The sequence below is a fragment of the Erinaceus europaeus genome, chromosome 14, assembly GCF_950295315.1.
Source record: "Erinaceus europaeus chromosome 14, mEriEur2.1, whole genome shotgun sequence".
NCBI lineage: Eukaryota > Metazoa > Chordata > Mammalia > Eulipotyphla > Erinaceidae > Erinaceus > Erinaceus europaeus.
In genome coordinates, this window is record NC_080175.1 from 53,250,046 (window position 1) to 53,322,134 (window position 72,089).

A 72,089-nucleotide genomic window follows, 5' to 3' on the forward strand; every position below is an offset into this window, starting at 1 on the left:
ACAGCTAAAGCAGTACTGAGAGGGAAACTTATAGCAGTAGAGTCACATATTAAAGAACAAGGAAAAGCTCAAAGAATGACCTTACGTCACACCTTAAGGACTTAGAGAAAGAGGAACAGAGGAATGCTATAGCAGCCAGAAGGACAGAAATCACTGAAATTAGAACAGAAATAAACAACTTTAAAAATAAGAGAACCATAAAAATGATCAATGGAAACCAAATGCTGGTTCTTTGAAAAATTAAACAAGATTGACAAACCCCCTAGCCAGACACACTAAAAAAAAGGAGAAAACTCAAATTCATAGAATTATAAATGATAGAGGAGATATCACAACTGACACCACAGAAATCCAGAAAATCATGTGAAACTTCTATGAAGAACTATATGCCACCAAGCTAGAGAATCTGGAAGAAATGGAAAAATTCCTAGAAATATATGCCCTTCCAAAACTGAACCAAGAAGAACTACAAAACCTAAATACAGCAATCACAGACAAAAAATCAAAACAGTTATTAACAATCTCCCCAACAACAATAGTTCTGGACAAGATGGCTTCACAAATGAATTCTACAAAACCTTCAGGAAACAGTTTATACCCATACTTCTAAAGCTTTTCCCTAAGAGTGAAGAAACAGGAACATTCCCTTTCATCTTATATGAAGCCAACATCACCATGATACCTTAAGCAGATAGTGACACAACAAAAAAGTAAAACTACAGACCAATATCTCTGATGAACGTAGAAGCAAAAATATTAACCAAGACACTGGCCAAACAGATACAGCAGTATGTCAAAAGATTGTTCTTCATGACCAAGTGGGATTTATCCCAGGAATGCAAGGCTGGCTCAACATACATAAGTCAATCAATGTCATCAATAAAAGCAAAACCAAACAGCACATAATTATCTCAATAGATGTAGAGAAAGCCTTTGAAAATATCCAACACACATTCATGCTCAAAACACTACAAAAATGGGAATAGATGGGAAATTCCTCAAGATGGTGGAGTCCATATATAGCAAACCTACTGCCAACATCATACTTAATGGACAGAAGCTGAAAGCATTCCCTAGACAGGAATGTCCACTACATAATTACTCTTCAACATAGTATTGGAAGTTCTTGCCATAGCAATCAGGCAAGAGAAAGAAATAAAATGAATACATATTGGAAGGGAAGGAGTCAAACTCTTACTATTTGCAGATGTTATGATAGTATACATAGAAAAACCTAAAGAATCCAGCAGAAAACTACTGGAAGTTATCAGGCAATATAGCAAGGTGTCAGTACAAAAAAAATCAATGTACAAAAATCAGTGGCATTTTTTAATCCAAACACTAAATCTGAAGATGACATCCAGAAACCATTCCCATTCACTGATGCAAAAATCAATAAAATACCTAGGATTAATGCTGAATAAAGAAGTGAAAGACTTGTATAATGAAAACTAGAGTCACTATTCAAGGAAATAGAAAAGGATACCAAGAAATGGAAAGACATCCAATGCTCATGGATTAGAAGAATAAACATCATCAAAATGAATATTCTCTCCAGAGCCATATACAGATTTAATGTGATACCCATCAAAGTTCCACCAAGCTTCTTTCAGAGAATAGAACATAAACTACAATAATTTATCTGGAACCAGAAAACACCCAGAATTGCCAAAACCATCTAGAGAAAAAGAAACAGAAATGGAAGCATCACACTCCCAGATCCCAAGCTATATTATAAAGCCATCATCATTAAAACAGCCTGATAATGGAACAAAAATAGGGACACAGACCACTGGAACAGAAATGAAATCCCATTACTAACCCCCACATCTTTGGACATCTACTCTTTGATAATGGGGCCCAAAATATTAAATTGAGGAAGGAGGCTCTCTTCAATAAATAGTGCTAGGAAAACTGTGTTGAAACATGCAGAAGAATGAACCTGAACCACCTTATCACACCAGAAACAAAAATCAACTCCAAATGTATCAAGGACATGGATGTTAGACCAGAAACTATGAAATACCTAGAGGAAAACATTGGTGGAACACTTTCCCACCTAAACCTCAAATTTTGTTAAGTGAACTAAGTCAGAAAGATAAAGATGAGTATGGGATGATCCCACTCATAAACAAAAGTTGAGAAAGAATAAAAGAAAGGAAACTCAAATCAGGATTTGACTTTGGAGTAGGGCACCAAAGTAAAAACCCTGGATAGCTTCAGCATGACGTGGTGGGGATGGGGTGGGGGGATGGGGCACCGTCTTTTGGTGGTGGGAATGGTGTTTATGATTACTCCTATTAATTTTTAGTCATATAAATAACTAATTAATATGAAATGGTAATTTATTGAATGTCTCAAACTTTTAAAATCACAGACTGTCTTTCTAGTACATAGGCTGAGTGTTTAACATGTTGACTTTCTTAAAAGCCTAGAACAGGGAGAATGGAAGCAACTGGTGGCACAGCTATATACAAATAATGTCAAAGGTCATAAATTATGGTGAGTTGCATATTATACAGCAAATCCTAAAAAAAGGGTTATTTCAAAGTTAACCCTATTGCCAAATAATGTGATTATAGCAATAATTATCTATTGTCTTCTTAAACCCTAAGACAGCAGAAACCTCCTATTTCCTCAGTAGAGCCTATATTTTCCCCAGTCCTGGAACCTCTAGGGAGTGGCTCACTTTCCTGCATGCTTCACTCAGTTCATACCAAATGATATTGTATCCAAAGATCTCAACCTAATCAACACAATGAGTACCACCTCAGCATGCTGATGTTAGGCATGAAACGTCAACCCTTCACCCTCATTATTTGGGTGAGTCCTTTCTTTTCATAGTATTCTCTAATTATAGGAGGTTCACTTCCTAAAAACGTCCCAAAACCTAGATATAGACCAGGTCTAATAATATAGAGCATATGTTTACCTATATCCATAAATTAGGGCAAAATATATACCTGAAAGCAAAAATACACAATAGTCTGTAGTGAGTCAGTATAAAGTTCATAATTAAATAGTGTCTACTTAGACTTAGATACACTCTTCAACTACTTTCTATTACAGTACTCCCACTCACTATAAAGCTAACCTTAACAAAGCAAGGACTGCAAAAGCTGACTAATAGCAAGAGGCTGGCATACTTTAAAGATGACTCTTTAGTCACTATCAGGCCACCCCATCTGCTGGGTCTCTATTCAGGGAGTCCTGAGATTTCCGAACAGACATGATGGGCCTAGACATTGAATAAATTTCTTTCTCCATTGTCACCTGCCATTCCTAGCAGGAACAACACAATATATTTTTTTGTGGGCCCCCATAGGACCTTGCCCTCAACTTGGATCAACAGTGGTAGAGAATGTCCCATCCTCTGAAGGGAGGATGGACAACATACTCTATGTTCCAACTGAGGAAGATGGGTCGATATTTGGGCAGCCTGGAATGTTCCTACTCATAACTACAGAATGTGATCTCAGATCTAGGAGGATGCAGAGGTAACATAGGCTCCTAAGCTGAGTATGAGCCAGACCACATCAAATCAATGGGGTTTACAATCAACATTTATACTCCTTTCCCATATTAGGGAGCTACTCTCTGCCCTCATCAAGCTTTGTGGTCCTTTTCCCAGCAATGACATCATCTCCCCACACAATAATTTGGACCCACCAACATATTAGATTTCAGGCTCAGGGGAAAAAGGAAAAAACAAAACAAAACAAACTAGTATAGCTGTAGGCCCTTTGGAATATAACTAAAATATGCCTGCTAGCTATCTGCAAAATGGAGCCTCACCCCAACTCTTCATTTGCACTACTCCAGCTTTTAAGTCCATGATTGGTCAACAGTTTGGCTTGTATGCTAACTCTCTTTTCAACCACCAGGCTCCAGATGCTAGTATGGTGCCAACCAGACTTCCCTGGACAGACAACCCCACTAATGTGTCCTGGAGCTCTGTTTCCCCAGAGCCCATCCTCACTAGGGAAAGAGAAATACAGGCTGGGAGTATGGATCGACCAGTCAAAGCCCATGTTCAGTGGGGAAGCAATTAGTGAAGCCAGACCTTCCACCTTCTGCATCCCACAATGACCTTGGGTCTATACTCCCAGAGGGTTAAAATATTGGAAACCTACCAGAGGAGGGGATGGGATACAGAGTTCTCGTGGTTGGAGTCATGTGGAGTTGTACCCCTCTTATCCTATGGTCTAGTCAGTGTTTCCTTTTTATAAATAACTAATAAAAAAAAGAAACCATTGTACAAGGTGAATTTCAAGCTAAAAAGAGATGTGCTCTGTTTTGTATGAGGATGAATTATTATAGAGACCTTTATAAGCCTTGAGTAAATAAATATCAACCTTTTAAATAATTATGATTATTGTTACTCAGAGTTAAAGCCTGAATTTTAGAAGATAAAGTTTTCTTCGGTATAATTTTATTTGTATTATTTGGAAAAAACAAGTCTCATCACTAATTCATTTATAATTGCCTTTTTTAATACATACTTATTTACTTATTCTTTTTGTTGCCCTTATTGTTTTATTGTTGTAGCTATTATTGTTGTTGTTATTGATGTTGTTGGATAGGACAGAGAAAAATGAAGAGATATGGGGATGACAGAGAAGGGGAGAGAAAGATAGACACCTGCATACCTGCTTCACTGCCTGTGAAGCAACTCTCCTGCAGGTGGGGAGCCAGGATAAATACCTTTCTACTAACCTATTAATCTACATTGTTTCTATTTTTCTGCATAATAAAATCTGTACCAATTATTCTAAATAGCTTATGTATTTTTTATACAATTAAAGCTGTGAAACAGACTACTTCATTATAATAATTCATTCTATTTAACACTTTTTCATTTCATCTGTGATTTGGCTTGAAAATGTTCCTGCATTTCAAACTTTAACCACTGTATTTGGGAGGAAAAGCTTTTTGCTAAAGTTCTATTTCTAATTTACCTGTTTATCTATAATCTGTAATATCTTTCATCTATTGAAAACTATTTTCTGTGAAAATATATGAATTGGTTCTCTATTTTTAATAAAATTATAGATGTAAATATTGCTAAAATTTAGTAACATTTTTATTTAAGAATATTATTGAATAATTGTTTAATTTGAGTTATTGGAAAATATTTACCAGAAACTATACATTTTTATAGTTTATATAGTGCAACAGTCCTGAGTTTGAACATCTTGGATGGAAATTGAGGAATCATGCTTAGAGCAGCCAGAAGGACAATAAATACCAGATGAGCTCACTTAGAGGTGAATTTAAAAAACAAGGGGAAAAAAAAAGCAAAACAAAGGATGAAGATAGGACAGAGGCATTGTCTATTGAAGCAAGAACTGAAGGGTCTGACAAGCCAGGGAGACAGGGAAGATGTTTAGTGGATCTTGGAGACCAAGAACGTTACACCAGAGTAGGGTCTAGGTTGGTGATGGAAATTGTGTACAGATGCTCATTGCAGAAAGATCAGAAATGGTACCTAAATGACAAAATAGTGTCCTGGAAATCATTATTTTCCTAAAAAAAAAAAAAGTGAACAGTGATTATTTGTAAGAGGACCTGTTTAGAGAGGATTTTTCCTCTACTCACCATCATTTTCTATACTTAGGCCACACCATATGCATAATTTCAATTCAGGCTCATTTTTATTAAGTCTCTTATGGAAACAGACTCAGCTACCTTTCACTCTAACCTCCAAACATTTTATTAAACACAGCATTACTATTCTGAGTGCCATTTTGTAAGAGCCTTAGAAACTCAGTAATCAAAATTGTCAATCTGTCTTCCTTTTTGCCTTTCTCATGTGATGAACTATTTTACCCCCTACATGCTCTACTTTTCTTTTATTTGCAGGTTATGTCTCTCTTTGCATTCATCCCTATAAGCTAACACAAACTTTACCTTTTACTACTTTATTTAGTTTTTAACTATGAAGATATATTTTTATTGGAGTAATGTTGACATACAAGACTTTTTGTCCCCATTTGTTGGGAAATTGTGCAGATGTGGTTGAACATTGGCAGGGCCCACAAACCACCATATTTCCAAGCAAGTATTAATATTTACATACCAATCTTCTGCTTTGTCTTAGAAATGTCTGAACTTCTCCCCACCACGTTATCCCCTCAGGGTGTTGCTAATTCCTTCCAGTTAAAACCATTGCAACAGTTGCTAAGGATGCTTTCACCTTCCCAGCATGCCTTTTGCCTCTCTCCACCCCCATTCCTAGCCATCTCTGTTCCTGACTTGCCACTTCCAGTTTTATCCCATAAAGCCACTTCTGTTTCTGGTTTCTCTCTCTTCTTCTCTCTTTTCTGTCCTATGTCCCAACCTGGAGAAGGGCTGGTGTGCAGAGTAGGAGGTGACCATTGTGGTTTGGCACCACGTGACCTAACCTGCTGTGCACACACCGGAATCTGGGGTGCTCCCCTGTGAATAAAGAATTGTATTACCAAGCTGCTACTAGTTCCTGGATCCTCTCTCCTGCCTGCAATGCTAGCCCAGCACCCATTCTTGATCTTTCCTCTCAGGACTGCTTTGGAAATTCAGGGCCTTTAGAAGATTCAAACAAAATCCATTAGTTATTTTCCCATGTACTTAGAAATGTTATTGCAGGGAAGTAGACATCTCACTTGGTAAAGTGCACAGTTTACAGCTGAGAGGATTTTAGTTTGAGCCCCAGTAACCCAATAAGATCCCACCAAATGGGATCATGAACACAGTGGAACAGTGTAGTGATGTTTCTCTTTTTCTTTCTGTCTCTCATTTTCTATGAGGGAAAGAAAGAGTGGGAGGAAGGAAGGAAGGAAGGAAGGAAGGAAGGAAGGAAGAAAGAAAGAAAGAAAGAAAGAAAGAAAGAAAGAAAGAAAGAAAGAAAGGAAAAAGGAGGAAGGAGGGGAGTGTCTGCCAGGCTTGAAAGAATTGCATAGTTTGAGATCCCCAGAAGATGGCTGGTAGAGGAAAAAAAAAAAAAAAAAGAAATGCCATTAGAAACCTGACAGGAATTACACTGAATATATCATTGCTTGGTGGAGGATGGCTATTTGTAAAATTAGGATTCTACCCACTCATGAGCATGATCTATTTTCCTATATCCTTAGGGTATATGTTATTATCTATAACTTAACATACATGTATGAAACTGGAGGGGTTTATACCAAGGAAACTAAGCAAAAAGTAGAAAGATAAATACAGGATGGTCACATTATATATAAGATCTAAAGAAATAAAACCAAAGAACTTACAGTATCAAATATAAACCATTTTCACAAAGTAAAATACCACAATGGAAAGGCAAGAACATAAACAAAGAAAAAAACAAAGAAAGGCACAACATTCGCTTGACAATTTCATTTTTTAATCCATTGTAAGCACTTGCATCCAAGTGTATTTTATATTCAACTTCCCTGATTTTAGTGCTAATGCTACTCATCATCATATCCATTGTTTTCCTCCATTAGAACATCCTTCTCATCTGTTTTCATTAATATTCTAAAAAGTTTTTTTGTTTTACAGAACTGTTTATTTTAGGGGTACATTTTCCTCAACTAATGCACTTCCAAAGTGTTAAACTCTCCTGGCTAAAGACCTCTGGGATCCCCACCTGCACCCCCCATGGGTGAAATCAAGTGTATTAAAATGCAGAGTAAAACCAATTTGATATATTTTCAATATTTAGTTAACATTTCTTAAATTCCCAAGAAAACAAGGTATATAACAGCATTTGGATATAAATTAGTTATGGAAAGTTCAGTATACGGAAATACATAAATTATAATGTCTGAAAAGAAACAATTAGAAATCAGTATTGTGGGAGTCGGGCAGCAGCGCAGCAGGTTAAGTGCAAGTGGCACAAAGTCCAAGGACTGACATAAGGATCCCGGTTCCAGCCCCCGGCTGCCTACCTGCAGGGGAGTCTCTTCACAGGCAGTGAAGCAGGTCTGCAGGTGTCTGTCTTTCTCTCTCCCTCTCTGTCTTCCCCTCCTCTCTCCATTTCTCTCTATTCTATCCAGCAACGACAACATCGATAACAACGATAATAACTACAATAAAAAAACAAGGGTGACAAAAGGGAATAAATAAATCAGTATTGTGTAGTGAATATTTTAAGAAACAAGTGCCCAAGTGAAATAATAGTCAATGATGACTATTTCTTGACTTAATCCTGAGCCAGCAGTGAGAGTGTCTCCTTCACATCTAGTCATCCAATTTTACAATGACTCTAAAAGCAAACAACCCCTACTCAAAATATCATTTGATAAAGAACTTATGTGATGAAAGGATTACTTAGCTAAACAATACAAGCAAGAATGTGGTGGCTGGGAAGAAAGAATGTGTGCAGACAAAAAAAAAAAAAAACTTCTTTGGAAAATAGTTAAAATAATTAAGATGTAAAATAAAAGCTTGAACTGAAAAAGAAATAGTAAAGGTATCATCAATTTATTCTGGAGTCTAATAAGAAATGCACTTTAGAATAAATAGATATTACTCCTGTAGGTAGTTTTAACCAAGGTCCACCTTTGCTTAACAATGTTTTTTGTCATGTCAAATAAAAACAATTCCAAAATTAGCTAAGGAGAGATTAAGAAAAGGATCATGTTAGTGAGAGAAGTCAGAAATCTTAGGTCTCTCATATGCAAGTATAAACAATTTTGTTTGTTTGTTTTATAGGATAAAGAGAAGTAAACAAAAGCTAGATGAACTGTTTGACAGGGAACTAGAATAATGAGTAAACACACAACTCAGACAAATGTATTCTCAGTGACTAGAAGATTCTCAGGATAAGCTGTTAAGGGGGCAGGGCCCAGTCATTTGCACTTCTTCAGGCAGCTGGACAAGAATTCAGGGCTTGTAGGTGGAAATATGTAGGGTTACTGTACAGACAAGATAAAACAGCCATGAATACAGGATCAGTCAGCAAGAAAAATATCGGAGTATTAACAATGCCTAGATCTGTAATTTAAAGTATTGATCCCCCCCCCACAAGCTTCATAGGAAATACCCTTTGATCCATCCATACTCATGGCTTTTCCTACTCAATAAACTCCTTGATTTGTTCAGCAAAATTGACAAACCCTCATAGAAAACACAATCTAATATGATTTTTTTGAAGTCATGATGACATCCTCTGAACTTATTAATAGTTCATTGTTCTCCTATTAATGATATTATAAAAGTAATTTTAGATTACTATGGTTAATAAATTGATTTAGCAAGCATACACTGGATATTCCATTTTATTAACTTCCTAAAGCAGCAATACCAAAGTGTTGGCTACATTGGATTAGGGTCTACCCTACTCTACCTGGAATGAGTTCTTCTTAACTGATGACATCTGCAATGACCCTTTTCTTATTTATTTATTATTGGATAGAGACAGAGAGAAATTGAGAGGAGAAGGTGAAGTAAGAGGGAGAGAGACAGAGAGATACCTGCAGTCCTTCTTCACCACTTGTGAAGCTTTCCCCTTGAAGGTGGGGACCAGGGACTTGAACCTGGGTCCTTGTGTACTGTAACACATGTACTTAACCAGGTGAGCCACCGCCTGGCCCCTGACCCTTTATTTCTTAAACAAACACTGAAGTGTTGGTATCAGAAATTCAGCATACTTTTGGTGAGAGACACAATTAAACCAGGAATATCCACCTTTATTTCATTCGATAATGAAATATTTGGTAATCATTTTGCAGATACTTTTATTTCTCAGTATGTCAGTGTTTCTAAAGAAAAGTATCCGAGGCTTGTTGGTGTTTTGTTTATCTTCAGGAGCAATGATTGCTGAAGAAATCAGGTATTATCAGAGATGGATGGTTATTTAAGTGGCAAAAATATCATCTAGGAAAACTTATTTCAAAATATAAATAATGCTGCATTAAAAGAAATTTCAATCCACGTACCTTTTCAGACTAGACACTAAAGAAAATCTTGCCTTTAATTTTTTTTTTTTTTTCTACTAGAGCACTTCTCAGTTCTCCTTTATGGTGGTGCAGGGCATTGAACCTGGGACTTTGTAACCTCAGTGGTGAGAGTCTGTTTGCAGAACCATTATGCTATCTACCTCCCTACCCTAACTTTTAATTTTAACCACATTTACAAAGAAATCCCTATTTTGCAAGTACTTGAAAAGGAACTCTATACAAGTAGCTGCTAAAAATTACAACTGGGTTCCAAGAGATAGATTAACAGGTAAAACACTCATCTGTTTTGCAGTGAGCAAGACCCTGATGTGAGCTCCAACACCATATTTGTGACCTAGCACAACATATGCATCTGTGCTTTATCTCTCTTTCTCTAACTGAATGAAAACATCATCCCAGAAGGAGTGAAATCATAGATATGTGATATTTTGGTTTAAAATATTTTTTATTATCTTTATTTATTGGATAGAGACAGCCAGAAATCAAAAGCTTTCCAAGTGGTGAAGTAGGGCTGCAGGTGTCTCTCTGTTTCTTTCTCTCTCTGTCTCCCCCTCCCTCTTGAAATAGAAATAGCAACTTTGTTGAATTGAGAAGGAAAACAGAGATCAACATATCTATGAAAGGTCATAGATTCTTGGGAAAACCCATGACCAGCTTTTACATTTCAGAAAAAATATTCATTCAATTATGAACAGGTCACTTGCATGTTGTAACTATTGTGAGTCATAATGCAAATAGATACTACTATGTTTTTGTGTTTTTCTTTTTCCCCTATAGACACACATCTAGAAGTGGAATTCCTGGATCATATTGCAGTTCTAGTTAAAATGTTTTGAGGACCTGCTTACTGTTTTCTATCTTTGCTACAGCAATTCACATTTCCACCAACCACGTCTTAATATTTTATTTACAAAAACAAAACAAGATATTCATTCACATTTATGACTACCAGTGAGCACCATAACCACTAGCTGAGCTAGTATGATTTATCCTTTTGCTCTAGCATCTGTCGCCTTCTGAATTCAGCATCTTCCATGATTAAAATTGTTTGAATTATCTTGAGTGTATTCTACATGGCAGGGTCTGCAATGTCCAAAAAATTTATAATGCAGCATAAATAATTATAGTTTATATGTTTTATTAGGCATAAAGAATTACAATGAAGGAAAGAAACACGAAATATCTGCGTTTAGTGCATCCAGTGTGTTAATAGTAAACGTTTACCTGGCTTTATAATAGAGATAACATGGGGTCCATCCTATGTCCACTATAGCTATAGCTATAATTAAGCATTTAGTCTTAAAATCTATGTAAGTGGAATATTATACATAGTAGGACCAATGTGACTGGCATGCAAGATAAAAATGTAATTCATTTAATAACAGGTAAAATCCATGAAGATTGTCAGATTTACCAGCTGCTGGTAAGATTGCTGAATTCAAGTCTCTGATTTCCTATCAATTTTATATTATTCACTTATCTGTTCAAAAATAAGCAAATAGGAAAAAAAATAAGGCTTAATCAGTGGAACTTTACATGTGCTTTGAAGTAGGAATGGAAATTTGTGGCAACCACTACTAATAAATAAAACACACACAGAGATACATACACACATATACACACACATATATTATTTGTTTAATTAATAGGTGCCAGCTACCAGCAAGTTACAAACCATACACATTTCCCTTGGAAAGATGTCAATGATGTGGCTTCTGGTTACTCATTTTACTTCACCTTCTGTAAGTGACCCATAAGTTTTCTATTATATATTCTAGTTAACTTAGTAATTTTGCCCTCCAATAATGTCAAGTTATGTCATGCCCCATATATTTGTAGACGATGGACAGTTTTCTTAGGATTTTCATTGCCCCTATATGCTTGTTGGTGAAATACCATTCTTCCCGTTACACCAAGTACAGGGCTTCTGTGTGAATAAACAGGCCATTTTTTCCCTGATCTGCATGGTCCAGAGCCTTACCTCATGCCCATTTGCTTATGTGCAACTCTCATGTAATAGATAGTTGTCTTGAGTGTACTTACTCATTGCTAGTAATCAATTTCTGACTGTAGGAATAATTTCATCTACATTTTTAACGGGGACTACTAAGATATGGAAAAAAGAACAGGTTGTATTAAGTATACTTTTGAAAAATTGGGGAGAATATAAGATAGGAATAAATATGCATATGGACAACAGATTTGATTTCTTTATTTATAAACTAACTTTGCTCTGAGGAACTTTTTTAATAGAACCTGGTAATTTGAAGTAAAGCATTGAATAAATGTGAAACAGTCTGGGAGGCTTTTATCAAAGCACCCTTAAATCTTATGTGTGAAGTTTTTCTTCAGATGATTTATTAAGAATCATTACATGATGAGCAATACATTTCCTCACATAATAGCATTTATTATTTCAGTAAGTAGTATTTCAGTAAATACCCTTAGGTATGGGTATAATTTGATAATTTTCAAGCCTACTTTAAATTTATGAAATGTTGGAGTCGTGGATGATGGAGTCATGCTATTATGATGGCATTTATGGAATCCACACAGTGGTGTACCTGGTAGAGAGCACATGTTACAATGTTCAAGGACCCAGATTCTAGTCTTTCATCCCTACCTCCAGGGGTAAAGCTTCATGTTGCATATGTCTCTCCCTCTCTACCTCCTCTTATACTCTCAATTTCTTTGTCTCTATCCAAAATATACAAATAAATAGTCATTTATGCAATAAGTATAGAACTGTAGTGAGTTATTTGTATATAAACTTGTCATACTTGGGCATTTATGAGATTTTGTAATGAAATTACAGAATTCTAACTTGATTATTTATATATGTGGTAGTTTGGAACTCACAAGTTTTGTTGAACTTCATGAACAGCTTCTGTTTTTGCCAATGTCTTAGCATTTAGTTGAGTCTAGTACTTGAAGGTGTTTACACATTCAGAACTTTTGTGACCACCCCACCTACTTGAATTGGCACATCAATAGGTAGACTATTTTACTGAATTGATTGGTGCTTTCAACATTAAAGGAATAATTAACAGTTTAAACAAAAGCAAAATATTTGTTTCCCAAGAGCTTCTCATTCTAAGAACTTAACTATTATTACAGTGGAAATGTTGGAGATTTCTAAAACACAGTCTTCCAAATGTATGCAATTAGCCCCAGGTCATAATCAGTCTTCTTTGGACTTATTATATCCACCTGTGCCAAAGGAATTTATATCTGAGGACTCATCTAATCTAAGAATCTAAGTTCTCCAATGTAACCGTGACAAATATAACTCGGAATTTCATTCAGTCACCAACATAAAAGAACTCTGTACTCTTTTACAGAAAAGTTTTTATTGGGGCATAGTAAAAGTGTCCACAAAACTTCTATATAAACTAGTAGTGTTACATGTTCTTTCCAGTTTCCAATGATTTCCTGACTTTTCTCTAAATGTCCCACAGTAATTCAAATATATTGCATCACCAAGGAAACTCAAAGAGGATGCTTCATTGGGCAAATAATAAATGTAACTATTTGATAAGTTTTATTTTCCAGAAAAATCAGGATATGTAATAACTGAAGAGTGGTCATGCAGTTCAGCTTCTGCTCGTCTTGCAACCAAACAGGCCTTGTTGCCTCAAAACTATTTCCCACAAATTGTTTTATTTGTGTTGGTTTTTAATTGAGTCATTTCAGCCCAACCCAATACTTATTCAGAGCCCAGGTCTAAACAAATAGCCCATCCTCAAACACTTTGCAAACCACTACACAATCATTACACAAACCATTACACAGACTACTTTACTCTCCTTTACCAAGATTAGCTGCCAATTTAGTAAAACTCAGTAAAAACATTCTCAGCCACTCATACATTTTGGATTAGAACATGTTTTGAATCATTTTAAATTAATATTCTTCAAAAACATTGTCTTTGGGACTCAGTCTTACTTGGGTCACCAGGTTCCAGATACTACCATGATGCCAACCATACTTCCCTGGACAGACGACCCCACCAATGTGTCCTGGAGCTCACTTCCTCAGAGCCCTGCCCTGGGAAAGAGAGAGACAGGCTGGGAGTACGGATCAACCTGTCAATGCCTATGTTCAGCGGAAAAGCAATTACAGAAGCCAGACCTTCCACCTTCTGCATCCCATAATGACCCTAAGTCCATACTCCCAGAAGGTTAAAGAATAGGAAAGCTATCAGGGGAAGGATGTGATACAGATCTCTAGTGGTGGGAATTGTACCCCTCTTATCGTATGGTCTCTTCCATGTTTCCATTTTATAAATAAATACATTTTAAAAATGGGGGGGGGAACCATTGCCTTTGTAAAATTTCTGCCTGGTAAGAAAATATCTTCCATGATAGTGTAAACTTAACAAAAGACAATACATTTTAAATGAACTTTAAATATATTTTACTCTTAGGTAGGGAAGCTATAATAAGATTCAAGCACAAAAATATTTGTCTAGAAATGTAGGTTCATATTAACTAGACCCATGGCAAAGCACGTGTTTATGATTAGTGATTAGTGAAGTAAGTAAAGAAGTGAAAAACAACGATTAGATGGTTTCACTCATATATGTAATCTAGAGAAATGTAACACAAACTCTTAAAACAAAATACCCAGAAGAAGTAGCCACACTGTCTCTTAGATGTATGAGAACCATGGTGGTTACCCTTAAGGGTGGAGGTGATGGATGAAATGTGGAACTATATCCTATAATCTTATAAACTCTTAAACCACTATTTTTTAATTGCTCACCTGCATAGTGTGCCAGATTTGAAATATTTGTATATGTATTTATTAACTGGATAGAGGCAGAGAAATTGAGAGGGAGGGAAATAGAGAGGGAGAGAGGTACCGGCAGACCTGTTTAACTTTCTCATAAGCTTCCCCCCTGCAGGTGAGGACTGGGAGACTGAACTCTGTTCTTGCACATTGTAGTCCACCAACACCCAGCCCCCTTGTAAACTATTATTAAATAACTTATAAAAAAGATAATACGATAAAAGGAGAAAAATGCATTTATAGCAATGTAGGTTTGTACCTAAGAGACCCACTTCTTAGCTCCCTGAGTAAGGTTAAAATATGCACACACAGGAAAATACAAACATTGAGCATAAGGAATGCGTATTTAACAAATTGTGTTTCAGTGTAGGTTGTTAAGAAGAGGATTTTGCAATCATTCAGGTCTCAGCTGAGACTCAGGCCTTGAAACTCATTAACCATGAACACTAGGATGTTTTCTAAATCTCAGCCACTGATATGTTGTCCACCCATAAAATGAAAAATCTTGATATAAAAAATTCAAAGTTATGGAAAAAGTAAAACAGTTGAGGTGGTTTATATAAAATGTTTAGTCCAATATACTTGCTGGAAATATTTTTCCTAATTAACAATATTATTTTAAATAAGTATTAATGGTGATATTTTACAGAAATGTACAAATATATGTTTCTGTATTTCTCTACACATTTATATGTCGAATAAAAAAGACTGCATTAAGTAGTGTCCATTCCTATCTTTTTTAATCTTATCTATTTTAAAGTCTATCATATCAGATATGAGAATAGCTGTTCCTGCCCTTTTTTGAGGGCCATTGGCTTGTATGATAGTTTTCCATCCTTTCACTTTAAGTCTGTGTTTGTCTTGTTGAGTTAGGTGGGTTTCCTGTAGACAGCATATTGTTGGGTTGTATTTTCTGATCCATCTTCCTACTCTGTGTCTTTTAATAGGTGAATTCAGGCCATTGACATTTATTGATATCAAAGATTGAAGATATTTTAACGCCATTCTTGTAGAGTTTTAGAGTGTTTTGATATATGTCCTATTTGTGGTGGTCTGACTGTTTATAGGAGAACTTTCAGAACTAGTGTCAGGGTGGTCCACTCCCCAATAAAGTCCCCAAACCTAGATATAGTCCAGATCTCCTGAGATAGAGCATATGTTCACACGTGCCCATAAACCAGGGAAAAATATATACCTGAAAGCGTAGAGTACCCCTAACACTTTATCTGCACTATTCCAGCCTTTAGGTCCATGGTTGTTCAACAATTTGTTTGGCTTTGTATGTTAACTCTCTTTTCAGCCACTAGGTTCAGGATGTCAGCATGATGCCGACCAGACTTCTCTGGACTAAAGACCCCACCAATGTGTCCTGGAGCTCCGCTTCCCCAGAGCCCCACTGGACTAGGGAAATAGAGAGGCAGACTGGGAGTATGAATCGACCAGTCAATGCCCATGTTCAGCGGGGAAGCAATTACAGAAGCCAGACCTTCCACCTTCTGCAACCAACAATGACAATGGGTATGGACTCCAAGAGGGATAGAGAATGGGAAAGCTATAAGGGGATGGGATACGGATATCGGGTGGTGGAAATTGTGTGGAGCTGTACCCATCTTAGCCTATGGTTTTGTTAATGTCTCCTTTCTTAAATAAATAAAATAAAATAAAATAAAATAAAATAAAAACATAACTGAGAATCTGATATTGGACCCTAACTATATGTTAGCTTCACACATCTCTAAATACATACATCTTTGGTATAAATTGACAGACTACATTAGATGAGACATAGCCTCTAAAATATATTAAACAAAGCAATAAAATTATGTTATTTTTATTTATTATGTGAAACCATTACAGTTATGGGGCTGGCTCTTAATACTTCTTGAAATTCAATGTTTAGATTAGTAGGAAGTATATAATCTAGATGCTAAGTAGTTGACAACTTGAAATGAACCCTAGTGGGAATATTTATTTAAAAAATGTCTTGCCTATAGCCTCCTTCTATCTAGTGCCCTGTGGATTGTATATTTCTTTCACTACCCTGGCACATTGTTTTCACATCTGTTCTCCTGAACCAAATGACATTCACTTTACCATATTGTTCTTTGCAAGAACAAACATTCCTTTGTGTTATTCTTCCTTATTTTATTCACTCTACAAATAAATAACCAGTGCTTATGGTCTAATACTTAATGTAACTAACACTGTTTAGTTTTAAGTGTCCAGAGGCTATTCCCATTTAACAAAAAGATAAACTAAATTTTGGAGGTTTTGTTTTGTTTTTGTTTTTTACTTTTTTGCCACTAGGGTTGTCAGTGGAGCTCTGTGCTGGCACTATAAATCCACTGCCCTTCCATAAGGAGATATGGGTGCTTAACTGGGTGCACTGTTGCCTATCTCCCTCTTGGAGAGATTTTAAAGCCCCTTTATAATCACAAACATTAAAAAAAAAAAACTTGCAGTGGCAGGCAAAGTTAGAGCCAAGCAAAATAATTCTACAAGATGCATTTGATCCTTCTTTGAAAAGAAAACAAATGAAAAAGGCAGTAACTAATGGTAATAAGCTGTGTGGTTCCTACAAAAAATACTGTAATTAAATCCTATAATTCTCTTTTATCTAGATCCTAACTAGGCACTGTACATGGGGCCAATTTTTTGGTGTGTGCTCTGACAAACTACTAGATTCTTCTTAGTCTAGTACCATCTCTGCTCTCCGTGAAACTTGGTCAGACACACTTTGAATGACATGGTGGGAGGGGGGTGATAAAGTATTTCAATCCATTCTATAAGATAAAATAAAAATATCTCACCATGGACTCAACTTTTAGAGCTAAAGCATTTTCTGTTTAAACACTGTGTACCCATCGTGCCAAATAGTGGGTTTCTTTTTAATATACACATATCTCCTAAACACACATAATACATCTAATTAGAAGGAGAAGTTCATGTTTTAGACTACAGCAGAAGGCACAGAGATAGCAACTACAATTCAACAGACAAATACTAAGACTAGCCAACTAAAGGCTACTTCTCAGAGGTAATCCACTCTTACAGTGACTCAGAACTAATTGGTAAGAAATAATTAACACTTGATGACTTATCAAATATTTATGTTAATGAGAGGGACTATTTTCATGATTGAAGTATTGGTAACTGTCTCTGGTTGAGTTAAAAGATACAGACTGAGCTGGAAACTAACATGCAAAAAATTAGTTCTTTAACATTTTTAGATTGAATGGGTGTACAGTACAGTTGTTGACACATGGGTACTTTATGTGCACCTATGTTTGCAGCAATCTCAATGATCAATAACAAATGGCTGGAAAAAGAAACTATTGGATAATTCAATGGAATATGAATCTAAAATAAAAAATGATGAGGTTGTATCACTTGGTACAAAATGGATACAACTGGAACCCTAAGTGAAATAAGAGGTAAAGGACAATTATTGGATGGTTTCACTCATATGTGTAATGAATTTGCATAAAATAGAAAAAAAGGTAAAAAATGGCTACTGGGAGTGACAGATCTGTCATAAACTTGGTGGTTAATTAATTAATTAATTAATTAAAACCAGAATTTACAAGGTAATAGTTTCTTATTTTATTTTATTTTACTTTTTATTTAAGAAAGGAGACATTAACAAAATCATAGGATGGGGGGTACAACTCCACACAATTCCAACCACCCAATCTCCATATCCCATCCCCTCCCCTGATAGCTTTCCCATTCTCTATCCCTCTGGGAGCATGGACCCAGGGTCGTTGTGGGTTGCAGAAGGTGGAAGGTCTGGCTTCTGTAATTGCTTCCTCCCTAAACATGGACGTTGACTGGTCAGTCCATACTCCCAGTCTGCCTTTCTCTTTCCCTAGTAGGGTGAGTCTCTGGGGAAGCGGAGCTCCAGGACACATTGGTGGGGTCTTCAGTCCAGGGAAGCCTGGCCAGCATCCTGATGGCATCTGGAACCTGGTGGCTGAAAAGAGAGTTAACATATAAGGCCAAATAAATTGTTGAAGAATCATGGACCTAAAGGTTGGAATAATGGAGATAAAGTGTTGAGGGGTTCTCACTGAAAACTCTAGTGTAATACTACTTTCAGGTATATATTTGCCCTAGTTTATGGATACGAGTGAACATATGCTCTATCTCCTGGAACATGGTCTATATCTAGGTTTTGGGAGTTTGTTAGGAAGTGAACCACCTGGAATGAAATTAGTGAGAGGTCTCACTCGAATAATGAGGGTGAAGGGTTGTCATTCCACACCTGAAGTCTCTGGACACAGTCTGAAGTGAAGCATGCTGGGGTGGCACTAATTGATTTGATTAGGTTGTGATCAGCGGATGCAATATTATTTAATAAGAACTGTGAGAAGCATAAGGGAAAGTGGGCCTAGGGTCCCAGGACTGGGGGAAGTTTAGGCTCTATAGTGGAAATGTGAGGTTCCTGCTGTTATAGGCTTCAAGAAGACAATGGATAATTATTGTTATCATCACATTATTTGGTAATTGGGTTAACTTTGAAAAGTCCCTTTGTTAGACAATCAATTTTTCCCCCTCTTATATTAATTAAATAGTGACTACAATTTAATAGGTGTGTACATAAACACTATTCCCACCACCAAAAAATTGTGTACCATCTCACACAACCCCCTAGCCCCCCACCCCTTCGCTGGCCCAAGAAGCCGCATGTCCACCATCCCCCTCACCACAGGGTTTTTACTTTGGTGCCCTACTTTCAATTTAGTTAGAACCTGCTTTTAGTTTCCCTTTCTGATCTTCTTTCTCAACTTCTGTTGATGAGTGGGATCATCCAATACTCATCTTTATCTTTCTGAATTAACTCTTTTAACATAATTCCTTATAGCTCTAAGATGGATCAGAGAAGTTGAGTTCACTGTTCTTAGTAGCTGCATAGTATTCTATTGCGTATATATACCACAGCTTTCTCAGCCACTCATCTGGTGTTGGGCACCTGAGTTGCTTCCACCTCTTTTTGGTTTGGTGTTATGGAGTCCTTGGACTCCATATCCCCAGGAGATGAATTACTGGGTCATATGGAAGGTCCATGTCTCCCATTCTGTCAGGGGTCTCTTTGTTTGTATGATATTTTCTTTGTCTGTGCAGAAGCTTTTCAATTGAATATAGTCCCATTTGTTTGTTTCTGCTTTAGTCTTCCTTGCAATTGGGTTTATTTCATCAAAGATGTCCTTGAGGTTTAGGTGGGAAAGTGTTTTACCAATGTTTTCCTCTAAGTATTTGATTGTTTCTGGTATAACATCCAGGTCTTTAATCCATTTGTAGTTGATTATTGTTTCTAGTGAGATAAAGTGGTTCAGTTTCATTCTTCTGCATGTTTCAACCAGCTTTCCCAGCACCATTTATTGAAGAGAGCCTCTTTCTTCCATTTAATACTTTGGGATGCTTTATCAAAAATTAGATGTCCATAGGTGTGGGGGTTTAGTTCTGGGCATTCAATTCTGTTCCACTGGTCTGTGTGACTATTTTTGTTCCAGTACCATGCTGTTTTGATTATGATGGCTTTATATATATATATATATATATATTGAGGTCTGGGAGTGTGATGCCTCCCTTTCTGTTTCTTTCCTCAAGATGGTTTTGGTAATTCTAGGTGTTTTCTGGTTCCAGATAAATGATTGTCATTTTTGTCCTATTTTCTTAAAGAAGCTTGGTGGAACTTTGATGGGTATCACCTTAAATTTGTACATGGCTCTGAGGAGATAATTCATTTGGATATTTATTCTTCCAATCCATGAACATGGGATGTTTTTCCATTTATTGGTAACAGTTTCTATTTCCTTGAATTGTGACTTAGAGTTTCAGTATACAGGTCTTTCACTTCTTTGGTCAACTTTATTCCTAGGTATTTTATTGATTTTGCTGAAACAGTAAAGGGGAGTGATTTCTGGATGTCTGCTTTTTTCAGATTTAGTGTTTGCATAAAGAAATGCCACTGAGGGATTCGACTTCCGGAGGCGGAGCTACGAGCAGCAGATCGCTTTCTCTCCTCTCCTCTCCTCTCCTGGATCAACTAGGAATACCAAAGGAGACCACCCGGACCGAAACAAGACAGGACTAGAATGACCACAGAAACCCAGTAAATCACCCGTGAGTACAAACACGCGTGGCTGGAGACAGAGAGGAGAGAGGGGCCTAAGGAGAGATTAAGTGACTGCTAACAGTTTGACAGTTTGTCAGTGGAGACACCACCTCCAGTCTGCTCCACCAACAAGGGGACAGCTGAAGGGAGGAAAGGACTCCCCAGAGACTCACCAAGTGCAACTCTGAGTCTCCATTGCTACTACCCTCAGAATCTGGAGCAGCAACAGGGAGGGACACCAGGGTACAGAGATCTAACCGGGAAACTCAGGAGAAGACCTATACCTTGGTGGCATAGCTGAGGGGCTGTGAAAGTCTCTTTGCATAACCACTGGATTATCTCTGCCACACCCTGCTTTATCTCTTGGTCAGGAGTCAGTGATTAAGCCAAGAAGCCTATTGATAGTTTAAAAGCCCTCAGGCTACCATAGCCTACAGGGGGAAAAAAAAAGGCTTTTACACCACTGAACTCCAACTCAGGGATTGAAAAAACTGTTAACTTATATAAAATGGTTAAAACAACAAGAAAAAATAATGGAGACTCGAACCAGGACAAGAGTCCAGCTAAAAGTCCTCCAGAGGGCGAAGCACAAAACAACGAGTTCAACATCCAAACATTAGCTAAGGAAATAATAACAGGAGTGAGTAAAGAATTTGAAAAAATTGTAATCAGAACTGCAGGAACAACAAATGAGAATATGGAAGAAAATTCTAATAATCTCATGGTTATTATAGAGCTGAAAGCTGAAATTGCTGAGCTAAGAAGGCAACTAGCTGAACAAGCTAAAACAGTATCAGAGCAGGGCAACAAAATAGATGAACTCCAGAAAGCAGTAGAGGGCAGAGAGAATAGAATCAATGAGGCTGAAGACAGAATTAGACAGATTGAGGATGAATTAGAGACAACTAAAAAAGAAGTAATAGATCTCAAAAAGAGATTAAGAGATGCTGAAAACAACAACAGAGTCCTATGGGATGACTTCAAAAGAAACAATATACGCATTATTGGCTTACCAGAGGAAGAAAGAGAAGGGGAGGAAGAAAGCGTTCTCCAGGCCATAATAGCTGAAAATTTCTCTAGTCTAGACAACACCAAAGACATAAATATTCAAGAAGCCCAGAGGGTCCCAAACAGAATTAACCCAGACCTAAAGACACCAAGACATGTCATACTTAGATTGGAAAGGAATAAGGATAAAGAAAGGATCCTCAAGGCTGCAAGAGAAAAACAAAGAGTCACCTACAAAGGAAAACCCATAAGATTAGCAGCAGACTTCTCCATACAAACACTACAGGCCAGAAGAGAATGGCAAGATATCTATCGAGTGCTCAATGAGAAAGGCTTTCAGCCAAGAATACTATATCCTGCTAGATTGTCATTCAGACTAGATGGAAGCATCCAAACCTTCTCAGACAAGCAACAGTTGAAGGAAGCAACCATCACCAAGCCTGCCTTGAAAGAAGTTCTGAAAGGTTTCCTATAAACAACCAGACCACCACAAATAGAACATATATCAAAACACTCTAAAACTCTACAAGAATGGCGTTAAAATATCTTCAATCTTTGATATCAAAAAATGTCAATGGCCTGAATTCACCTATTAAAAGACACAGAGTAGGAAGATGGATCAGAAAACACAACCCAACAATATGTTGTCTACAGGAAACTCACCTAATGCAACAAGACAAACACAGACTTAAAGTGAAAGGATGGAAAACTATCATTCAAGCCAATGGCCCACAAAAAAGGGCAGGAACAGCTATTCTCATATCTGACATGATAGACTTTAAAATAGATAAGATTAAAAAAGATAGGAATGGACACTACTTAATGCTCAGAGGATCAGTCAATCAAGAGGACTTAACAATTATTAATATCTATGCACCCAATGAGAAGCCATCTAAATACATCAAACTTCTACTGAAAGAGCTACAGCAATATATTAACAGTAACACAATCATAGTAGGGGACTTCAACACCCCACTCTCTCAACTTGACAGATCATCCAGGAAGAAAATCAGTAAAGACATAGGGGAGCTAAATGAAGAGATAGATAAACTAGAACTATTGGACATTTTCAGAGTCATTCATCCCAAAAAACTGGAATACACATTTTACTCAAATCCACATGGATCATTCTCAAGAATAGACCATATGTTAGGCCACAAAGACAGCATCAGCCTATTCAAGAGCACTGAAATCATCCCAAGCATCTTCTCAGACCACAGTGGAATTAAACTAACACTTAACAATCAACAAAAGATTAGTAACAGTCTCAAAATGTGGAAGCTCAACAGTACACTTCTTAACAACTTCTGGGTCAAAGAGGAAATCAAGGAAGAAATCAAAATGTTTCGAGAGTTCAATGAAAATGAAGACACAAGCTATCAAAATATTTGGGACACGGCTAAAGCAGTCCTAAGAGGGAAGTTCATAGCTATACAAGCACACATTAGGAAACAAGAAAAGGCACAAATAAACAGCCTGATTGCACATCTTAAAGACCTAGAAGAAGAACAACAAAGGAACCCTAAAGCAACCAGAAGGACAGAAATTACTAAAGTTAGGGCAGAAATAAATAACATTGAGAATAGGAAAACCATACAAAAGATCAATGAAAGTAAATGTTGGTTCTTCGAAAGAGTAAACAAAATCGACAAACCTTTAGCCAGACTCACAAAAAAAAAAAAAGGGAGAAGACCCAAATAAATCGGATAGTAAATGAAAGAGGAGATATCACAACAGACACCGCAGAAATTCAACATATCATGCGAGGCTTCTATGAACAACTATATGCCACCAAGTTAGAGAACCTGGAAGAAATGAATGATTTCCTAGATACCTACCAACTTCCAAAACTAAGTAAAGAGGAAGTGGATAACGTGCACAGGCCCATCACAGCTAATGAAATTGAAACAGTTATCAAAAATCTTCCCAAAAATAAAAGTCCTGGACCAGATGGTTTTACAAATGAATTCTACAAAACTTTCAAAGAAGAACTAATACCTTTTAAAAGTCTTCCAGAAGATTGAAGACACTGGAATACTCCCTGCCAGCTTCTATGAAGCCAACATCACCCTGATACCAAAAGCAGACAGGGACACAACCAAAAAAGAAAACTACAGACCAATATCTCTGATGAACATAGATGCGAAAATATTGAACAAAATTCTAGCCAACCGGATACAGCAGTATATCAAAAAAATTGTTCATCATGACCAAGTGGGGTTTATCCCAGGCATGGAAGGTTGGTTTAATATACGTAAATCAATCAATGTGATCCACCACATCAACAAAAGCAAGACCAAAAACCACATGGTCATATCAATAGATGCAGAGAAAGCCTTTGACAAAATACAACATCCCTTTATGATCAAAACACTACAAAAAATAGGAATAGATGGAAAATTCCTGAAGATAGTGGAGTCTATATATAGCAAACCTACAGCCAACATCATACTCAATGGTGAAAAACTGGAAGCATTTCCCCTCAGATCAGGTACTAGACAGGGCTGCCCACTATCACCATTACTATTCAACATAGTGTTGGAAGTTCTTGCCATAGCAATCAGGCAGGAGCAAGGAATTAAAGGAATACAGATTGGAAGAGAAGAAGTCAAACTCTCCTTATTTGCAGATGACATGATAGTATACATGGAAAAACCTAAGGAATCTCGCAAGAAGCTTTTGGAAATCATCAGGCAATACAGTAATGTGTCAGGCTATAAAATTAACATTCAAAAGTCAGTGGCATTCCTCTATGCAAACACTAAGTTAGAAGAAATTGAAATCCAGAAATCAGTTCCTTTTTCTATAGCAACAAAAACAATAAAATATCTAGGAATAAACCTAACCAAAGAAGTGAAAGACTTGTATACTGAAAATTATGAGTTACTACTCAAAGAAATTGAAAAAGACACAAAGAAGTGGAAAGATATTCCATGCTCATGGGTTGGAAGAATTAACATCATCAAAATGAATATATTACCCAGAGCCATCTACAAATTTAATGCTATCCCCATCAAGATCCCAAGCACATTTTTTAGGAGAAGAGAACAAATGCTACAAATGTTTATCTGGAACCAGAAAAGACCTAGAATTGCCAAAACAATCTTGAGAAAAAAGAACAGAACCGGAGGCATCACACTGCCAGATCTCAAACTATATTATAGGGCCATTGTCATCAAAACTGCTTGGTACTGGAATATGAACAGACACACTGACCAGTGGAATAGAATTGAGAGCCCAGAAATGAGGCCCCACACCTATGGACATCTAATCTTTGACAAAGGGGCTCAGACTATTATATGGGGGAAGCAGAGTCTCTTCAACAAATGGTATTGGAAACAATGGGTTGAAACATGCAGAAGAATGAAGCTGAATCACTGTATTTCACCAAATACAAAAGTAAATTCCAAGTGGATCAAGGACTTGGATGTTAGACCAGAAACTATCAGATACTTAGAGGAAAATATTGGAAGAACTTTTTTCCGCATAAATTTTAAAGACATTTTCAATGAAACGAATCCAATTACAAGGAAGACTAAGGCAAGTATAAACCTATGGGACTACATCAAATTAAAAAGCTTCTTCACAGCAAAAGAAACCACTACCCAAATCAAGAGACCCCTCACAGAATGGGAGAAGATCTTTACATGCCATACATCAGATAAGAGTTTAATAACCAACATATATAAAGAGCTTACCAGACTCAACAACAAGACAACAAATAACCCCATCCAAAAGTGGGGGGAGGAATTGGACAGAATATTCACCACAGAAGAGATCCAAAAGGCCAAGAAACACATGAAAAAATGCTCCAAGTCTCTGATTGTCAGAGAAATGCAAATCAAGACAACAATGAGATATCACTTCACTCCTGTGAGAATGTCACACATCAGAAAAGGTAACAGCAGCAAATGCTGGAGAGGGTGTGGGGTCAAAGGAACCCTCCTGCACTGCTGGTGGGAATGTCAATTGGTCCAACCTCTGTGGAGAACAGTCTGGAGAACTCTCAGAAGGCTAGAAATGGACCTACCCTATGACCCTGCAATTCCCCTCCTGGGGATATATCCTAAGGAACCCAACACATCCATCCAAAAAGATCTGTGTACACATATGTTCTTGGCAGCACAATTTGTAATAGCCAAAACCTGGAAACAACCCAGGTGTCCAACAACAGATGAGTGGCTGAGCAAGTTGTGGTATATATACACAATGGAATACTACTCAGCTGTAAAAAATGGTGACTTCACCGTTTTCAGCCGATCTTGGATGGACCTTGAAAAAATCATGTTGAGTAAAATAAGTCAGAAACAGAAGGATGAATATGGGATGATCTCACTCTCAGGCCGAAGTTGAAAAACAAGATTAGAAAAGAAAACACAAGTCGAACCTGAAATGGAATTGGAGTATTACACCAAAGTAAAAGACTCTGGGGTGAGTGGGTAGGTAGGGAGAATACAGGTCCATAAAAAATGATGAATGAAATAGTGGGGGTTGTATTGCTAAATGGGAATCTGGGGAATGTTATGCATGTAAAAAAAAAAAAAAAAAAGAAGTAGAAACGCAAAGCAGAAATTGCCTGAGTTTGGAGTATGGCACCAAAGTAAGAAAGCAGAAGTATACTAGAGTTTGCAGTGAGTACCTCCCTAATACTTCCTCTCCACTTTTCCAAGCTTTGGGTCCATGATTGCTCAATAATTTGTTTGGCTTTGTATGTTAACTCTCTTTTCAGTCACCAGGTTCCAGGTGTCATCAGGATGCCGGCCAGACTTCCCTGGATTGAAGACACCACCAATGTGTCCTGGAGCTCAGCTTCCCCAGAGACCCATCCTACTAGGGAAAGAGAGAGGCAGACTGGGAGTATGGACCGACCAGTCAACGCCCATGTTCAGCGAGGAAGCAATTACAGAAGCCAGACCTTCTACCTTCTGCAACCCACAATGACCCTGGGTCCATGCTCCCAGAGGGATAGAGAATGGGAAAGCTATCGGGGGAGGGGGTGGGATATGGAGATTGGGCGGTGGGAATTGTGTGGAGTTGTACCCCTCCTACCCTATGGTTTTGTTAATTAATCCTTTCTTTAATAAAAAAAAAAAGAAAAGAAATGCCACTGATTTTTGTACATTGATTTTGTAGCCTGACACCTGGCTATATTGCCTAATAACTTCCAGTAGTTTTCTGCTGGATTCTTTAGGTTTTTCTATGTATACTGTCATATCATCTGAAAATAGTGAGAGCTTGACTTCTTCCCTTCCAATCTGTATTCCTTTGATTTCTTTCTCTTGCCTGATTGCTATGGCAAGAACTTCCAATACTATGTTGAAGAGCAATGGTGACAGTGGACAGCCCTGTCTAGTCCCCGATCTGAGGGGGAATGCTTTCAGCTTCTGTCCATTGAGTATGATGTTGGCTGTAGGTTTGATATATATGAATTCTATTATCTTGAGGAATTTCTCAACTAGTCCCATTTTTTGTAGGGTTTTGAGCATGAATGGACATTGGATTTTGTCAAAGTCTTGCTCTGCATCTATTGAGATAATCATGAGGTTTTTGGCTTTGTTTTTATTGATGTGGTGAGTGACATTGATTGACCTACATATCTTGCATTCCTGGGATGAATCCCACTTGGTCGTGATGAACAATCTTTTTGATATGTTGCTGTATCCGGTTGGCCAAGATCTTGTTTAATATTTTGGCATCAATGTTCATCAGAGGTATTAGTCTGTAGCTTTTCCTTTTTTGTTGTGTCCCTATCTGCTTATGGTATCAGGGTGATGTTGGCTTCATAGAAGGTGGAAGGGAGTGTTCCTGTTTCTTTGATCTTATGGAAAAGCTTTATAAGTATGGGTACAAACTGTTTCCTGAAGGTTTTGTAGAATTCATTTGTGAAGCCATCTGGTCTAGGACTTTTGTTGTTGGGTAGATTCTTAATAACGGTTTCAATTTCTTTGTGATTGGTGCATTGAGGTTTTGTAGTTCTTCTTGGTTCAGTTTTGGAAGGGCATATGTTTCTAGGAATTGTTCCATTTCTTCCAGAGTCTCTAGCTTGGTGGCATATAGTTCATCGTAGAAGTTTCACATGATTTTCTGGATATCAGTGGTGTCAGTTGTGATATCTCCTCTATCGTTTACAATATATTAGTTCGGATCTTATCCCTTTTTTGTTTAGTATGTCTGGCCAGGGGGTTATCAATTTTGTTTAATTTTTCAAAGAACCAACATTTGGCTTCATTAATCTTCTGTATGGTTCTCCTATTTTCGATGTTTATTTCTGCTCTAATTTTAGTTATTTCTGTCCTTCTGGTTGCTTCAGGGTTCCTTTGTTCTTCCTCCTCTGAGTCATTGAGGTGTGCAGTAAGGTAATTTATTTGAGCTTTTTCTTGTTGTTTAATATGTGATTGTATGGCTATGAGTTTCCCTCTCAATACTGCTTTAGCTGTGTCCCAAATATTTTGATAGCTTGTGTCTTCATTTTAATTTGTTTCCAGGAACATTTGAATTTCTTGGTTGAGTGACTCTCTGACCCTGTGGTTCTTAAGCAGTATGTTGTTTAGTTTGCAAATTCTGTGACTTTTAATAATTTTCTGTTTGTTATTATATTTTAGTTTTACTCCACTGTCGTCTGAGAAGATACTAGGAATGATTTCAGTGCTCTTGAATTTATTGATGCTGTCTTTGTGGCCTAACATGTTGTCTATCCTTGAGTATGTGTTATGTGGATTTGAAAATAATGTGTATTCCAGTTTTTTGTGGTGAAGGACTCTAAAAAATGTCGAAGAGGTCTAGTCTGTCCATCTCTTCATTTAATTCTCTTGTTTCTTTGTTGAAGAAATTTCTCTTGTTTCTTTGTTTCTTCATTTATCTGTCTAAGTGTGAGAGTGGGGTGTTAAAGTCTCCCAATATTATTGTTTTACTATTGATGTATTTTTGAAGTTCTTTCAGTAGGTGCTTGATGTATTTAGATGGTCCTTCATTGAGTGCATAGATGATAATAATTGTTAAGTCTTCTTGGCTGATTGATCCTCTAATAATCATGTAATGTCCTTGCCTATCCTTTATTACTTTATTTAATTTAAAATCTATTATATCATAGATGAGAATGGCTGTTCCAGCTTTTTTTTTTTGTGGTCCATTAGCCTGTATGATAGTTTTACATCCTTTCACATTAAGTCTTTGTTTATCTTGTTGGGTCAGATGGGACTCTTCAAGCAGCATATGGTTGGGTTATGTTTTCTGATCCATCCTCCCACTCTGTGCCTTTTGATGGGTGAGTTTAAGCCATTGACATTTATTGATATTATGGATTTAATGTATTGTAGTGCCATTGTTCAACAAATTTTTATTTGCTCTTATATATTGCAAGTATTATAGTGAAGTTCTTGTTTATGAGAGCTCTTTTAGAACCTCTTTCAGGGCTGGTTTGGTGATGGTTGCTTCCTTTAACTGTTGTTTGTCTAAGAAGGTTTTGATCCCTCCATCTAGTTTGAATGAAAGTCTAGCAGGATATATTATCCTTGGTTGAAATCCTTTTTCATTCAGGGCTTGATACATATCTTGCCATTCTCTTCTGGTTTTTAGAGTTTGAGAGGAGAAGTCTGCTGATAGTCTTATGGGTTTTCCCCTGTATGTGACTTGTTTTTCTCTTGCAGCCTTTAGGATCCTTTCTTTATCCTTACTTCTTCTCATTGTGACTATGCTGTGTCTTGGTGTCTTCAGGTCTGGGTTGATTCTGTTTGTACTCTCTGGGCCTCTTGAATCTTAATATCCTTCCTGTTGTTCAGGTCTGGGACGTTTTCTTCTATAATTTCCTCTAGAATGTTTCCTTCCCTTTCCTCTCTTCCTTCCTCTGCCAGGCCAATTATATGAATGTTACTTCATACTTATAAGAATAAATTAAAGAAATTGTTGAAGCTTCAGTAATTCATCTTTCTCACTGAAGTTAGAAAGTTAGATTAAAACTAAGAATGTAAAATTGAATATATAGAAAATATATCCTGTTGATGACTTCACCTATCTACATTTCTCAAGTATATAACTAATTGGAAGGAGATTTCTTTTTGATTTCAGTTTATATTATTTGAATTTTCTGAAGAAAAGCAGATAAGGGTCAGCAAGACAATTCACCTTGGAAGGCACCATCTTTGCTATAAATATGGCCCACATTTTAGCCTGTTCCCTACTATTCTATTCTTGCTTAGTTAAATATAAGTTCCTGTAAAACTATACCTCATATGCAAGAACATAATTTTTATTATACGGGGTGCTTACATTCAAATTTCGTCCATTTGATTTACAGGATGTTGGTCCACTTCACAATGGTTCACTTTAAAACCTCTTAATTTATATTCTATGTTAGCTGAAGGAAATAAAACATAGGTGACATTTTGGGAGGATGAACTTCTAAGTCATTTTTGTTTTCTCTCCATCATTTATGTTATTGGAAGAGAGCAATGATGTGAATAATTTTAATGATACATAATCCAAAGTAATATACTCTTGGCATTGATAATGTGGTTTTGTACATATATTTGAATGAAGCAGTGTGTGGTGTTCTTGTAATTGAACTAAAATAAATAGTTCATAATTTCCTCAATTTAGGATACCTGTGTCTTGGTTTACATAGACTGATATTATTCTGCATCCTTGTTCTCTCCTCATCAAATAAAAAAACTCATTTATTTAACAAAGTCAATACAATGCCAACTGGGAGAAGGGCATGTGATGGATAAATGCATACTAGAACATACTAGAATGGGTGAGACAGACAGAGACAACAACTATGATACAATGTGGTGTGACTGAAACCAGAGCCTCTTTCTACCTCTCTTCCTACCAAGATCATCTTATCTCTTATGACCTAAGGAGTTGAAAGCTATCATTACATCAGAAACTGTAGCCTGCTTTTCCCATTTTGACTTACTGTAAAAACAGAGAGATTAAACTGCTTTTCTGCGCTTCCTTTTTTTGTTTCTATGACTTCATTGCTCCATGCTGAAATTTTCTAGACAGAAGAGATAGAAAGAGAGAGGGAGAGATGTAACAATACTGAGGCTTCCTAATAGAGTAGTAGGGGCAGGCTCAAATCTGGGCCATATGCATAGCAAAGCTGGTGCCTTCCAAGGTGAATCATTTTGCTGACACTTATCTGCTTTTCTTCAGAATATTCAAATAATAGAAACTGAAAAATAAATCTCCTTACAACTAGCTATATACTTGAGAAATGTTGACAGGTGAATTCATCAACTGGATATTTTTTCTATATATTCAATTTTACATTCTAATTTTTTATTTATTTTTTTAAACATTTTATTGAGGACATTCTCTTGTACAGGATTTTACTCTTAGGGATCTGGAGGTGGAACATCTAGTAAAGAGAACACATTATCATGCAGAAGGTCTTGGATAGAAGCCACTAGTCCCCACCTGCAAATGGAGAAGCTTCACAAATAGTGGCATAGTGCTGCAGGTGTCTCTTTTTTATCTCCCCATTCTCTCTCAATTTCTCTCTGTCTCTATCCAAACTAACTGAATAAAATATTAGAAATAAATACATAAAAAACAGGGCTGGCACCAAGCCCCAACAATAACCCTGGAGGCGAAAAAGAGAGAGAGAGAGAGAGGAATATTGCAATCACAAGGGCACAGTTCCACATCTCCCTAGTCACCTCACTACATCCCCCACTAATCCTTCCTACTGGTCCTCCTCTCCCTCCTCCTCCTTCTCCTCATCAGGATGGTTTACATGTACATTTATGGTATCAAGTTCCCAACTTTTTGGTGGTTGACAATCAAGTTTTTTGGGCACTTGGGTTAATGGACTAAAACCCTTTTGAATACAATAAAACAATTTTAGGAGATTGTAATGTTCTCAGTTTAATTTAGCAGTGGGCTAACATTATAACTATAAATGTATAGCAGCAAGCTGTACATAGCACACTACTCAACAAGTCTACTGGATTGTCTAGGCAACAACTGATTGTATTAACCACTTAGTTAAAACTGTAGTTAAAACTGCCATCAGGGGATTCCGGAAGATGGTGGAATGAGAAGCTGCTAGTGGCATGAGCTCTGACAACATCTGCTGGAAACAGTAGGATTTTTTGCCTTTAGCAGGACGGTCAATAAAGGGTCCTAGCGGTGACACCAAGGAGGTGACTATAACTCAAATTGGGTTAGAAAATAGAGTAAAAAGAAAGGAAAATTTTTTTAATTATTATTCCCAAAGTGCACCCGCTACCCCATTACCCCTCATAACCAGTCCCTAGGGCCATATATCCGCTCCTAGCAGGCTCCCCTGTTGAACTTTCTCTACCAAGATTCCTGTCCCACCAGGGTGTGTCATTCATTCTAATTTTATTCCTTTCTGAAACCCTTGGCCTTTTTTCTTTATAAGTGGACAATTCTAGCTACAAATATTCCAAAATATCCCACAAAGCAGAGCCTTACTCAGATAGGGAAAGACTGCCAGAGGTTTTTTTTTTTTTTTTTTTTTTTCTTTATTTTCTCAACAATCAGCTGCCTCTACTCAGGGGCCTGAGACAATCTGGAGCCATCCAAGCTGAAGACAGGACAGGCTTTTTACTCTGTTCTATTTTATTATCAATACAAGATAAATGTGTATCCCTTTCCCCCTCTCCTTCAGGTTGACCAGAATTAACTCTTAGTGTATTTTCCATTGCTAGGGGATTGATTGTCTTGTCCATTGCTAAAGTAACTTGTTTCACTCTTCCTACCTACCCTACCCACTCTCTCCATCCCCCATGCCTAGCTAATTAAATAATAATAAATAAATAAATAACTTTCCTTTCACTGCTTTTTTATTGATGTTCTTTTCTTATATTTTCCTTTTCTCTCTCTCTCTTTTTTTTTCTTCTTTTTCTAATTCTTGTCATCCTTTCTTCCTGTCTACTTCAGCTATATGAATTCACTGATACACATTTGGGAATTATTTTGGGAAGAAATATGACTCAGAGTGGACTCTCTCTGCATGTATCTCTGGTCTACTCCCATTTCTCCTCTAGCTACCCCTAGAATATAAAGTGCATAGTAGATTTGCATAAATGTCTATTCCTGCTATTCTTTTTTTTTCCTCCAGGGTTATTGCTGGGCTCGGTGCCTGCACCATGAATCCACCACTCCTGGAGGCCATTTTTCCCCCTTTTTGTTGCCCTAGTTGTTGCAGCCTTGTTGCGGTTATTATTGCCATTGTTGACGTTGCTTTGTTGTTGGATAGGACAGAGAGAAATGGAGAGAGGAGGGGAAGACAGAGAAGGGGAGAGAAAGATAGACACCTGCAGACCTGCTTCACCGCTCGTGAAGTGACTCCCCTGCAGGTGGGGAGCCAGAGGCTCGAACCAGGATCCTTACGCTGGTCCCTGCGCTTTGCGCCACGTGCGCTTAACCCACTGCGCCACCGCCCAACTCCCTATTCCTGTTATTCTTGTCTATTCCTGAGGTTTTTTTTTTCTTTCTTTCTTTCTTTTCTTTTTTTTTTTTATTTGTTTGTTTTACTTTCTTAACAATCATCTGCCTAAGCTCTGGAGGCTTGAGGCAATCTGGGACAGGGTTTTTACCCTGCTCTATTTTATTATTAATATTATATAAAGGTGTATCTCTCTCCCCCTTTAGATTGACCAGAATTAACAGGGTATTTTCCTTTGCTAGGGGACTGGGCCTCTTAACCATTGCAAGAGGAACTTGTTTCACTACTCCATCCCTCCTCTACCCATTCTCCCCTTCTCCCTCCTCCTAACTAATTTAAAAACTAAAATGAAATAAAAAATAAATTAATCAATTAAAAAACTTTCCTTTCACTGCTCTTTTATTACAGCTCTTTTTCTTATCTTTTTTCTTTTCTCTCTCTTGTTTCACTTTTTTATCTTGTCTTCCTTTCTTCCTTCCATCTTCTTTGGCTTTCTGAATTAACTGATATTCATTTGTGAATTATTTTGGGGGAGGAAATCTGACTCAGAGTGGACGCTCTATGTGTGTATCTGTGCTATACTTTCCGTTCTCCTCTTGCCACCCCTAGAATATACATTGGATATTAGATTTGCATAATTGTCTATTCTTGCTATCCCTTCATTCCTTTCTCTTTCTTCTTCACTTGGAACTGGTTGCTATTTTTTCACAGACTGGAGACATTGTTTGGCTAACTAGTAGTGATTAAACTGCTTCAATCCTTGCTTCAGTTGCTATTGTAATTTCTGAGGTTGGTGATTGCATTTGTCATAAAGGTATTTAGTAAAGTGTTGTTTGTACTAAAGACACAACAACTGAGGAACAACAGAGCATAAAAATAAGAAACACATAAATCAAAAAAATGGGTAGATCAAAATCAAATAAAACTGCTACTACAATGAATGAAGACAAGAACACAGAAGAAACTATAAATCGACCAGTAGTAACCACAGATAAGAAAAGTAATAATAAACTTATTAATTACATAAATGAAAACAACATTGGAGGAAAGGAATGGCAGTATTAGGAAAGCAACAGTTGAGACCTCCAAGGAAAATACTGATTATCTTGAGAGAACTGAAAGCTGAAATAACTGAACTGAGGAAAGAAGCTGAGGGAAGGGAAAGCACACTAACAGAAGCAGAAAACAGAATTATTCAGAGAGAGGATGAGTTAGAGAAAACTAAGAAAGAGGTGAAAGAGCTTAAAAAGAGATTGAGAGACACTGAAAACAACAACAGAGACATATGGGATGATCTCAAAAGAAGTAACATTCGTATAATTGGCCTGCCAGAGGAAGAAAGAGAGGAAGGGGAAGGAAACATTCTAGAGAAAAATATAGAAGAAAACGTCCCAGACCTAAACAACAGGAAGGACATTAAGATTCAAGAGACCCAGGGTGTTCCAAACAGAATCAGCCCAGACCTGAAGACACCAAGACACATCATAGTCACAATGAGAAGAAGTAAGGATAAAGAAAGGATCCTAAAGGCTACAAGAAAAAAAAAAAAAGTCACATACAGGGGAAAACCCATAAGACTATCAGCAGACTTCTCCGCTCAAACTCTAAAGACCAGAAGGGAATGTCAAGATATCTATCAAGCCCTAAATGAAAAAGGGTTTCAACCAAGGATAATATATCTTGCTAGACTTTCATTCAAACTAGATGGAGGCATCAAAACCTTCTTAGACAAATAACAGTTAAAGGAGGTAACCATCACCAAACCGGCCCTGAAAGTGGTTCTAAAATACCTCTTGTAAATAAGAACACCACTATAATACTTGCAATATATCAGAGCAAATGAAAACTTGTTGAACAATGGCACTACAATACATTAAATCCGTAATATCAATAAATGTCAATGGCTTAAACTCACCCATCAAAAGGCACAGAGTGGGAGGATGGATCAAAAACATAACCCAACCATATGCTGCTTGCAAGAGTCCCATCTGACCCTACATGATAAACAAAAGACTTAAAGTGATAAATGTAAAAATATCAACTCCAAATGGATCAAAGACCTGAAAGACCATAAACAATCAAATACTTAGAGGAAAACATTTGTAAAACAGTTTCCCACCTACACCTCAAGGACATCTTTGATGATATAAACCCAATTGCAAGAAAGAGTAAAGCAGAAACAAACCATTGAGACTACATCAAATTGAAAAGCTTCTGCACAAAGAAACTATTAAGCAAACAAAGAGACTCCTCACAGAATGGGAGAAGATCTTCTCATGCCTTACATCAGAAAAAAAAAAAAAAAAAACTAATCACCAAAATATACAAATTGCTCAGCAAACTTAACACCAAAAAAGCAAATGACCCCATCCAAAAATGGGCAGAGGATATGAACAAAACATTCACCACAGAGTAGATCCAAAAGGCTAACAAACATATGAAAAACTGTTCTAGGTCACTGATTGTCAGAGAAATGCAGATTAAGATAACATTGAGATACCACCTCTCTCCTATAAGAATGTCATACATCAAATAGGAAAGCAGCAACAAATGCTGGAGAGGCTGTGCAGACAGAGGAACCTTTTTGCATTGCTGGTTGGAATGTAAATAGGTCCAGCCTCTGTGGAGAGCAGTCTGGAGAACTCTCTCAAGGCTAGACATGGACTGTGATTATGACCCAGTAATTCCTCTCCTGGGGTTATACTCCAAGGACTCCATAACACCTAACCCAAAAGTGGTATGTACTCCCATGTTCATAGCAGCACAATTCATAATAGCTAAAACCTGGCAGCAACCCAGGTGCGCAACAACAGATGAGTGGATGAGAAAGCACAATGTAATACTATAGAGCTAACAAGAACAATGAGCCCACCTTCTCCCATCTTGGACAGAGCTAGATGGAATTATGTTAAGTGAGCTAAGTCAGAAAGATAAAGATGAGTACGGAATGATCCCACTCATCAACACAAGTTGAGAAAGAAGATCAGAAAGGGAAACTTAAAGCAATTATCTGACCTAATTGAAAGTAGGGCACTAAAGTAAAAACCCTGTGGTGAGGGATAGACATGCAGCTTCCTGGGCTGGTGGGGGGTGGGGGTGGGTGGGTGTGATGGGACACAGTCTTTTGGTGGTGGGAATTGTGTTTATGTACACTCATAGTAAAGTGTAGTCATATAAATAACTAGTTAATTAATATTAGAGGGGCAAAATTAATGGTATGTCTCCAAGTTTTTAAGACACAGACTGAGTCTTTTTAATATATAGGCTGTGTATTTGATATGCGGACTCTCTCAAAATCCTAGACCAAGTAGATCAGAAGCAACCAATAGCACAGCTATATACAAGATACTGGGTACTGTACAGCAAACCCTAACAAAAGGACTTTTCAAAGTTAACCCAATTACCAAATAATGTGATGATAACATTAACTATTGATTGTCTTTTTGAACCCTAAGACAGCAGGAACCTCACATCTCCACTATAGAGCCTATATTTCCCCCAGTCCTGGAACCTTTGGATAGGGCCCACTTTTCCACATGCCTCTCCCAATCCATATCAAATAATATTGCATCAGCCGATCAACGCAGCGATTGCCTAATCAACGCAGCGATTGCCACCTCAACATGCTTCAGCTCAGACTGGTCCAGAGACTTCAGGTGTGGAATGACAACCCTTCAGCTTCATTTCAGGTGAGACCTTTCCTTTCATAGTATTCTCTAATTCCATCCCAGGTGGATCACTTTCTAACAAAGTCCCATAACCTAGGTATAGACCAGGTTCTGTGAGAGAGAGCATATGTTCACTCATATCCATAAACTAGTGCAAAATATATATTGAAAGCAAAAGTACACTAGAGTTTGCAGTGAGTACCTTCCCCCCCAACATTTCCTCTCCAGTATTCTAACCTTTGGGTCCATGATTCTTCAGCAATTTGTTTTGCTTTGTATGTTAACTCTCTTTTTAGCTACCAGGTTCCAGATGCCATCAGGATGCCAGCCAGGCTTCCCTGGACTGAAGACCCCACCAATGTGTCCTGGAGCTCAGTTTCCCCAGAGACCCACCCTACTAGGGAAAGAGAGAGGCAGAGTGGGAGTGTGGACTGACCAGTCAATGTCCATGTTCAGCAGGGAAGCAATTACAGAAGCCAGACATTCCACTTTCTGCAGCCCACAAAGTCCCTGGGTTCATGCTCCCAAAGGGATAGAGAATGGGAAAGCTATCATGGGAGGGCATGGGATATGGAGTTTGGATGGTGGGAATTTTGTGGAGTTGTAACCCTCCTACCCTATGGTTTTGTTATTTTATCCTTTCTTAAATAAAACATTAATTAAAAAATTAATTAATTAAAAAAAAACTGCCATTAACATCTAAGATGGTGTAACTATTTTAAGAAGATGACTTTCATAAATCTTGCGAAAGTCCATTCTCGTCAGTATGCATTAAGTTGACCACAGGACTCTTCCATTGCTGCCAATAGGGGGCTCAGCAGTAAAGCACATGACTTTCACTCTGAGCCTCCTAGTTCAACTCCTAGCACCACATATCCCAGAGAGGGGTTCTAATTCACTTGCTTTTTATGCCTTTTTGTATCTGTTTCACTTTCACTCTCATTAAATAAATAAAACTTTAAAAAGAGACTCTTTCACAGCCACTAGAAAATAACTACAACACTTTATCACAGCACTTGCCGTGTTGAACTGTTAGGGCTTAATAGGAACAAAAACTACAAAAACAAGGTAAAGAAAAATAAAAGTCACTTTTAAAAGAAAATTTACTCATAGTTTTTTTTTTTTTTTTTTTTTACATAGAGGCAGAAATGGGGTAGGGCTGGAGAGGTCATAAAGATGAATTTTCTAGAAGAAAATTTAAATAGTAATGCTAGGAAAATAGTAATACTTAGCTGTGTTTTGAATGCTAAAATGATATTTAGCAAAAAGATCTATGAGAGACAGAGAGAAAGAGAGGTGGAGATGAGGGCACAGCTCATCTCTGCCTTTTTGTGGTGATGGGGATGAAAACTGGGACCTTGGAGCATTAGGTATCAGAGCCTCTTTGTGGGCAATGTCCTGTAGAGGCCCACAAAGGGATCCATTATCTTTTGTCTGATGGAGATGATCAGTGACAGTGGACACAGGGATCTTTTAGTGGTTTAGGCCCATCATGTCTGTATGGGAATCACAGGATTCCCTGGTTTTAATAGTTTAATGTTACAGACATTAAAACATTATTTATTGGATAGAGGCAGAGAGAAATTCATAGGTGAAGACAGAGAGGGAGAAAGGAAAGGAGACACCTGCAGCACTGTTTCCCTTCAAGGTGGGGACTGGAGGCTTGATCCTGGGTTCTTGTATACTGTAGCATGGGTACTATATCAGGTATGCTACGACCCAGCCCTATTAACAAACTTTTGAATGTGAAACATCTACTATGGAGTTCCTATTATTAGAATTTTATTGTACTACTTCTGTTACAACATTAAATAGACACTGAAATGTTTTCATGATAAAGACAGTTTTTAGCTATAGTCATGGTTATCCATTCCCTAGTTCAAAGAATACCACAAGGAATAAAGTCATAAAGGATGTTACCAAAAATAAAAATCTGGTCAAGTTAAAGTAGCATTCAAACAATCTTGGTTACCTTAAGAGGAAAACAAAAAAGCACATTTATAAATATTTATAAATATATCTTAAAATTTAAATCCTAAACTGTAAGTAGTACAGATTTACCTAGATACTCACTGGCTGAGTAGTAGCAATAAATTGTGATTTTTATGTAGCAACTATTTATTTTTATTTTTATTTATTTATATATTTTCTATTTAATAAAGGATTAATTAACAAAACCATAGGGTAGGAGGGGTACAACTCCACACAATTCCCACCACACAATCTCCATATCCCACTCCCTCCCCTGATATCTTTCCCATTCTCTATCCCTTGGGACCATGGACCCAGGGTCATTGTGAGTTGCAGAAGGTAGAAGGTCTGGCTTCTGTAATTGCTTCCCCGCTGAACATGGTCGTTGACTGGTCGGTCCATACTCCCAGTCTGCCTCTCTCTTTCCCTAGTAGGGTGGGTCTCTGGGGAAGCTGAGCTCCAGGACACATTGATGGGATCTTCAATCCAGGGAAGCTAGATATACACTAGTTTCTGTGAGAGAGAGCATATGTTCACACGTATTCATAAACTACTGCAAAATATATACCTGAAAGCAGAAGTACACTAGAGTTTGCAGTGAGTACCTTCCTAACACTTCCTCTCCACTATTCCAAGCTTTGGGTCCATGATTGCTCAACAATTTGGCTTCGTATGTTAACTCTCTTTTCAGTAGCAAGTATTTTTAAAGCTTAATTTCATGATTTATTTTTTAGATATTTCATCTGAAAATGAGAATTATAATTATTCTTGGGCTCGTGGGAGCCAGTGTCAGCCCCAGTAAGTGGTGTCATGGTACAGCTGATCTCATTGCTTAAAACTTATTTACAAATCTTTCATCATTATTGATTTCTGTCTGTTTTTGGCTTATCCCACAGCAATGTCTTATGTCTGCAAGTCACAGCCATGAGATTAGTTTAAATACCTACAATACTGTAAAATTTTTATGTAAACCCAGTGGGGGATATATCCTTTCCTTGACTTATCCTGTAAGCCTGTCTCCTAGGTCTTATATTCAATGCATTTCCAATATTCATATTTATTTTGCATAACAGGTTACCTCTGGAATGTTGTACCACCTGCTCAGTTTAAGTGTAAATTCTTCAGTAATGAGAGTATCTATTTTCTATATCTTTTTGTCCTGGTAATACTTAACACAGAAGTATAGTGATGTTTTAAGATTATAAGATGACTAAACCAGCAGGATGAACAGTCAACGTTGTACAAACTTATAGGCAGCAATAAGAGGAAATTAAGTCTAAAACTATAATCCCTGTAATTTTGTATAATCTTGGTGAGACCACATCTAACCTTGAAAAGACATATGACCTGTCGATATTGACTTAAGGTATACTTGCAGTAAGCATTATTCTTTATAGTTTCAGCATGTGTGACAACTTTGTTTTTAGTATTATTTCTCTTTTTCTAGTTACTTCTGAATCTGAACAATGGTCAGCTTCTACCCTTACAGTTGCAGGTACCTGTACCAAGATAATTTTTTTGTTGCTCATTTCTCTTACTTATTTTATTAGTAATTTAATATTGATTTACAAAATTATAAGATAATAGGGTTATAATTCCACAACGTTTCTACCATTAGACTTATGTGTCCCCATTCACTCCACTGGAAATGGCAGTAATTCTTCCAAGGTCATAGATATAGGTTGACTATTATTTCTATAATTTTCTATATATATTTCTATATATTTACCCATTTTTCTATATCCCTGTCTTCTCTTCCTTTATAAGTCATACCTACATCTTTGCTACCTCAAAATGTCTTTCCTTTTTCCCTCATCTATCTATGGGTCCTAGTGGAATTAGAGTTCAGAGCCCTCTGGTTATCTTCCCCTAACAATTCTCCCCTTCTGAGTATATGGACCAAACTTATTTTTGTAGGAACTGAAGGTGTTAGTTCTGGCTTATATAATTGCCTCTCCACTGGACATGAAAATTCACAGGTTGACCTATAGCCTCAGCCAATTTACTTTTTCTTTATTTTTTTTAAATATTTATTTATTTTCCCTTTGTTTTTGCTAGGGGCTTGAACTGGGACCCTCTAGGTGGTGCTTATGCTTTGCACCACCTGCGCTTAACCACTATGCTACCACCTGACTCCTGCCCCAGCAATTTCTGTCTTTCCCTAGTGAGGTAAAACTGAAGAAGTGAGGTTCCAGGATACATTGGTGAGGTCTTATTCCCAGGAAAGTCAGGATTGAATCACAGTAATATCTGAAACTTGGTGGCTAAAAGGTAGTCAGATATAAAGCAGTAAAAAAAATGTTTAATAAACAGGAACCAAAAAGTAGAAATAGTGTTGCTCACTTATTATGGTGCTTTGTATGAGAACAAAAGTTTTTCAAGTTTCATTTCTGAAATCTCAGTGTCTAAAGTTGTCAATTTGTCCTACATTCAATTATAATTTGTTAGAAAAATTAAATAAAGACATGATTGAGACTTTGATGTTCCAATGATCATGTGACTATTGGAATTATGATATAGTTAAATTACTATCTGTTACAAAGCAATATTCAAATAACTATTTTTTTTAATAAGATTGGAGCAGTCTTAAGGAAGTGACTCTGTACAGAGCAAACTGCATGAGGTGGTAGGTTCAAGTCAGCCCAGAATCATGTTCTGATCTCTCTGACTCATTCAATCTCTACCTTAGCAAATAAATAAAGCTTTATAAATGAAACGAGACTTGAAAACAGTTTGCCAAGTACAAAAATTGTGCTCTTTTATCCAACTTATTCTACTGCAGATTTCTCATGGCCACTAGAAATTTAACATTTCTGTGTTCTTTTTATGATTGCTCATATGCCAAGATGCCATCCTTGTCTATAATGTAGCATAGAAAAGAGAAAAATCATTTAAATTTCAGTCTATTTACTGGTTAGAAGTAAATTTATTTTTCACTTATTCAACATTATTAACAAAATTATAACATTCCAAGGATTTAGCTTTGCATATAAGACTCACTGTGCCTACCACTACTTTTTCTTCACACCCTCCTTTCCCTCTAAGAACTATCAGCTTTCACCAAGTATTTGAGATAGTTTTTATTTTGTTTATTTTCAGTTTGTTTGCTTTAGTTATTTATAGTCCACATGAGTAAAACTATTGGTGTCTTTTACTTACTTACTTATTGCATTTAACACAATCACCTTGATTTCTATTCATTTTGTTCCAGAACTCAATAGAGTAGTGATCCATTGAGTACATAACACAGTGTCTTTATCCGGTCATCTGTCCACAAAATCTAAATTCTTTATAAAACTGGGGAAAATGTCTTTTCTTTCCTCTGATTTATCTTCTTAAAGTTTATTGGTGATGAATATTGATTTACAAATTTATGAGATGATGGGGTATAGCTCCACACTCTCTGCTTTATTTTTTGCTTACTTTGTTTCTATTCTTTCTTTCTTCCTTGTCATAGTATAATTCCAGATGTGGCATAGACACAATGGAAATGTATCTTTTCTTTTCTTTTTTTCTTTTTTTGTATGTGGCCTCAGGCATGATAGTCTGTTTGCATAACTATTATGCTATCTACCCTTGCCTGTTTATCACTATCAAATGGAATTGTTTCTATTAAATGTGAAAATATCTTTAAACATACTTTTTAAAAAAACCTAAACTTACAAGTTTAGGCTAATTAACTTTTTAATACCTTGCTTTTTACTTTAATGAGAGATACCAAGAGCTAGACCAGAGAACTGCTGAGCTATGATTTATGATGTTGCTGAGGACTGAACCTCAGATCTCAAAGCCTCAGGCATGAAAATCTTTTTTGCATAAACATTATGCTATCTCCCCAGCCCTAAGCTAATTAATGTCATGATATCCTTCTAAGAAATAAGAAAAGAAATAAGTAATACTATTAAACAATTGATCACTGGTCATTTCATAAACATTACCACTTAGCTCTACTGTAATTGTATTATGTAATTCTGTTTCAATCCTGTTATAAAACAAAACTTACTTCTAGACACTATCTCATTCACAGTCATAAGTATTTAAAGAATTAGCTAAATCATAGTGAAATTACTTCATTTTGAAGAACAAGAAATCAAGTTTCAGTGAGATTAAATTTCCAGCCCTAATGAAAGTAAATAGCTGAGTTGGAAAAGTATTCTCTATCTTTCCCTTTTACCACTAAACTAGGGTTTCTCCACCCTGGCTTTGCATTAAAACCTCTGGCAGTAATTTTGAAAATAGAAAAACCTGGCTCCTACATAGCTAATGAATCAGTGTACCCTTCCCAGTAAACCCCTAAAATGTTTAACTTCTAAAACACTCAATAGGTGATTTCATCCTTCCTCAGGACTAAGAACCACACATAATTTTTTCTCAGCCCAGTTTTCTAAGATTTATGATTACTATAGTCTCTTATTTATTCAAGCAAATCAAACAGCATGTGAAATTTATGTATTCCTATTATGCCTTTTTTCTTTTTTTTAATACTTATATGTTTATTCCTTTGTTATTATTTTTTATTTAAAAAAGGATAAAATAACAAAACCATAGGATAGGAGGGGTACAACTACACAATTCCCACCACCAAATCTCCACATCCCACCCCCTCCTCTGATAGCTTTTCCATTCTCTATCCCTCTGGGAGCATGAACCCAGGGTCATTATGGGTTGCAGAAGGTAGAAGGTCTGGCTTCTGTAATTGCTTCCCCGCTGAACATGGGCGTTGACTGGTTGGTCCATACTCAGTCTACCTCTCTCTTTCCCTAGTAGGGTGGGTCTCTGGGGAAGCGGAGCTCCAGGACATATTGGTGGGGTGACTTCAGTCCAGGGAAGCCTGACTGGCATCCTAATGGCATCTGGAACCTGAAAAGAGAGTTAACATACAAAGCCAAACAAATTGTTGAGCAATCATGGACCCAAAGCTTGGAATAGTGGAGAGGAAGTGTTGGGGGGTACTCACAGCAAACTCTAGTGTACTTCTGCTTTCAGGTATATATTTTGCACTAGTTTATGGATACGTGTGAACCTATGTTCTCTCTCACAGAAACTGGTGTATATCTAGGTTTTGGGACTGTGTTAGAAAGTGAACCACTTGGGATGGAATTAGAAAATACTATGAAAGGAAAGGTCTCACCCGAAATGAAGCTGAAGGGTTGTCATTCCACACATGAAGTCTCTGGACACAGCCTGAGCTGAAGCATGTTGAGGTGGCAATGATTGTGTTGATTAGGTTGCGATCGGCTGATGCAATATTATTTTACATGGATTGGGAGAGGCATAGGGAAAAGTGGGCCATATCCAAAGGTTCCAGGACTGGGGGAAATAGAGGCTCTATAGTGGAGATGTGAGGTTCCTGCTGTCTTAGGGTTCAAAAAGACAGTGGATAGTTAATGTTATCATCAAATTATTTGGTAATTGGGTTAACTTTGAAAAGTCCTTTTGTTAGGGTTTGCTGTACAGTACCCAGTATCTTGTATATAGCTGTGCTATTGGTTGCTTCTGATCTACTTGGTCTAGGATATTGAGAGAGTCCACATATCAAATAGCCTATATATTAAAAAGACTCAGTCTGTGTCTTAAAAACTTGGAGACATACAATTAATTTTCCCCCTCTCATATTAATTAAAAAGTGATTTATATGACTACACTTTACTATGAATGTACATAAACACCATTCCCACCACCAAAAGACTGTGACCCATCCCTCCCACCCACAACCACCCCCCACTGGCCCAGGAAGCTGCATGTCTACCCCTCACCATAGGGTTTTTACTTTGGTGCCCTACTTACAATTTAGTCAGGTCCTGCTTTTAGTGTCCCAAATATTTTGATAAGTTGTGTCTTCACTTTCATTTATTTCCAGGAACATTTGAATTTCCTGCTTGAGTGACTCTCTGACCCAGTGGTTCTTAAGCAGTATGTTGTTTAGTTAGCAAATTCTGTGACTTTTAATAATTTTCTGTTTGTTGTTAAATGTTAGTTTTACTCCACTGTGTTCTGAGAAGATACTTGGGATGATTTTGATGCTCATGAATTTATTGATGCTATTTTTGTGGCCTAACATGTGGTCTATCCTTGAGTATGTGTTATGTGGATTTGAAAATAAGGTGTATTCTAGTTTTTTGGGGTGAAGGACTCTGAAAATGTCCAAGAGGTCTAGTCTGTCAGTCTCTTCATTCAGTTCTCTTGTATCTTTGTTGGTTCTCTGCTCTGTTGATCTGTCTAAGTATGAGATTGGGTGTTATAATCTGCCACTATTATTGTTTTACTATTGATGTATTTATGAAATTCTTTCAGTAAGTGCTTGAGGTATTTAGATGGTCCCTCATTGGGTGCATAGATCATAATAATTGTTAAGTATTCTTGGTGATTGATCCTCTAATAATTGTGTAATGTCCTTGCCTATCTTTTATTACTTTATTTAATTTAAAATCTATTGTGTCTGATATGAGAATGGCTGTTCCTGCCTTTTTTGTGGTCCATTAGCCTGCATGATAGTTTTCCATCCTTTCACTTTAAGTCTGTGTTTATCTTGTTGTGACAGATGAGATTCTTGCAAGCAGCATATGGTTGGGCTATGTTTTCTGATCCATCCCCCCAATCTGTGCCTTTGATGGGTGAGTTTAAGCCATTAACATTTATTGATATTATGGATTTAATGTATTATACTGCCATTGTTCAAAAAAAATTTGTTTGGTATGGTATATTGCAAGTATTATAGTGATGTTCTTGTTTATAAGAGGCCTTTTAGAACCTCTTTCAGGGCCAGTTTGGTGATCCTTTAACTGTTGTTTGTCTAAGAAGGTTTTGATCCCTCCATCTAGTTTGAATGTAAGCCTAGCAGGATATATTATCCTTGGTTGAAACCCTTTTTCATTCAGGGCTCGATAGATATCTTGCCATTCTTTTCTGGCTTTTAGAGTTTGAGTGGAGAAGTCTGCAGATAATCTTACGGGTTTTCCCCTGTATGTGACTTTTTGTTTCTCTCTTGCAGCCTTTAGGATCCTTTCTTTATCCTTACTTCTTCTCATTGTGACTATGATGTGTCTTGGTTTCTTCAGGTCTGGGTTGATTCTGTTTGGAACTCTCTGGGCCTCTTGAATCTTGATGTGCTTTCTGTTATTCAGGTCTGCGAAGATTTTTTTTTTTTTCTATAATTTCCTCTAGAATGTTTCTGTCCCCTTCCTCTCTTTCTTCCTCTGGTAGGCCAATTATATAAATGTTAATTCTTTTGAGATCATCCCATATGTCTCTGTTGTTGTTTTCAGTGTCTCTCAATCTCTTTTTAAGCTCTTTCACCTCTTTCTTAGTTTTCTCTAACTCATCCTCTCTCTGACTAATTCTGTTTTCTGCTTCTGCCAGTCTGCTTTCCTTTCCCTCAGCTTCTTTCTTCATTACAGCTATTTCAGCTTTCAGTTCTCTAATTGCCTCAAGATAATCAGTATTTTCCTTGGGGGTCTCAACTGTTGTTTCCCTAATACTGACATTCCTTTCCTCCAATGTTGTTTTCATTTCTGTGATTAATAAGTTTATTATTGCTTGCATACTTTTCTTATCTATGGTTACTTCTGGCTGATTTGTAGTTTCTTCTGGGCTCTTGTCTTCATCCATTGGAGTAGCAGTTTTATTTGTTTTTGATCTACCCATTTTTTTGATTTATGTGTTTCTTTTTTTATGCTCTGTTGTTCCTCAGCTCTTGTGTCTTGAGTACAAGCAACACTGTACTAAACACCTTTATGACAAATGCACTCACCAACCTCAGGAATTACAATAGCAACTGAAGCAAGTATTGAAGCAGTTTAATCACTACCAGTTAGCCAAACAATGTCTCCAGTCTGTGAAAAACTAGCAACCAAGTAAGTCCAAGTGAAGAAGAAAGAGAAAAGAAAGAAAGGATAGCAAGAATAGACAGTTATGCAAATCTACTGTCCACTGTATATTCTAGGGGTAGCAAGAGGAGAAAGGTAAGTAAAGCAGAGATGCACACATAGAGAGTCCACTCTGAGTCAGATTTCTTCCCCAAAATAATTCACACATTCAGAAAGACAAAGAAGAAGGAAGAAATGTATGAGAGGATAAAAAATAAAAAAAAGGGACTCGGGCTGTAGCGCAGTGGGTTAAGCACAGGTGGCGCAAAGCACAAGGACCGGCATAAGGATCCCGGTTCAAACCCCAGCTCCCCACCTGCAGGGGAGTCGCTTCACAGGCGGTGAAGCAGGTCTGCAGGTGTCTTTCTCTCCTCCTCTCTGTCTTCCCCTCCTCTCTCCATTTCTCTCTGTCCTATTCAACAACGACAACAACAATAACTACGACAATAAAACAACAAGGGCAACAAAAGGGAATAAATAAATAAAATAAATATTAAAAAAATAAAATAAAAAGAAACAAGAGAGATAAAAGAGAAAAGATAAGAAAAATATCTGTAATAAAAGAGCAGTGAAAGGAATGTTTTTTAATTGATTACTTTATTTTTTATTTTATTTTATTTTATTTTTTTAATTAGCTAGGAGGAGGAAGAAGAGGAGAGTCTGTAGAGGAGGTAGGAGTAATGAGACAAGTTCCTCTCACAATAGATAAGATGCCCACTACCCTAGCAATGAAAGATACCCTAAGAGTTAATTCTGGCCAACTTAAAGGAAGGTGGGGAGAGAGATATGCCTTTATATTAATAATAAAATAGAGCAGGGTAAAAAACCCTGTCCCAGATTGCCTCAAGCCTCCTGAGCAGAGGCAGCTGAAAAGGAAAAAAAAAAACAAAAACTCAGGACTAGACAAGAACAGCAGGAGTAGACAGATAGGCAAATCTACTATCCACTGTGTATTCTAGGGGTAGCTAAAGGAGAAAGGGAAGTTGAGCAGAGATACACGCAGAGAGAGTCCACTCTGAGTCAGATTTCTTCCCTAAAATAATTCCCAAATGTGTATCAGTAAATTCAGAAAGTTGAAGGAGAAAGGAAGAAAGGATGACAAGAATGAGAAAAAGAAAAAAAGAAAGAGAGACAAAAGAAAAATATAAGAAAAAGAACAGTAATAAAATAGCAGTTAAAGGAGTTTATTTATTTTTTTATTATTTAATTAGCTATGCAGGGGTGGAGGGAGAGAATGGCAATGGATAGGGAAGTGAGTAGGAAGTGAGACAAGTTATTTTAGTAGTGAATACAAACCCTGGTCCCCTAGCAATGGAAACTATACTAAGAGTTAATTATGGTCAACCTGAAAGAGAGGGGGAAAGGGGATTTATCTTGAATTTTGAATTTATCTTGCATTTATCTTGAATTAATAATAAAATAGAACAGAGTAAAAAATCTGTCCTGTCTTCAGCTTGGATGGCTCCAGATTGCCCCAGGCCCCCTGAGCAGAGGAAGCTGGTTGGGTACTTAGAAAGAAAAAAGGCCAAAGGTTTCAGAAGGGAATAGACTTAGAATCAATGACACCCCCTGGTGGGACAGGAATCTTGGTAAAGAAAGAAGCTCAGCAGGGGAGCCTGCTAGGAGCAGATCTCTGGTCCCCAGGGACTGGTTATGGAGGGGGACAGGGGAGGGGTGCGCTTCGGGAATAATAATTTAAAAGAAAAAATTTTTTCCCTTTCTTTTTACTGTATTTTTTAACCCAAATTAAGTTATAGTCACCTCCTTGGTGTAACCGCTAAGACCCCTTATTGACTGGCCTACTAAAGGCAGAAAATCCTACCGTTTTCAGTCGATGTGGTCGGAGCTCAAGCCACTAGCAACTTCTCAGTCCGCCATCTTCTGGAAAATCCCCCTATTATGCCTTTTTTCTACAAACACATATATTGAAGTAGAGAGACTTTCAATTGAAAGTTAACACATGACAATGTAGGGAGTATGATTCCATGATTTTCTCTCTTGGATTTCTTCAGGTTTTTTCTAATATTCTGGAATGCATATAAGTGATTGTTTAATAAAATGGCAATTTTATTTTATCATATACTTTGTTATTATTTTATAATTAAGTGTCATATGTATGTTCACATGTTGACATTAGAACATGTTTAAAGGCCTACATTGCTCTAAAGGAAACTCATATATTTTTGTTTATAAATAGATGCTTCAGTACCATCCAGTTAACATGCTACTACCCTGGGAACAGCCTTTACCAACAGCCACACAGTCACCTCCACAAACAGTACAGCAGCAATTTGAAGAGCCGGTATTGCAAATATTTTCTTTTTATCTAGTTCCATCTGAAAGTAGAGAGGGCAAGATAAAACTGTAGAGAATAACTCAGTGTATTTAGTGTAAAAAACCGTAATAGTTTGCACCTGCAATTATAAAAGAAGGCAGTGCTTTCTTCAAATATATCACTAATTTGGAAATGCTGCTGTGCTGGATTTAAAAAAAAAAAAGAAAGTCCTTGAGTGACTTCATTAGCAGCAGAGTACAAAACATGTGCAACAATGGAAAGTGAAGCTTTTCAACTTCCAATGATCTTCCAGCACTCATCTTGTCCCCTGATACATAAAAATAGTATGTATGAATTATATATTGTTTTAAAATATAAATAGCTATCATGGATCTGTATCTCAAGATAACAAGATCTTGGGGTACAGTAATATAACATTATATTGAGTTTTTGTGAGCCTGAAATATTTTTCATTCTAATATTAACTCATTTGGCTATACACAACTATAACTCTTTTAAACAACAGACGGACATTAAGATTCAAGAGACCCAGAGAGTCCCAAACAAAATAAACCCAGACCTGAAGACACCTAGACACATCATAGTTACAATGAAAAGAAGCAAGGATAAATAAAGTATCCTAAAGGCTTCAAGAGAAAAATAAAAAGTCACATACAGGGGAAAACCTATAAGACTATCATCAGATTTCTCCATTTAAACTCTAAAAGCCAGAAGATAATGGCAAGATATTTTTCAAGCCCTGAATGAAACAGGGTTTCAACCAAGGATAATATATCCTGCTAGACTTTCATTCAAACTAGATGTAGTGATAAAAACCTTCTCAGAGAGACAATCGTTAAAGGAGGCAACCATCACCAAGCCTGCCTTGAAAGAGGTACTAAAAGATCTCTTATAAACTAGAATGTCACTATAATACTTACCATATATCAGAACAAATAAAGAATTGTTGAATAATGGATCTACAATACATTCAATCCATAATATCAATAAATGCCAATGGCTTAAATTCACCTATTAAAAGACACAGAGTAGGAGGATGGATCAGAAAACACAACTCAACCATATGCTGCTTGCATGAATCCCACCTGACCCAACAAGACAAACACTGACTTAAAGTGAAAGGATAGAAAACTATCATACAGGCTAATGGACCACAAAACAAACAAACAAACAAACAAAGAAAAAAAACCAGGGACAGCCATTCTAATCTCTGACACCACAGACTTTAAATTAAGAGGTCAATAATTGCTTACTGAAAGTCACTTACAATATAATTTATTTTTTTACTTAACAAGAGATGTTATGAATGTACGTTTCTTACTAGGCCAAGACTGGTAGTCCAAAGGAACCATAAGATGTCCTACTAATCATTCAGAGTTTTTGGTAGGTATATGTCAAAAGGCATGCATTAAGTACCATAGTATGTCCTAAGTTAAATTGGAAAGAAAAATGTCAGGGGAACTAGTGAAGAAATTTGTCCAAGATGAAATATATATATTAAAGCATATATCCTCCTACAAATAATAATTTGGGGACTTAAAAATGAGAGGAAATTTTCTTTTTTATTATTTTTTCCTTTCTATTTTATTGGATAAAAGAGTAAGAAATTGAGATAGGAGGGGAAGACATAGAGAGAGAGAGAAAGAAGGATACCTGTTTCATCATCCGTTAAGCATCCCCCCTGCAGGTGGAAAGAAGAGACTCAAGCATAGTCCTTGTGCATTCAACTAGGTGCACCACCTCTCAGCCCACTATGAGAAATTTTCAGAAATGTGTTCACCTATGCCATAATTTGATATTAACTCTGAAAATAAAATAAATATATTAGGACCATATAAAAAACTGACTACAAGCAAGATATGCAGACCTAGTTATCCCAAATCATCACTTCATTTTATAAGCCAGAAGCAACAATTTACTTATAGCAGTGTGGAATAAAGTCTCAAAGTGATAAACAAAGAAAAAGAAAAGAAATGCACAGTCATATAGAAATTTAAAATTCCATGAACTTCATATCAAACAAAATCTTGATTAATTACCTTTCCTAATGGACTTGTTTGACTGTGAATCTGGTAGGCTTTTGACATACGTTCAAAAATGGGATGGTACCATCAAGTAAAAATATAATCTGTAAAGCAAATACTTGGCTTGAAAGAAAAACGAAAGCTCAAAATTTTGAAAATCTCCTTCCTGTTGCCTATGAAGCTCTTATGATTCCTTTTTCTAAACTGACACTCACTATTCTTCACATGTGAGTAAATCTATACATATATGACTATTTGCATGTGTACTATATAAATCAACTCATGCTAATCAGAAAAACAAGACATTTCAGTAGTGTGTGGCCTCAATTCTATGAAGCATCAATGACAGCAGAAGTAATTTTTTATTTCTTTATTAATCAGTTTAGAAAATGTCTAGGAATCAAGATATTATTATTCTTTTATCATGTTTTTCAGGGGAAAGGATGTGGAGGCACCTTCAATATTATTTTATGATATTTGCTTCCTTAATGCTAAAATTCCTTTGTTGCAATATAAAAAAAATGCCTTAACTATACTAAGTTTTTTTTTTTCTGAGCCTGAAATATGATATGCAGGTGGATCCTAATTATCCCCCCAAAAAAACTAGATATAGGCCAAGTCCCGTAAAATAGAGCATATGTTCACATATATCCATAAATTAGGGCAAAATATATACCTGAAAGCAAAAATACACAATAGTCTGTAGTGAGTCAGCATCAAGTTCATAATGAAATAGTGTCCACTTAGACTTAGATATCCTCCTCACCTACTTCCTATTATAGTTCTCTCACTCTCTCCAAAGCTAACCTTAGCAAAGCAAGGACTGCAAGAGCTGAATAAGGGCAAGAGACTGGCATACTTTAATGATGACATTTTAGTCACTATCCTGCCATTCCATCAGCTGGGGCCCTAATCGGGGAGTCCTGAGATTCCTAAACAGACTTGATGGACCTAGAACTCAAGTAAATCCCTCTCTCCATTGTTACCTATCATTTCTAACAGGAACAACAAAATAGAGCCCTTTATGGGCCCCATAGGACCTTTCCCTCAACTTGGATCAACAATGGTAGAGAATGTTCCATCCTCAACATATTCTATTCTACACCTGAGGAAGATGGGTCCATACTGGGACACCATGGAGTGTTCTTACTCATGACAACAGAGTGTGAGCTCAAATCTAGAGGGATACAGAGGCCACACAGGATCCTAAGCTAATTATGGGCCCCAGATCACATCAAATCAATGGGGTTTACCATAATATTTATACCCATTTCCCATATTAAGGAGGTACTCTCTTCCCTGATCTAGCTTTTTGTTCCTTTTCCCAGTCATGACATGACATCATCACCCTTTTTTTTTTTTTTAATCATTGTTGTGGTTGTTATTGCTGTTGATGATGTCATTGTTGTTTTGAAAGGACAGAGAGAAATGGAGAGAATAAGGGAAAACAGAGATGGGGAGAGAAAGACAGACACCTGCAGACGTGCTTCACTGCTTGTGAAGCCACCCCTCTGCAGGTAGGGAGCCGGGGCTTGAACTGGGATCCTTCACCATTCCTTGCACTTTGTACCATGTGCATTTAAACTGTGCTACTGCCTGACCCCCAAAAGCTAACATTTTTTATCTATGTGGATTCATTAGAATTTACTATAATTATATTTTTTATGAAGCACAGAAAGTGTTTATTTTTTATTATTCAATAAAAAAGGAAGAGGGAAAAGGGGACTTCAAATTCTGGACCATGAACATAGAGATGAATTCTGTGCCTCCAGGAGACCAGATTCGATTTCACCACACTGTCATGTAGAAAGCATCACTGTTATTTCAATTTTCAAAGCTATGAATAAAAGGGGGGTATTAAGTGCCATTTTAATCCTGGATAAATAGGTGATTATAAAAGGTTAAGAGATATGTCTAAAATAAGTGAATAGAGGGATATGAATCACATCCCATGTGTGTGCCTTTGCATTGACTTTCTTAACCTCTGCCTAAGGACTATGTTTATAGAAAAATATCTGTGCAAATGAGAAAGGATGTTTTATATCAAAATGTTTAAGCCTGTTGTTTCAGGGAGATAGCTCAACCTGTTAAAGCACCAACTTGCATGTCTGAGGCCCCCGAGGCTTCACGTTCAATTCCAGTACTGCCTTTGCCATAGCTGAGCAGCACTACAATATCTCTTATTCTTTCATAAAAATAAATTTGATCTATCTAAAATGTGATAGAGGGGGTTGGGCAATGGCTTATCTAGTTGAGCACATATGCTACAATGCATAAAGGCTGATGTTCAATCCATCCCCCATTCCCCTCCTACAGGGGAAAAGCTTTACAAGTGGTTAAGCAGTGCTGCTGATGCCTCTATGTTTCTTCATCTGCCCCTTCTTTTTTGATTATATTTCTCTCTAGTAAATAAGCAAAATAGTTTTTAAAAGTCATAGAGACCAGGAAGAGATTTCAGTAGTAAGTTCTGAGGCCCTGGAGTCCGTCCCCCAAAAGATTTTATACTGGCGTAGAGCAGTGATCTAGTCATCTTCCTCACCCACTCACTAATTTTCTTTCTCTCCTAATAAATAAATTTTTAAAAAAATATTTAGGTTCCATTCAATAGTTTTTGTCATCAGTGGGACCGTTCATCGCTCCAACCTGATATTTTTCAGGCAGAGAAGAAAGAGAGAGAGAAAGAGAGGGAGAGAGAGAGAGAAAGAGAAAGAGAGGGAGAGAGAGAGAGAATGTTGCAACACGGAAGTTTCCTCCATGACAAAGCAGGTGCACTAGTGAGGTGAACTCTCTTGCCAATCCACTATTCAAACATTTTAAAGAATATGTATTGGTGCACATAAGGAAACCACTGATATGTAAGCTTTTTTCTTTAAACTAATACTATTATTTCAAGATTAATACATAATATGAGAGGTGAGAACACTGCTCTGTCATATGCAGTAAAGAGGACTGAACCTACAGCCTCAAACATGTACCTACTGAGTAATCTCCTTAGCCTTCTAAACAAAAATAAATTTTAAAATAAGTAAATATGTTCTATACTTTACAAATGAAATTTTGAAATATAAAATATGGCAATCTTTCTCATTTGAGTCATATGAAAAATATCAAAACATTAAATAAATTTGGTGTAAAATTCAAATTAAGTATCAGATTCAGCCTTGAGATATTCTGAGAAAATGAAAGACTTTAATTTAATTTATTTATTTATTAATTTTTTAATATTTATTTTATTTATTCCCTTTTGTTGCCCTTGTTGTTTTATTGTTGTAGTTATTATTGTTGTTGTGGTTGTTGAATAGGACAGAGAGAAATGGAGAGAGGAGGGGAAGACAGAGAGGAGGAGCGAAAGATAGACACCTGCAGACCTGCTTCACTTCCCTGCAGGTGGGGAGCCAGGGTTCGAACCGGGATCCTTATGCCGGTCCTTGTGCTTTGCGCCACCTGCGCTTAACCCGCTGCACTACAGCCCGACTTCCCTGTGAAAGACTTTTAAAAAATGATCAAATACACAGACAAACAATAAAACCATTCTTGGAAGGAGCCTATGTTTTAATCGTTGTTTGAGCTTCATAGCTAACATGTAGGTGGACCAGAAATATTGTTATGGAAGATAGTGTCAGAACTAGGAAGCAAGATTAGGGTGGAGGGTTGCTTGCAAACTTGAGTATTCTCTTACCTCTCTCCAATTACACTAGGAACTAGTCAAAATATATACCTGAACAACAAATATTTAATGATAATCTATTACTGGGAAATCATCATATTTGGTAACAAATAACTCAGTACTGAAAAATACATAATTACATTTTTTTTAAATTTCTTTATTGGGGGATTAATGGTTTACAGTCAATAGTAAAATAAAATAGTTTGTACATGTGTAAGATTCCTCAGTTTTCCACATTTCCATTACCTCCAACTAGGTCCTTCTCTGCCATTATGTTCCAGGACCTGAACCTTCCCCCCAACCCCAGAGTCTTTTACTTCGGTGCAATACACCAGCTTGAATACCAGTTCTACTTTGTGTTTTCCATTTTGTTCTTATTTTTCTTTTATTTTTTTTTTAATTTAAGAAAGTATTAATTAACAAAACCATAGGGTAGGAGGGGTACAATTCCACACAATTACCATCACCCAATCTCTATATCCCACCCCCTCCCCTGATAGCTTTCCCATTCTCTATCCTTCAGGGAGCATGGACCTAGGGTCATTGTGGGTTGCAGAAGGTAGAAGGTCTGGCTTCTGTAATTGCTTCCCCGCTGAACATGGGCGTTGACTGGTCAGTCCATACTCCCAGTGTGCCTCTCTCTTTCCCTAGTAGGGTGGGTCTCTGGGGAAGCGGAGCTGCAGGACACATTGGTGGGGTCTTCAGTCTAGGGAAGCCTGGCCGGCATCCTGATGACATCTGGAACCTGGTGACCAACTAATGAAGCTGAAGGGTTGTCATTCCACATGAAGTCTCTGGACACAGTCTGAAGTGAAGCATGTTGAGGTAGCAATTGTTGTGTTGTTTAGGTTATGATCAGCAGATGCAATATTATTTGATATGGATTGGGAGAAGCATACGGGAAAGTGGGCTCTATACAATGGTTCCAGGAATGGGGGAAGTAGAGGCTCTATAATGGAGATGTGAGGTTCCTGCTGTCTTAGGGTTAAAAAAGACAATCAATAGTTAATGTTATCATCACATTATTTGGTAATTGGGTTAACTTTGAAAAGTCCTTTTGTTAGGGTTTGCTGTACAGTACCCAGTATCTTGTATATAGCTGTGCTATTGGTTGCTTCTGATCTACTTAGTCTAGGCTTCTGAAAGGCATATCAAATACACAGCCTTATTCCTCAACTTCTGTTGACGAGTGGGATCAGCCCATACTCATCTCTATCTTTCTGACTTAGCTCACGTAACATAACTCCTTCTAGCTCTGTCCAAGATGGGTCAGAGAAGGTGGGTTCATTGTTCTTGACAGCTGTATAGTATTCCATTGTGTATATATACCACAGCTTTCTCAGCTACTCATCTGTTGTTGCGCACCTGGGTTGCTTCCAGGTTTTAGCTATTATGAGTTGTGCTGCTGTGAACATAGGAGTACACACATCTTTTTTGGTTGGGTGTTATGGAGTCCTTGGGGTATAACCCCAGGAGAGGAATTACTGGATCAGATGGAAGATCCATGTCTAGCCTTCTGAGAGTTTTCCAGACTGCTCTCCACAGAGGCTGGACCAACTTACATTCCCATCAGCAATGTAAAAGGGTTCCTCTGTCCCCAAATCCTCTCCAGCATTTGTTGCTGCTGTCCTTTTTGATGTATGCCATTCTTACAGGAGTGAGGTGGTATCTTAGTGTTGTCTTAATTTGCATTTCTCTGACAATCAGTGACCTAGAGCAGTTTTTCATATGTTTGTTAGCCTTTTGGATCTCCTCTGAGGTGAATGTTTGGTTCATATCCTCTGCCCATTTTTGGATGGGGTCATTTGCTTTTTTGGTGCTAAGTTTGCTGAGCTCTTTATATATTTTGGTGATTAGTTTCTTGTCTGATGTATGGCATGTGAAGTTATTCTCCCATTATGTGAGGGGTCTCTTTGTTTGTTTAATATTTTCTTTGGATGTGCAGAAGCTTTTCAATTTGATGTAGTCCCATTGGTTTGTTTCTGCTTTAGTCTTCCTTGCAATTGGGTTTGATTCATCAAAGATGTCCTTGAGGTGTATATGGGAAAGTGTTTTACCAATGTTTTCCTCTAAGTATTTGATTGTTTCTGGTCTGACATCTAGGTCTTTGATCCATTTGGAGTTGATTTTTGTTTCTCCTGAGATAAAGTGGTTCAATTTCATTCTTCTGCAAGTTACAACCCATTTTTCCCAGCACCATTTATTGAAGAGTGTCGGGAGCCATAATGACACTCACATCACACCCCTAAGATGGCACTGGCCATGTGGTGGCTAAACCAGTAAAGTGGTAAACAACTTTGCGGAAGTTGGATGATCCAACTTCACAGACTGCGTGCTGTACACGTGAACTGTTTTATGATTGGTAAAAGGCTGCATGATCTATGAATACTGTATGCTTGCTTAATGCCCATTGGCTGACTATGTAATAGTGAAAGGTATTTAAGGTGGCCATAAGAAGGAAATAAAGGGAATTGAGGAAGAAGACTCTGGTGTCCTTGTCATTGTTGTGGGCCAACAGCGACAAGTGGTGCCGAAACCCGGGAATCTCAAAACGGTCCATGAGTAAACCGAAAGCTAGTCAAACAGGCTAGGGAGCTGAGGGAAGTGCAGGATTGTGATCACTGGTTAAGCTGCTTTGAAGCAGAGAGTCGCCATGGGAGGCTTTCAGTCAAGCCAGTGCATGGAGGGAGCTATTAAGAAATTACTGAAGATTAATGGGACCCCCGTTAAGACGGGGACCATTAGGACTTTCATGTCCATGGTAGAAGAGGTCACTCCATGGTTCTTGGAAGAGGGACTTCTTACCGTCCCACAATGGGAGCACCTTGGAGAAGTTTTCAGAAAGATAGAGGACAAGGAGTTATTGAACGTGCTCATCTCACCTTAAAATATGTTTATATAAACAAAAGGGGGGTATAGGGGAGATGTTTCGCTTCCCTAAAGAGAAGCTGCATATTGCTCTCTTTACTCTTAATTTTCTATCCCTGGATGAGCATGGGAAGTCAGCAGCAGACAGGCATTCCAACGCCGACTCTGGCCCTAAAGAAATGGTCATGTGGTTCTAATCTACTTGGTCTATGCTTTTGAGAGAGTCCACATATCAAATACACAGCCTATATATTAAAAAGATTCAGTTTGTGTTTTGAGAAACTTTGAGACATACAACTGATTTTCCCCATCTCATATTAATTAACTACTGATTTATATGTCTACATTTTGCTAGGAGTGTACATAAACACCATTCCCACCACCAAAAGACTGTGACCCATCCCTCCCACCCACTCCCACCCCCCACTGGCCCAGGAAGCTGCGTGTCTACCCCTCACCACAGGGTTTTTACTTTGGTGACCTCTTACAATTTGATCAGATGCTGCTTTTAGTTTCCCTTTCAGATCTTCTTCCTCAACTTCTGTTGATGAGTGGGATCATCCCATACTCATCTTTATGTTTCTGACTTAGTTCACTTAACATAATTCTTTCTAGCTCTGTCCAAGATGGGTCAGAGAAGGTGGGTTCATTGTTCTTGATAGCTGCATAATATTCCATTGTGTATATATACACACCAATGTGTCCTGGAGCTCAGCTTCCCCAGAGACACACCTTACTAGGGAAAGAGAGAGGAAGACTGGGAGTATGGACCTACCAGTCAATGCCCATGTTCAGCGGGGAAGCAATTACAGAAGACAGAACTTCTACCTTCTGCAACCCTGGGTCCATGCTCCCAGAGGGCTAGAGAATGGGAAAGCTATCATATAAGGGGGTGGGTTATGGAGATTGGGTGGTGGGAATTGTGTGGAGTTGTACCCCTCCTACCTTATGGTTTTGTTCATTAATCCTTTCTTAAATAAAAAAATTAAAAAAAAAAAAGAAATGGTCATGTGGAAAGATCCTTTAACCGGCCACTGGGCCGCCCGGACCCAGTTCTCAGATGGGTGCAAGGCTCTGTCTGTCTTTTTCCACAGAATCAGCAGACACCTGTGTGGATCCTGGAAAGGCTGACCCGTGCAGTGACGCATAAAGATGACTCCCCCGCGTGCCCTGCTGATCATGATGATGGTGATGATGACGGCCAAGGCACAAACGTGAACCCTGTGGAGTCTGGCCCGCGTGTGGCCATTCCCCCTGCCAGTGACCAATGAGTCCAAAATCCTGCCAGGCTTCCTGTCCACAAATGCCTCCACGGGACTACCTACAGTGCCTTTCGACCCGGCCACAGGATACTTCAATACCACGGACTTTCTACTCCAAGGGACTGTCTGCTTTCAAGCCCCCGGGGTCTCGGCAGACTCTGTCAGACCCTGCGTGACGCTTTTGAATAAGACCCTGGGACATTTCTCCAATAGTTCCGGGTGCCCCTGGGCAGTCACAATGACTTCTGCCACTGTCCCGCGGGTCTGCCCTCGTTGGGTGTGCAACTCCACCTTTCAGGTTCCCGACCTTTAGCAATAGCTCTTTTGGAGGATATAACTACTCCTTTAGCAACCCCACGCAGGGTGCCCCAGTCAACCCTTGGCAAGTGTGGCTGTTCTGCACCTCAGGCAGGGTTGCTCGGACATTTACCCTTTCTCCTTTGTGTGGGGGGCTACGTGGAAAAACTGCACCTATTCTTATACTCCCAGAGAGATGTTTGAAACTAATGTTTCTCCTTCTGAATCCAATGCTACATTGCACTTCCCCCCTACACCTGTATGTGTACAGCCCCCGTTCATGTTCATTGTTCATGCTTCGGTTAATACCACTCGGCTGCCTTGTAAGTCAGGGAGATGTAACCTGAAACAATGTTGGAACGGTATGGGCACAGCTGTAGTGGCCAGGGTACCCACTTATCTCCCTGTACCCACTAAGATAGAGGAAGGAGAGTTAGAGATTTTGCTCCACCCCAGGCAAGATTTTGGCATCACAGTGGCAATTGTTGCTGCCACGGCGGCAGGCATTTCCCTACCTACCAGCATACCTACTGCAGAAGCTCTAAATAATCTCACTGCATCTACAGCCGAGGCCTTACAAACCAATCTAGCTGTTGTTCAACACCTCAGAGCAGGTATCATGATTGTAAACCAAAGGGTAGACCTTCTCCAAGAGTCAGTTGAGCAAATAGAGGGTATGCTGTATGCTCATTGTGTGCGGAGCATGCCTGGAGTGTGTCACCAGAACGGCATGGGTCAATAACAGTCTGGCAGCTAATCACTCCAGGCGATTATCCCTGATGCTCAATGGCACCTGGTCCGCTGAGTTTGACATGCTGACCAAGACCATGAAACACCAAATTTTCTCCATTAATACCACCAGAGTGCAGATTGCCATGGCAAAAGAGTTTGCCCCTTATGTGCTTTCGGCAGTCTCCCACATAAAAGAATGGGCTGGAGTAGGGGTCCTCAGGATAGCGCTTGTGGGTGCCATCATCCTGGGCCTTTATTGTCTGTGTCATCTCAGAGGACAGGCTCGAGTCGAACGACAAATTATGGTCCAGGCCATGTTGGCTATCCAAGGTGGAGAGACCCCTCAAATCTGGCTAAGCATGCTGGACCAGTAGCCAAAGACGGATAAGTTCCCTGGTGTTCCTATACCAAACTAAGACAGGCGGCGTGCCAAGCTGCCTAGCTGCTGAAGACGGGTAAGGGTATGAACAGTCTGGGACAACCTAAGACAGGCATGGTCCCCTGCTCATTTTATTATATATAAATGGGGGAGCTGTCGGGAACCATAATGACACTGCACATCACGCCCCTAAGATGGCGCTGACCACGTGGTGGCTAAATCAGTAAAGTGGTAAACAACTTTGCGGGAGTTGGACAATCCAACTTCACAGACTGCGTGCTGTACACGTGAACTGTTTTATGATTGGTAGAAGGCTGCATGATCTATGAATGCTGTGTGCTTGCTTAATGCCCATTGGCTGACTATGTAACAGTGAAAGGTACTTAAGGTGGCCATAAGAAGGAAATAAAGGGAATTGAGGAAGAAGACTCTGGTGTCCATGTTGTTGTTGCGGGCCGACAGCGACAGAAGAGAGTCTCCTTTTCCCATTTAATCCTTTGGGCCCCCTTATCAAAGACTAGATATCCATAGGTGTGGGGGTTTATTTCTGAGATTTCAATTCTGTTCCACTGGTCTGTGTGCCTATTTTTGTTCCAGTACCATGCTGTTTTGATGATGATGGCTTTATAATATAGTTTAAGGTCTGGGAGTGTGATGCCTCCATTTCTGTTTCCTTTCCTTAAGATGTTCTTGGCAATTCTAGGTGTTTTCATGTTCCAGATAAATGATTGTAGTGTTTGTTCTATTCTCTTAAAGAAGCTTGGTGGAACTTTGATGGGAATTGCACTAAATTTGTATATGGCTCTGGGGAGAATATTCATTTTGATGATATTTATTCTTCCAATCCATGAGCATGGGATATCTTTCCATTCAGTTTCTATTTCCTTGAGTAGCGACTCATAGTTTTCAGTATATAAGTCTTTCACTTTTTTGGTCAACTTTATTCCTAGGTATTTGATTGATTTTGCTGAAACAGTAAAGGGGAGTGATTTCTGGATGTCTTCTTCTTCAGATTTAGTGTTTGCATAAAGAAATGCCACTGATTTTTGTACATTGATTTTGTAGCCTGATACCTTGCTATATTGCCTAATAACTTCCAGTAGTTTTCTGCTGGATTATTTAGGTTTTTCTATGTATACTGTCATATCATCTACAAATAGTGAGAGCTTGACGTCTTCCCTTCCAATCTGTATTTCATTGATTCCTTTCTCTTGCCTGATTGCTATGACAAGAACTTCCAGTACTATGCAGAAGAGTAATGGTGACAGTGGACAGCCCTGTCTAGTCCCCGATCTTAGGGGGAATGCTTTCAGCTTCTGTCCATTGAATATGATGTTGGCTGTAGGTTTGCTATATATAGACTCCACTATCTTGAGGAATTTCCCATCTATTCCCATTTTTTGTAGCGTTTTGAGCATGAATGGGTGTTGGATTTTGTCAAAGGCTTTCTCTGCATCTATTGAGATAATCATGTGGTTGTTGGCTTTGTTTTTATTGATGTGGTGAATGACATTGATTAACTTAGGGATGTTGAACCAGCTTTGCATTCCTGGGATGAATCCCACTTGGTCGTGATGAACAATCTTTTTGATATGTTGCTGTATCCGGTTGTCCAAGATATTGTTTAATATTTTGGCATCTATGTTCATCAGAAATATTGGTCTGTAGTTTTCCTTTTTTGTTCTGTCCCTGTCAGCTTTTGATATCAGGGTGATGTTGGCTTCACAGAAGGTGGACGGGAGTATTCCTGTTTCTTCAATCTTATGGAAAAGCTTAAGAAGCCTGGGTACTGTTTCCTGAAAGTTTTGTAGAATTCATTTGTGAAGCCATCTGGTCCAGGACTTCTGTTGTTGTGGAGATTCTTAATAACGGTTTCAATTTCTTTGTCTGTGATTGGTGCATTTAGATTTTGTAGTTCTTCTTGGATCAGTTTTGGAAGGGCATATGCTTCTTGGAATTGTTCCATTTCTTCCAGATTCTCTAGCTTGGTGGCGTATAGTTCTTTATAGAAGTTTCGCAGGATTCTCTGGATTTCTCTGGTGTCAGTTGTGATATCATCAATTACAATTCTATTAATTTGAGTCTTCTCTCTTTTTTGTTTGGTGAGTCTGGCTAGGGGTTTGTCAATTTTGTTTAATCTTTCAAAGAACCAACATTTGACTTCATTGATGTTCTGTACGGTTCTTTTATTTTTGATGTTGTTTATTTCTGCTCTAACTTTAGTGATTTCTGTCTTTCTGGATTCTTTATGGTTCCTTTGTTCCACGTCCTCTAAGTCCTTGAGGTGTGCAGTAAGTTCGTTCATTTGAGATTCTTCTTGGTGTTTAATTTGTGATTGTATGGCTATAAGTTTCCCTCTCTGTACTGCTTTAGCTGTGTCCCAAATATTTTGATAGGTTGTGTCTTCATTTTCATTTGTTTCCAGGAATATTTGAATTTTCTGCTTGAGTGACTCTCTGACCCAGTGGTTCTTAAGGAGTATGTTGTTTAATTTCCAAATTCTGTGACTTTTAATTATTGTCTCCTTGTTTTTAAATGTTATTTTTGCTCCACTGTGTTCTGAGAAGATACTTGGGATGATTTCAATGCTCATGAATTTATTGATGCTGTCTTTGTGGCCTAACATGTGGTCTATCCTTGAGTATGTGTTATGTGGATTTAAAAAGAAGGTGTATTCCAGTTTTTTGGGGTGAAGGACTCTGAAAATGTACAAGAGGTCTAGTCTGTCAATCTCTTCATTCAGTTCTCTTGTATCTTTGTTGGTTCTCTGCTTTGTTGATATCTCTATGTGTGAGAGTGGTGTATTGAAGTCTCCCACTATTATTGTTTTACTATTGATGTATTTTTGAAATTCTTTTAGTAAGTGCTTGACGTATTTAGCTGGTCCCTCATTGGGTGCATAGATGTTAATAATTGTTAAGTCTTCTTGGCTGATTGATTCTCTAATCATTATGTAATGTCCTTGCCTATCTTTTATTACTTTATTTAATTTAAAATCTATCGTTTCTGAGATAAGAATGGCTGTTCCTGCCCTTTTCTGTGGTCCGTTAGCCTGTATGATAGTTTTCCTTCTTTTCACTTTAAGTCTGTGTTTATCATGTTGTGATAGATGGGATTATTGCAAGCAGCATATGGTTGGATTATGTTTTCTGATTCATCCCCCAACTCTGTGCCTTTTGATGGTGAGTTTAAGCAATTGACATTTATTGATATTATGGATTTAATGTATTGTAGTGCCATTGTTCAAAAATTTTTTTTGTTGTTGTTTGCTCTGATATATTGCCAGTATTGTCATGATGTTCTTGTTTATAAGTGGTATTTTAGAACCCCTTTCAGGGCCGGTTTGGTGATGGTTGTCTCCTTTAGCTGTTGTTTGTCTAAGAAGGTTTTGATTCCTCCATCTAGTTTGAATGAAGGTCTAGCAGGATATATTATCCTTGGTTGAAACCCTTTTTCATTCAGGGCTTGATAGATATCTTGCCATTCTCTTCTGGATTTTAGGGTTTGAGTGGAGAAGTCTGCAGATAATCTTATGGGTTTTCCCTTGTATGTGACTTTTTGTTTCTCTCTTGCAGCCTTTAGGATCCTTTCTTTATCTTTACTTCTTCTCATTGTGACAATGATGTGTCTTGGTGTCTTCAGGTCTGGGTTGATTCTGTTTGGTACCTTCTAGGCCTCTTGTATCTTGATGTCCTCTTTGTTATTCAGGTCTGGGAAGTTTTCTTCTATTATTTCCTCTAGAATGTTTGTTTCCCCTTCCTCTCTTTCTTCCTCTGGCAGGCCAATTATACGAATGTTGCTTCTTTTGAGATCATCCCATATGTCTATGTTGTTGTTTTCAGTGTCTCTCTATCTCTTTTTAAGCTCTTTCACCTCTTTCTTTGTTTTCTCTAACTCATCTTCTGTCTGACTAATTCTGTTTTCTGCTTCTGCCAGTCTGCTTTCCCTTCCCTCAGCTTCTTTCTTCATTACAGCTATTTCAGCTTTCAGTTCTCTAATTGCCTCAAGATAATCAGTATTTTCCTTGGGGGTCTCAACTGTTGTTTCCCTAATACTGACATTCCTTTCCTCCAATGTTGTTTTCATTTCTGTGATCAATAAGTTTATTATTGCTTGCATACTTTTCTTATCTATGGTTACTTCTGGCTGATTTGTAGTTTCTTCTGGGCTCTTGTCTTCATCCATTGGAGTAGCAGTTTTATTTGTTTTTGATCTACCCATTTTTTTGATTTATGTGTTTCTTTTTTTATGCTCTGTGGTTCCTCAACTCTTGTGTCTTGAGTACAAGCAACACTGTACTAAATATCTTTATGACAATTTCACTTACCAACCTCAGGAATTACAATAGCAACTGAAGCAAGTATTGAAGCAGTTTAATCACTTCCAGTTAGCCAAACAATTTCTCCAGTCTGTGAAAGAATAGTAATCAAATCCCAGTGAAGAATAAAGAGAAAAGAAAGAAGGGATAGCAAGAATATACAGTTATGCAAATCTAATATCCACTGTATATTCTTGGGGTAACAAGAGGGGAAAGGGAAGTAGATCAGAGATACACACATAGAGAGTCCACTCTGAGTCAGATTTCTTCCCCAAAATAATTCACAAATTCAAAAAGGCAAAGAATAAGGAAGAAAGAAGTGTATGACAAGATATAAAAAAAGAAAAAAGAGACAAGTGAGAGAAAAGGCAAAAGATTAGAAAAAGAGCTGTAATTAAAGAGCAGTGAAAGGAAAGGGTTTTTTTATTACTTTATTTTTAATTTAATTTATTTTTTTTAATTATCTAGGATGAGGAGGGAGGGGAGAGTTTGTAGAGGAGGTAGGAGTAAGGACATAAGTTCCTCCCACAATAAATAAGATGCCCACTACCCTAGCAATGAAAGATACATTAAGAGTTCATTCTAATCAACCTAAAGGGGGGGAAGATATATGCCTTTATATAATATTAATAATAAAATAGAGTAGGGTAAAAAAAAAAAAAACCCTGTCCCAGATTACCTCAAACCTCTTGACCAGAGGTAGCTGATTGTTAAGAATGAGAAAAAAAAATCTCAGGACTATACAAGGATAGCTGAAATAGACAGTTATGCAAATCTACTATCCACTGTATATTCTAGGGGTGGCTAAAAGAGGAAGGGAAGTTGAGCAGAGACACTCGTAGTGGGAGTCCACACTGAGTCAGAATTCTTCCCCAAAATAAGTCCCAAATGTGTATCAGTGAATTCAAAAAGCACACTGTTTGGTGGTGTGGGGGCTGGGGCCTGTGGCTTTGGAAGCTGTAGGATTAAGGAAGAAAGGATGACAAGAATGAGAAAAAGAATAAAATAAGAAAGAGAGAGATAAAAAAGAAAAAGAAAAGGTAAAGAACAGTCATAAAAGAGCGGTGAAAGTTATTTATTTATTTATTTATTTATTTATTTATTTATTTATTTTTAATTATTTAATTAGCTATGCGCAGTGAGGTGGGGGGATTGGCTACTTAGAAAGAAAAAAGGCCAGAGGTTTCAGAAGGGTATAGACTTAGAATGAATGATACTCCTTGGTGTGACAGGAATTTGGTAAAGACAGAAGCTCAGCAGGGGAGCCCAGGGACTTCTTATGGGTGGGGGGAAAGGGGGAGGCGGTGTGCTTAATAATGAAAAGGAAAAAAAGTTGTTTTACCTTTTTTTCTACTCTATTTCTTAACCAAAATTAAGTTATAGTCACCTCCTTGGTGTTACCACTAGGACCCCTTATTGACTGGCCTACTAAAGGCAGAAAATTCTACCATTTCCAGAAGAAGTGGTCAGAGCTCAAGCCACTAGCAGCTTCTCAGTCCGCCATCTTCCAGGAACCCCCCATAATTACATTTTTATTATTTTATTAGACAGAGACAGACAAATCAAGATAGATGTAGGGGAGAGAGAGAGAGGAAGAGAGAATTAAGTAGAGACAGCTGCAGCACTACCTCACCGCTTGTGAAGTTTTCTTCCTGTAGCAGGGAAAAAGGGCTTGAACTCAGGCCCTTCCATATTGTAATGTGTGCACTGAACCAGGTGCACTACTGGACAGCCTCTGCATTATTCCTATTTTAAGGAAGCTCACTAGAGTTTATTAAAAAGGAAACTGTATCAGCAATTAAATTTCCCCAGTATCTTGTTTTGAAAATAAAATTTCAAACCACCGCCAGTAATATATTACACCAAATAACCAACAAAACATCAGGTTTTAGCAATCTGTAGCTTTTTTATCTTCCTATTATAATTTTATGGATCACAGTACAACAAAAAAATTTGGAGTAGTGGAAGCAGGAAAGAGTACTAGAATACATTAGATAGATCACAACTACATGAAATAAAAAAAGACAAGGGCAAGATGGAGAAGTATCTCAACATTAGAATATATAACTTACATGGTAAAGGCTAGATGTCCCATGCTCAGTACTCAAAATCATTCTATGTCAGAGCTTGGTGATGCTCTGGTATGCTGTTTCTGTCTCTTTCTCACACTTACTTATTTTTAAGTTTATTTATTTCAATGACAGAGACACAGAGAGAAAGAGGAGAGTACTGGGTTATGCTTGTGCTGGGAATTAAATTTGGGACTGCAGAACCTCCGGCTTGAAAGTCTTCTAAATAACCATTATGTTGTTCCCCAAGGTGCACATTAACTCTCCCTCCTCTCTCATTAAAAAAAAAAAAAAAAAGGAAGGAAGGAAGGAAGAAAGGGAGAAACACAGAGAACAGGGAAGCCAGGAGATATCTCATTCAGAAAGTGCACATTTTACCAAGCACATGGACAGAGCATACAAATGGAAAACATAGAGTAGTGGAGTAGGGGGCCGGCTGGTGGCGTACAACACACATATTACAGTGTGCAAGGACCTAGGTTTGAGTCTCTGGTCTCCAACTGCAGGGATAAAGCTTTGAGAGTGGTGAAGCAGTGTTGCAGATGTCTCTCTGTCTCTCCCCCTCCGGACTTCTGGTTGTCTCTATCCAATAAATAAAGATAATTTTTTTAAAAAGTAGTGAAGTAATGCTGCAGTATCTCTCTCTTTGTCTTCCTTTGTTTCTCAACCTCTGTTTGAAATAAGAAAAAAACAAGATTACACCAACAGAGATGGAACTGCACAGATATGTAGCCCTAATTAAATCTTGACAGCAATAAATAAACAAATAAATATGGCACTGTCAAGCATAATTTTCAGTAGATTATAATTAATGCTAATAAGATATTTAGAAAATTCTGTAAAGAAAAATACATAAATAAGAGCATAGAACAGTATTATCCAAAGTGACACATTTTGAATATGGAATACATAAAATCTAAAGAAGAATCATGCAAATAAAGGTATTCATTTGGTATTTAATCACAATTTCAACAAAACAGTAGAGGCTGGTTATTCACCAGTTTCACCACACCGACATTGCTGATGATTCAGTGAGTAATATTAATGATCACAGAGAAAAAACTGTCAAACCTCAGACTTCACTATTCCTTTCACTTCTCAGGATATAAAACAGTCACCATTTGAAGGGACAGTCAATTATTGTTTCATAAAACAGCAGCTAAGAAACAACACTGATTGAAAATTTCGAGGTAAGAAAACTCTTAATTATTAACTAAGAGAGAGATGAAGGACAGACAGATAATTTGTGTATGTGTGTGTGTGTGTGTGTGTGTGTGTGTATCCTATAACGTGAAAAATCAAAATTATTGAGACTATCTTGTCATAGTTGCTTGAAACTGCAAATTTATTAATCTGGTAATTATTTGGGAGCATTCTTATTTTTAAAACACTGTCCAGACATAATAAGTCTATATTATAGGATTATCATAAATTAATCTTTGTGGTGATGGAGTTCTGGGGGTGGTATACTGAAGTTGTTGCAAAGGTTCGTGCTCTTGTTTCTGAATTGTACATGTTTCAAGTCATAACTAGAGGGAAGATGTACTACAAAGGTTTCTCGAAAGAATGAACATATGCTTAATTCCCTATACCCTTCTGTTTTCTCTTTAAATTTAGCTGTAGTTACATTATTCACATATACTAATTTATTTTATTTTTTATCTTTATTTATTGGGTGTAGACAGCTAGAAATTGAGAAGGAAGAGGGAGATATGGAGAGAAAGAGACAGAGAGATACCTGCATCTCTGCTTAGACATTTGCAATGTTTTCCCCCTACAGGTGAGGACTGGTGGCTCAAAACCCCCTGGTCCTTGCACATTGTAACATGTATGCTCAACCAGGTGCACCACCACCTGGCCCCCACTATATACTAATTTAATACAAATTTTACTTTTTTTCTATAAATCCTTGAATGATTTGATGCACTCAGAAGGTGGATTTAATTTATTTAAAGATGTCAATTGTACACAGAAATATATTGCTATGGGTAACATAGCTTGAGAAGTAGGAACATAAAACATAGTTGATAATCATATTATATTCTGACTTTACTTCAAGATCTAGAAAAATCTATGATGCAGGTTATAGATCTATCTCTTTGCTTAATTTGGTTTTGATAATCCTTGGAGCCAGTTGAATATCTTCCTGTTATAAATACCCAGGTTCAAAATTACCCTGCCCAAAATGCTGCCTTTGTATATATATATATTTATCTTGTAGCTTTTATGCATAGTATTTACCACACTAACAAACATTATAACAATAAATGTATCTGTCTGTCTTTATTGGTTACTGGGGAACAGAAAATATGTATTGTCATTAAACCCCTACTAATACCTAGCACATTTTTAGACAGATATTATGCAGAGAGATAAAGAGGCAGAGAAAGGATGAAAAAGACCAGAGCACCAATGCTTCCTTCAGTGTGGTAAAAGCTGGGCTCAAACCTGGGGTAAGCACAAGGCAAGGCAGCACACTATTCAAGTGAGTTATTTTGCCAGCCCTCTGGCACAAGTTTTTTGTATATAGAAGTTATGCTGTGCATATGAATATGTATGTCTGTGAGGTGTATACATATGTGTATACATTTTGTACTATTTTTTAAAATTTTTATATATTTGTTTTGCCTCCAGGGTTATTGCTGGGGCTTGGTGCCTTCACTAGGAATCCACTACTCCTGGAGGCTATGTTTTCCCTTTTGTTACCCTAGTTGTTATCGTTGTTGGATAGGACAGAGAGAAATGGAGAGAGGAGGGGAAGACAGAGAGGGGGAGAGAAAGATAGACATCTGCAGACCTGCTTCACCACCTGTGAAGCACCCCCCTCCCCCCCCGCAGGTGGGGACCCAGGGCTCAAAATGGGATCCTTAAGCTGGTCCTTGCACTTAGCACCACGTGTGCTTAACCCCCTGCGCCTACTGCCCAGCCCCCTCATTTTGTACTTCTTCTCCTAGCATTTGCCCTTCTTCCGTAGCCAGTCAACAGCATCAGGTTGAGCCTGATGTAAAGTTTCGAGGTCTCCTTTAAATCTGGAGAGGTGGCAGTCGTTGACTATGTGGGTCATAGTCTGTCTGGAGCCGCAGGGGCAGTTCGGGTCGTCTCTGGCTCCCCAGCGATGGAACATAGCGGAGCACAGGCCATGGCCTGTTCGATAGCGATTGAGGAGGGCCCAATCGTAACATGCTAGGTTAAAGCCGGGTTGAAGCTTGCAGGGGTCTGTGATGAGGTGTTTGTTCTTTACCTCAGCTGACTGCCAACTCTGTTTCCAAGAGACTGGAACAGAGAATTTCAGTGTAGGCGTAGGAGACCAGATTGGATGATGAGACGTCAAGCGTTGGACAGGGTGGGCGAAGATATCTGCGTATATTGGCAGGTCCGGTCGAGCATAGACTTGGGAAATGAACTTAGATGATGCCGCATCCCGACGAATATCTGGCGGGGCGATGTGGCTAAGAACTGGCAGCTATGGAACCGGGGTGGAATGGATGGTTACAGAAATTATCCTCATGGAGGAATATAATTTGGAATCGACCAAGTGGACATGGGGGCTACGGAACCATACTGGGGCACAGGATTCTGCAGTGGAATAGCATAATGCCAGAGATGATGATTGTAGTGTGGAAGCGCTTGCGCCCCATGAGGAGCTGGCCAGTCTAGCAATGATGTTGTTCCTCGCGCCCACCTTTGCAGCAGTTTTTATGAGATGTTCGTGAAATGACAGGGTGCGATTGAGAGTAACGCCAAGATAGACTGGCTGGGCTTCATGCCGGATTCTCGTATCGTCAAGCTGCACATTAAGCTCATGCGAGGCCGAAGCAGGATCCTGATAATATGCAAATATTTAAAATAATTCATAAACACTAAAAAATCATGAAGCACTCTATATAAATTTTTTCTCCATTAGTATATTTATGCCTTAAAATTAAGTGACTTTCCTAATATCAAATAGATATTCATCACAGAAAATATGACAAGAGTATTTTCTCAATTCATGTTAGTGTTTGGCTCTGTTGACTTCTAGGGTAGTTCTGAACCAGATGAAAATCCTCTTTCTGAGAAAAACCATCCTGGAGATTACTGTTGCTTTACCAGTAAGTATCCATGTCTAAACCCAGAGCATTTATGCAGTTTTGTTGTAATTAATCAATCTAGAAGTAGCTTTCTTCAAGATATTATATTCTACTTTATTTATTTATTCTCTTTTGTTGTCCTTGTTGTTTAATTGTTGCAGTTGTTGTTTGTGATGTTGTTGTTATACAGGACAGAGAGAAATGGAGAGAGGAGGGGAAGACAGAGAGGAGGAGAGAAAGATAGCACTTGCAGACCTTCTTCACCCCACTTCAGAAGTGACTCCGCTGCAAGTGGGGAGCTGGGGGCTCGATTCAGGATCCTCATGCCAGTCCTTGCACTTTACACCACCTACACTTAACCAAAGAAACTATCACACAAACAAAGAGACCCTCATCATTTGGGTGAGTCCTTTCCTTTCATGGTATTCTCTAATTACATTCCAGGAGGTTCACTTCCTAACAGAGTCCCAAAACCTAGATATAGGCTAGGTCCCACAAGATAGAGCATAAATTATCCATAAATTAGGGCAAAATATATACCTGAAAGCAAAAATACACAATACTCTGTAGTGAGTCAGCATCAAGTCAATAATTAAATAGTGTCCACTTAGACTCAAATACCCTCCTCACCTACTTCCTATTACATTTTTCTCTCTTACTCCAAAGCTAACATTAATTTAGCTAGCAAACATTAATTAGTTGGCAAACGCTAGAAGAAGAAGCAAAGCAAGGACTGCAAAAGATGAATAAGGGAAAGAGACGGGCATACTTTAACGATAACTCTTTAGTCACTATCAGGCCATTCCTTCAGCTGGGGTGATAATCGGGGAGTCCTCCGATTCCCAAACAAACTTGATGGGTCTAGAACTCAATTAAGTCCCTCCATTGTAACCGATCACTTCTAACAGGAACAACAAAATAGAGCCCTTTGTGGGCCCCCATAGGATCTTGCCCTCAACTTGGATCAACAAAGGTAGAGAATGTTCATCCTCCAAAGGGAGGAGGGACAACATACTCTATGCTACAACTGAGGAAGATGGTCCTTCCTGGGGCAGCATGGAATGTTCCTACTCATGACCAAAGAATGTTAGCTCAGATATAGAGGGATGTAGAGGTCACACAGGCTCCTAAGCTAATTATGGGCCCCAGATTACATCAAATCTATGGTGTTTACAGTCAACAATATTTATACCCCTTTCCCATATTAGGGAGCTACTCTCTTCCCTGATGCAGCTTTCTGATCCTTTATGCAGCTATGACATCATCTCCCCAGACAAAAACTAGGATCCACCTGCATATCAGATTTCAGGCTCAGGCAAAAAGAAAACAAAACAAGTAAGC